The sequence below is a fragment of the Arachis ipaensis genome, chromosome B3 (genome assembly GCF_059453495.1).
Source record: "Arachis ipaensis isolate K30076 ecotype BB chromosome B3, ASM5945349v1, whole genome shotgun sequence".
NCBI classification, from domain to species: Eukaryota; Viridiplantae; Streptophyta; class Magnoliopsida; order Fabales; family Fabaceae; genus Arachis; species Arachis ipaensis.
The window spans coordinates 65982953-66042684 of record NC_142438.1 but is presented as its reverse complement, the minus strand read 5'-3'; the positions used below and the strand labels follow the sequence as shown (position 1 = coordinate 66042684).

Here is a 59732-nt window from a genome sequence, read left to right as displayed (position 1 = left end):
AAAGGAGGCTTGCAAAAACGGAAGGAACACAAGAAATTTAGTAGATGACCAGCGAGAAGCGACGCGGACGCATGGCTCACGCGACCGCGTGAAATGGAGAAATCAGAGTGATGCGCTCGCGTGCCTGACGCGAACGCGTGAACTGAAAGCTGCATGAGTGACGCGAATGCGTGGACAACGCGCACGCGTGGTAAGGCAAAACACTGGATGACGCAAATGCGTGGATGACGCGATCGCGTCACGTGCACGATCTGCAGAATTTGTAGAATTCGCTGGGGGCGATTTTGGGCCATGTTTTGTCCCGGTTTTCGGCCCAGAAAAGCATATTAGAGCCAGGAAACATGCAGAGACCAGGAACAACATTCATTCCACATAATTTTAGTTTTTAGATCTGAATTTACTCCTCCTCTAGGGTTTCTCTCTATGCATTCATATTTCTTAGGATTTTGATTTTTATTGCTTTTTGGATTGGGATATTGAGAAGAGTTATTACCTCCGCCAAGACTTCATCATTCTAGTTTGTTTTCCTTACTTGTCACTTACTCTTTCATATCCTTATTTTGTTCAGGATTACTATTGGATTATTTTTTAGAATTTATTAATACAAGAACTGTTTTTATTTTTAATTGGTCTCTTTGATTATTATTATTATTTATCATGTCTTTCTTTATTTCCCTTTCTTATTTCGTGAATTTTACATTCATAATGAGCGAGTAGTTCCATAACTTGATTGGGAGTTGGTTGAAAGGAGAACCTTGAGTTGGAATGCTCAAGAGTAAAATTTTAATTGGGTTTATCGTTGGATCGCCCTCTAGTCACTGACACTAGTCCTTCCCAAGGGAGAGGATTAGAACTTGTGAATAGAAACTGACTTCCAACTTGCTTGACTTTCCTTTATCTGGTAAAGGATAACTGAGCAGAACAACCTTCAATTATCAATTAATCTTGGGAGAACTCCAACAAGGATAGGACTTCCGACTAATCTACTCCCGGTCAAGGTTTTTATTTAAATTACATAAATTCTCTGATTTAATTTCCTCTCTATCAAACTCAAACCCTTTTGGAAAATATCTGATTAATAAAATAGCACATCTTTCTGCAACTCGTTGGGAGACGACCTGGGATTCTTACTCCCAGTATTTTAATTCTAATTTTGTGACAACCCTTCTAAATTGATAAGCGGATTTTTGGTTGGTTAAGAACTATACTTGCAATGTATCTCTTATAATAATTTCTTAACTCACCAATTTCCGCCACGTCAGAATGCTCAGGTGATTAGTTAAATTGGAAGTTGTTGGCTAATTCTCTATTTACTAATGCTAGACCTTCCCAAGGGAGAGGACTAGGATTTGCGAATAAGAATTAGCTCAATCACTTGACTTTCCTTTATTTAGTAAGGGTTAACTAAGTGAAAACAACAACCTCTTTATACTACACTTGAGAGAATTTCAACAAGGATAGAACTTCCAATTAATCATTCCCCCAGTCAAGGCTTTTTTTATTTAGAATAATATAAATCTCTTTTAACTTTCATTGCTTTAATTTACAATCATATGCTTGTGCCCATTGCCCAAACTCAAAATTTCCCAGAAAACTCCTGATTAATAAGATAGCACCCTTTTATCAACTCGTTGGGAGACGACCTGGGACTCATACTCCCAGTATTTTTATTCTAATTTTTATGACAACCCTTCTAAATTGATGAGCAGATTTTAGCTGGTTAAGAACTATACTCGCAACGTAATTCTTATATCAATATCTTAATCGGTCGACTTCCGCCTCACATAAGTGTACTTACAATTATAGAAGCAAAATCAAAGATCAAAGCTTGCTATAAAATGCTACAATGGAAATTGATAAACCCTAAGAGAGCATTCTACTCTACACTACTCCTACTCCTATGGAAGCTTCCTATACTACTACTACCTAATGAAAACCTAATATGTTGATATGTGTTGATATCCCCTTCATATAGCACTTCAATTCAGCAACGGAGCCTTCAAAATTGGGCCAAAAGCGTTCAGAAATCGCGCAGCAGGTGTTTCATTAATGAATTCACGTGCAGGGTACACACATTTTGCTGAACGTCCTCCTGTGCGTGCGCACAGATACTTGTGCGCACGCACACATATAAATTTCCTTTTGTGTGCACGCACGCAAGCTTGTCCGCACACACACTTGTCTGTGTATGATTTTCCTTGTTTTCTTCATGTTTTCTCTCTTGTACATGCTTTCTCTCACTTTTGGCTATCCATTCTTGCCTAATTGACCTAAAATCAATCAACAAACATGTCATGGCATCAAATGGAATAAAAGTGGAATCAAATTACTCAATTTAAGCATAAAAATGCATGTTTTCACATTTAGGTCCAAATTTGGGGGGGGGAGGGGAACACAAAAGTATGCTATTTTGGTGCTTAAGTGTGAGTTCATGTGCTAGAATCCATCCAAATTGAGTCAAAATATATAATCAAATATGGACTCATCAATTCTCCCACACTTAAACAATAGCATGTTCTCATGCTAAACCAACAAGGAAAATGATAAAAAGGGGTAATCAACTTATTAAATGCAACTATCTATACGCATGCAAGTATGTATATACTATTTATACCTATATATCTATCTACGTTATAGTATCTATATAAAATTGGTGAAAACAAACAAACAAATTTCCAAGCAAGTATAGACAAATAGGGCAAAGCAAAGAGATAATTCAATGCAAGCAAAATCTAAAAAATTGATTCAACTCATGAAAAAGAAGCAAGTTACAAGAATACATGATAAGAGGCATGGAAACATAGAGTTTAGTAATTGAACCCTCACTAGGTGTGTGTATACACTCTAATCACTCAGTGTCTAAGGGTCAATTCACTCAAGTCTCCTCTAATCATGTTTTCAAGGATTTGCTTTTCATCTAACAATCAACAAGTGATGCATGAATGCAGTTAGCATGAGGACCTCATATGGTTGCAATGGGGTTAGGGTCAAGGTGGGATAGATATGGCTAAGTGGACTAAAATGATTGAATCCTTGATTAGTTTAAGTATCCAACTCAACCTATATCAACCAAATCAAAATAATATGCAATCCTAACCTTCCATCATTTCTTTTTCACAAACATTCATGTATGATTTATCATTCACATCACATATGCATTTCATATTCATTTTCCTTCTCTTAGGGGTAACTTTTATCCCTTTTTCATGATGATTTATTTTGAAAGTAAAATGCATATGGTTTTAGTAGTTCATACATGATTGTTCCCATTTTTCAAAATTTTCAATGAAATACCTGTTCATACCCTAGGTCGAGCTATCCGACCTGGGCTGGTTGAAGACAAAGTGACCGGCCTCTTTAGATAGGTCGCCCCGACCTCCTTTCAAAAGAGGTCAGCCAAACTACCATGGGAGGCCCAAACAGGCCCAAATAAAGGACACAACCCAATCTAAAGGCAGCTAAAGCCTAGAAAGATAAGGGTGGTTCTCCTTAAAGATAAGATGAATTCACTCAAAGATAAGTGATGAGCGGATAATTTATACGCTTTTTGACATTGTTTTTAGTATGTTTTTAGTGGGATCTAGTTACTTTTAGGGATGTTTTCATTAGTTTTTATGTTAAATTCACATTTCTGGACTTTACTATGAGTTTGTGTGTTTTTCTGTGATTTCAGGTATTTTCTGGCTGAAATTGAGGGACTTGAGCAAAAATCAGATTCAGAGGTTGAAGAAGGACTGCCGATGCTGTTGGATTCTGACCTCCCTGCACTCAAAGTGGATTTTCTGGAGCTACAGAACTCGAAATGGCGCGCTTCCAATTGCGTTGGAAAGTAGGCATCCAGGGCTTTCCAGAAATGCATAATAGTCCATGCTTTGGCCAAGAATAGACGACGTAAACTGGTGTTCAACGCCAGCTTTCTGCCGAAATCTGGCGTCCAGCGCCAGAAAAGGAGCCAAAACCAGAGTTGAACGCCCAAACTGGCACAAAAGCTGGCGTTCAACTCCAGAAAGGACCTCTACACGTGCAACACTCAAGCTCAGCCTAAGCATACACCAAGTGGGCCCCGGAAGTGGATTTATGCATCAATTACTTACTTCTGTAAACCCTAGTAGCTAGTTTATTATAAATAGGACATTTCACTATTGTATTTGACATCTTTGGATTACCTTATGATCCTTTGATCACGTTTTGGGGGCTGGCCATCTCGGCCATGCCTGGACCTTTCACTTATGTATTTTCACGGTAGAGTTTCTACACTCCATAGACTAAGGTGTGGAGCTCTGCTGTTCCTCAAAGATTAATGTAAAGTACTACTATTTTCTATTCAATTCATCTTATTCCGCTTCTAAGATATTCATTCGTACTTCAATCTGAATGTGATGAACGTGACAATCATCATCATTCCCTATGAACGCGTGCCTGACAACCACTTCCGTTCTACTTTCGACTGAATGAGTATCTCTTAGATCTCTTAATCAGAATCTTCGTGGCGTAAGCTAGAATGATGGCGGCATTCAAGAGAATCCGGAAAGTCTAAACCTTGTCTGTGGTATTCCGAGTAGGATTCAATGAATGAATGACTGTGACGAGCTCCTAACTCGTGATTTCAGGGCGTTAGTGACAGACGCAAAAGGATAGTAAATCCTATTCCAGCATGATCGAGAATCGACAGATGAATAGCCATGCCGTGATAGGGTGTGTTGACCATTTTCACTGAGAGGATAAGATGAAGCCATTGACAAGGGTGATGCCTCCAGACGATTAGCCGTGCCGTGACAGGGCATTGGATCATTTTCCCGAGAGATGACCGAAAGTAGCCATTGACAGTGGTGATGTATCACATAAAGCCAGCCATGGAAAGGAGTAAGACTGATTGGATGAAGATAGCAGGAAAGCAGAGGTTCAGAGGAACGAAAGCATCTCCATTCGCTTATCTGAAATTCTCACCAATGAATTACATAAGTATTTCTATCCCTATTCTATTAATTATTATTCGAAAACACCATTATCAATTTATATCTGCCTAACTGAGATTTGCAAGGTGACCATAGCTTGCTTCATACCAACAATCTCCGTGGGATTCGACCCTTACTCACGTAAGGTATTACTTGGACGAGCCAGTGCACTTGCTGGTCAGTTACACGGAGTTGTGAACCATGGTATTAGCGTCATTTTTTTGGCGCCATTTCCAGGGAAAGAAAGAGCAATGAATTCTACATAATTAAAGTGTAATCACGATTCCGCGTACCAAGTTTTTGGCGCCGTTGCCGGGGATCGTTTGAGTATGGACAACTGACGGTTCATCCTGTTGCTCAGATTAGGTAATTTTCTTTTTGTTTTCTTTTCAAAAAAAATTTTTCAAAAAAAATATTTCAAAATTTTCTCACCTGTTTTCGAAAAAAAAAATTTCTTAGATTCAAAATTTTTAAGAATGAATTCTAGTGTTTCATGAAGCATGTGAAGCCTGGCTGGCTGTAAAGCCATGTCTAAATTCTTTTGGACTGAGGCTTCCTAACCATCAGCATAGAGGCAAGTTACATATTTGATAAGTAATGAGCAGTATATTCTGATATCTTGCTGAAGCTTGGCTGGCCATTGGCCATGTCTAGTGTTTTGGACTGGAGCTTTCATTGAAAGCTTGGCTAGCTAGTGAGCCATGTCTAATTCCTGGACTGAAGCTTTAGATTAACATGGCAAGATTCCTGGAATTCATCTTAAAAATTTTGGAATCCTTATTTTTCTTTTTCATATAATTTTCGAAAAAAAAAATATCCAAAAAAATTAGAAAATCATAAAAATCAAAAATATTTTTGTGTTCTTGTTTGAGTCTTGAGTCATGTTATAAGTTTGGTGTCCATTGCATGTGCATCTTGCATTTTTCGAAAATTCTCATGCATTCATAGTGTTCTTCATGATCTTCAAGTTGTTCTTGGTAAGTCTTCTTGTTTGATCTTTGCATTTGCATGCTTTGTGTCTTTTCTTGTTTTTCATATGCATTTTTGAATTCTTAGTGCCAAAGCATTAAATAATTCTAAGTTTAGTGTCTTGCATGTTTTCTTTGCATTAAAAAAATTTTCAAAAATATGTTCTTGGTGTTCATCATGATCTTCATAGTGTTCTTGGTGTTCATCTTGACATTCATAGCATTCTTGCATGCATCACATGTTTTGATCTAAAAATTTCATGCATTGCATCTTTTTAGTGTTTTTCTCTCTCATCATAAAAATTCAAAAAAATCAAAAAAATATCTTTCCCTTTTTCTCTCCTCAAATTCAAAAATTTGGATTGACTTTTTCAAAAATTTTTAAAATCAAATTGTTTCTCTTGAGTCAAATCAAATTTTCAATTTGGAAATCTCATCTTTTTCAAAATCTTTTTCAAATTTCTTAGTTATTTTCGAAAATTTCAAAAATCTTTTTCAAAAATCTTTTTCTTATTTTTATATCGAATTTTTGAAAATAACATAATCAATTAATGTTTTGATTCAAAAATTTGAAGTTTGTTACTTGCTTATTAAGAAAGATTCAAACTTTAAAGTTCTAGAATCATATCTTGTGATTTCTTATGAATCAAGTCATTAATTGTGATTTTAAAAATCAAATCATTTTCAAAAACTAATCTCTATCATATCTTTTCAAAAATATCTTCTTATCTTTTTCAAAAATTTGATTTCAAAATATCTTCTCTAACTTCCTAACTTCTTATCTTTTCAAAATTGATTTTCAAATTTGTTTCAACTAACTAACTAACTTTTTGTTTGTTTCTTAACTTTTTCAAAACTACCTAACTAACTCTCTCTCTCTCATTTTCGAAAATATCTTCCCCCTTTTTCAAAATTTCTTTTTAATTTATTAATTATTTTAATTTTTAAATCTTAATTTTCGAAAATTACTAACATTTTTCAAAAACTATTTTCAAAAATCACTAACTCTTTTTCAAAAATTATTTTCGAAAATCCCTTCTCTCTCATCTTATTCTATTTATTTATTCATCTACTAACATCTCATCTCACATCTCAACCCTCCTCACAGTTGTGTTTCTTCCATTATATTACATTCTTTGTCTCCCCCTCATCTTCTACTCACACAGGGATCCCTATACTGTGGTATAAAGGATCTCTATTATTATTATTATTTTTCTATGCCCTCTTCTTTGTCATATGAGCAGGAGCAAGGATAAGAACATTCTTGTGGAAGCAGATCCAGAACCTGAAAGGACTCTGAAAAGGAAACTAAGAGAAGCTAAAATACAACAATCCTGAGATAACCTTTCAGAAATTTTCAAACAGGAAGAGGAGATGGCAGTCGAAAATAATAATAATGTAAGGAAGATGCTTGGTGACTTTACTGCACCTAATTCCAATTTACATGGAAGAAGCATCTCCATTCCTGCCATTGGAGCAAACAACTTTGAGCTGAAACCTCAATTAGTTTTTCTGATGCAGTAGAACTGCAAGTTTCATGGACTTCCATCTGAAGATCCTTTTCAGTTCTTAACTGAATTCTTGTAGATATGTGATACTGTTAAGACTAATGGAGTAGATCCTGAAGTCTACAGGCTCATGCTTTTCCCTTTTGCTGTAAGAGACAGAGCTAGATTATGGTTGGATTCTCAACCCAAAGACAGCCTGAACTCTTGGGATAAGCTGGTCATGACTTTCTTAGCCAAGTACTTTCCTCCTCAAAAGCTGAGCAAGCTTAGAGCTGATGTTCAAACCTTCAAACAGAAAGAAGGTGAATCCCTCTATGAAGCTTGGGAAAGATATAAACAGCTGACCAAAAAGTGTCCTTCTGACATGCTTTCAGAATGGACCATCCTGGATATATTCTATGATGGTTTATCTGAGCTATCAAAGATGTCACTGGACACTTCTGCAGGTGGATCCATTCATCTAAAGAAAACTCCTGTAGAAGCTCAAGAACTCATTGACATGGTTGCTAATAACCAATTCATGTACACTTCTGAAAGGAATCCTGTGAGCAATGGGACGCCTATGAAGAAGGGAGTTCTTGAAGTTGATATTCTGAATGCCATATTGGCTCAGAATAAAATATTGACTCAGCAAGTCAATATGATCTCTCAGAGTCTGCATGGAATGCAAGCTGCATCCAACAGTACTCAAGAGGCATCTTCTGAAGAAGAAGCTTATGATCCTGAAAACCCTGCAATAGTAGAGGTAAATTATTTAGGTGAACCTTATGGAAACACCTATAATTCATCATGGAGAAATCATCCAAATTTCTCATGGAAGGATCAAAAGCCTCAACAAGGCTTTAATAATAGTGGAAGAAACAGGTTTAGCAATAATAAACCTTTTCCATCATCCACTCAGCAACAGACAGAGAACTCTGAACAAAATACTTCTAATTTGGCAAACTTAGTCTCTGATCTGTCTAAGGCTACTGTAAGTTTCATGAATGAAACAAGATCTTCCATTAGAAATTTGGAAGCACAAGTGGGCCAGCTGAGTAAAAGGATCACTGAAATCCCTCCCAGTACTCTCCCAAGCAATACAGAAGAGAACCCAAAAGGAGATTGCAAGGCCATTGACATAAGCACCATGGCCGAACCTACAAGGGGAGTGGAGGACGTGAATCCCAAGGAGGAAGACCTCCTGGGACGTCCAGTGATCAATAAGGAGCTTCCCTTTGAGGAACAAAAAGGACTCTGAGGCTCATCTAGAGACCATAGAGATTCCATTGAACCTCCTTATGCCCTTCATGAGCTCTGATGAGTATTCCTCTTCTGAAGAGAATGAGGATGTTACTGAAGAGCAACCTGCCAAGTTTCTTGGTGCAATCATGAAGTTGAATGCCAAATTATTTGGCATTGATACTTGGGAAGTTAAACCTCCCTTGCTCATCAATGAACTAAGTGATCTGGATCAACTGACATTGCCTCAGAAGAGACAGGATCCTGGAAAGTTCATAATACCCTGTACCATAGGCACCATGATCTTTAAGGCTCTATGTGACCTTGGTTCAGGAATAAACCTCATGCCCCTCTCTGTAATAGAGAAACTGGGAATCTATGGGGTGCAAGCTGCTAAAATCTCATTAGAGATGGCAGACAGTTCAAAAAAATAGGCTTATGGACAAGTAGAGGACGTGTTAGTAAAGGTTGAAGGCCTTTACATCCCTGCTGATTTCATAGTCCTGGATACTGGAAAGGAAGAGGATGAATCCATCATCCTAGGAAGACCTTTCCTGGCCACAGCAAGAGCTGTGATTGATGTTGACAGAGGTGAACTAGTCCTTCAATAGAATGAGGACTCCCTTGTGTTTAAAACTCAAGGATCTCCCTCTGCAACCATGGAGAGGAAGCATGAAAAGCTTCTCTCAAAGCAGAGTCAACCCAAGCCCCCACAGTCAAACTCTAATTTTGGTGTTGAACTCCCACATCCAAACTCTAAGTTTGGTGTTGGGGAGTCTCAACAAAGCTCTGCACACCTGTGAGGCTCCATGAAGAGCCCACTGTCAAGCTATTGACATTAAAGAAGCGCTTGTTGGGAGGCAACCCAATCTTTATTTATCTAATTTTTATTTTCATTGTTTTTCATGTCTTTATAGGTTCATGATCATGTGGAGTCACAAAATAAATAGAAAAATTGAAAACAGAATCAAAAACAGCAGAAGGAAAATCACACCCTGGAGGAGCATCTGTCTGGCGTTCAGCGCCAGAACAGAGCATGGTTCTGGCGCTGAACGCCCAAAATGGGCAGCTTCTGGGTGCTGAACGCCAGAACAGGCATGGTTCTGGCGTTCAACGCCAGAAATGGCACACAAATGGGCGTTGAACACCCAAAATGGCCACCAACCTGGCGCTGAACGCCCAGAGTTGTGTGCAAAGGCATTTTTACATGCCTAATGGGTGCAGGGATGTAAATCCTTGAACACCTCAGGATCTGTGGACCCCACAGGATCCACTCAGGATCTGTGGACCCCACAGGATCCCCACCTACCTCCACTCACTTCTTCTCACCACTCTCTTTCACACAACCCCATAAACACTCTTTCCCAAAAACCCTTCACCAATTACCTCAATCTCTCTTCCCCATCACCTCTTCACCACTCACATCCATCCACTCTTCCCCATAAACCTACCTCATAAACTCCACCTACCTTCAAAATTCAAAACCAATTTCCCACCCAAACCCACCAATATGGCCGAAACCCCTTTAAAATTGATAACCGAGTATTTAAACCTCGGGTCATCTTCTCAAGGAATTGCAGGGAGGTATGTTCTTATTATTGGTTATGAGTTTGTAAATTGGGGTTTTGGAGTTTGGGCAATGGGCACAGGTATATTTAAATGACAAGTAAAATAAATTAACAATAATAAAATCTCTTGGCAAGGTATGAAGAATTGGAAGTCCTATCCTAGTTATCCCTATCAATTGTGATGAGAATTGGATTTTTCCCCCACCTTATTAACCTCTAACTATGAAGGTAAGTTAAGCGGATGAATTAAATTTGAACCCTCAAGTCCTAGTCTTTCCTTGGGAAAGGCTAGAGTTATAGGATCTCGAATTAATTCTTGAAGAATTCTAATTTTCAATCAACACCTCGAGTTGGATAACTCAAGAGTCACCAATGATTTAACCAAAGCCAAAAGGGAAAAATATCTAAATTAAATTAAAAGCATTCATATAAATAAAACAAAGCAAATCAAATCTGAAAATACCTCAAATAACATTAATTAAGAAAATCAATCCAAACATAAAGAGTTCATAAACTAAATTAAGAAAATAAATAAAAGAACGTTGAACCTGGGATTGAGAGTCACTCCTAAAACTAAGAGAAGTCCTAAATCCTAATCCTAAGAGAGAGGAGAGAACCTCTCTCTCTAAAAATTACATCTACTCCTAAAATTGTGAATGTGAAAGCCTGTTTATGAATGGATGCATTCCATCTACTTTATAGCCTCTAATCTATATTTTCTGGGCCGAGAACTGCATCAGAAACAGCCCAGAATTCGCTGGAGAAGAATTCAAACATGCTGATTTCCGTCACTGCGACGCAGCCGCGTGGAGCACGCGGTTGCATTGTCTATCATTAGGGCAACTATAGCATATTATATATCAAATCGAAGCCCCGGACGTTAGCTTTCCAACGCAACTAGAACCGCGTCGTTTGGACCTCTGTAGCTAAAGTTATCGTCGTTTGAGTGCAAAGAGGTCAGGCTGGACAACTTAGCAATTTCTCCAACTTCTTGTATTCCTTCCACTTTTGCATGCTTCCTTTCCATCCTCTGAGCCATTCCTGTCCTGTAATCTCTGAAAGCACTTAACACACATATCAAGACATCTAATGGTAATAAGAGAGGATTAATATTAGCAAAGATAAGTCTAAAGAAACATGTTTTCAATTAAAGCACATAATTAGGAAGGCAAATGTAAAACCATGCAAATAGTATGAATAAGTGGGTAAAGAGTAGATAAAAACCACTCAATTGAGTACAAGATAAACCATAAAATAGTGGTTTATCATGTATCTCTCATATCCTTGGATTTGGCATGCACATTGGGGAGGGTTTGGGGGAGGATTTGGTTCGTTGTAGGATGGGGAAGATTGCTCCTCCCTCCATTGTTTCTCCCACTCGTTGATACAATCCCAATTTAAAGTCATTATACCCTACAAAACATTCACAAACAAGCTCCAAGCAACAAAGGTGATAGCTCATAGAAAAAGTAGAAAATAAAAATAAAAGACATAAACAAACAAGAAAAACAAACGCCTAGCTATTAACAAAAATAACCAAATAACCAAAAAAAATAAGATATTCACACTATTAACATATTTACAACAACCAAAAGATAGCACTCAATTGCATCCCCCGCAACGGCGCCAAATTTGACAATGAGAATTATTGCCGGTTTAGAATCAATCAAAATAAGAATCAATTCATTGGTAGCATAGTCCAAACCAACAATGAATTCTCAAAATCAAATGTTAAATTCAAAACATATAAACTGAGATAAAGAGTAATTCAACCTCGGGTCGTTCTCTATAGGATGCCATTGGAAGTGTTATGCTTTCGGTTATGGAGGCAAAAAGGGATTTGAAATCAAGAAATGAAATATTAAAAGAACTAAGAAATCAAAGAACTAAGGAATGAGCAAAATTGTGAATTAATGCAAGTAAAGAGAAAGCAAGATCAAAACTAGTGAAAATGCTATAAATGCAATAAAGAGCCTTGACTTGGGAATGAGAGTCCAAGGAATCCTATCATCGCCATAACCACAACTATGGTAATTATCATGAGTTAATCTCGCTTAGTTAACCCCAAACATCGAGGAGTAAGTCAAGCAAGCATAATTGACCTTAATCCCTAAGTCCTAGCCAACTTATCAAACTAGTTGATAAAAGGCTAGCTTTAATGGAAACAAGAGTCAACCAACTACCCAAGAATTACCACTAAATGTCAGACATTATGACTCTAGTATCCTAGGGACACAAACCACAAGCCAAGGTGGGGAAATCTACTCAAAATCTAAAGTTGGTATTTTCACAAACACCTTGTGTGCATAAAAGTAAAACATGGAAAATTGCAAAGTAAAATGGAAAACTATAACCAACTATCAACAAAACCAAACATAAACAAGCAATTAAACATAAAGGAAGCATGAAACATAAAATTCATTGATCAAAACTTCAAGAAACACAAAATTACAAATATGAACAAAGTAACTTGAACCAAAGAAAATGAAAATAAAAGTGATGTAATTAAAGAGGAAATTGAGAGTACTTACAATTAAAGAGGCAAAATCAAAGATCAAAGCTTGCTATAAAATGCTACAATGGAAATTGATAAACCATAAGAGAGCATTCTACTCTACACTACTCCTACTCCTATGGAAGCTTCCTATACTACTACTACCTAATGAAAACCTAATATGTTGATATGTGTTGATATCCACTTCATATAGCACTTTAATTCAGCATTGATGCCTCCAAAATTGGGCCAAAAGCCCTCAGAAATCGCGCAGCACGTGTTTCATTGATGAATTCACGTGCAGGGTCCTGTGTGTACGCACAGATGTGTGCGTACGCACACTTTGTTGAAAGTCCTCCTGTGCGTACGCATAGATACTTGTGCGCACGCACACATATAAATTTCCTTTTGTGCGTACGCACACTTGTCTGTGTGTGCTTTTTCTTGTTTTCTTCATGTTTTCTCCCTTGTACATGCTTTCTCCCTACTTTTGGCTATCCATTCTTGCCTAATTGACCTGAAATCACTCAACAAACAAGTCATGGCATCAAATGGAATAAAAGTGGAATCAAATTACTCAATTTAAGCACAAAAATGCATGTTTTCACATTTAGGTCCAAATTTGGGGGGGGGGGAGAGGGAACACAAAAGTATGCTATTTTGGTGCTTAAGTGTGAGTTTATGTACCAGAATCCATCCAAATTGAGTCAAAATATATCATCAAATATGGACTCATCAGATCTACTGATACACATAATCATCTCAGCAACTTCAAAAAAGTCTACCAGGTCGGAGAAGATGGTACAAAATCTGACCTCTTTTAGAGCACACGAAGAAAAGTCCAACCTCTTTTAGAGGTTTGACTCTACAATGAGGTCGAGAACTCCAAGCTTACAAAAGAAATTCCGACCTCTTTTAGAGGTCACAGAAAAAAATCCGACCTCTATTAAAGGTTGGACTCTACAACGAGGTTAAAAACCTCCAAGCTAACAAAAAAAAAAAAGATAAAATCCGACCTCTTTTTGGGGTTTGTGAAAAAATCTGACCTCTTTCATGATCAACTCTACAATGAGGTCTAAAAACTCAAAGCTAACTAGAAAGAAATTCCGACCTCTTTTAAAAGTCAGATTCTATAATAAGGTCGAGAACCTCTAAGGATACAAAGAAAATTCCGATCTCTTTGCTTGAAAGGCTTTCGATATGCCAAGCATTTACCTCGACCTCAAAGGTGACGAGCTTCCTAGGTCACAACACACCTCTAACATAAGGAGATAATACAATTTCTTATGGAAATTAATTCTCTACAATTAAAACACACCAATTAAAGCTTGACAAACCGCGAAAATCATGGGCCAATCATATAGAGGTTACCCAGATGAAGCGACGAGGAACCAATTGGTGGAAAGAAGTTACATACGCGAATTGAAAAAAAAATCCTTGAAAAAACATGGGACAAACAGGTTGAAAAAGTTGTGTTTAGAACAAGTCGCAAAAGTAACTTAACTAAATATGCCCCTCAAGGCATAAATACAATTTAACAACTTGATATAAAATGAGTTGTAAAAAATCAAAAGGGTAAAAACAAAAATCCTTCAACCAAACAACTCGTACAGAAACAAGTTGGAAAGGAAAGAAAGGATTGTAAACACTTTGAAAAAAATCGAAAACGTAAAAACAATCCTTCAATTAAAACAGCTCGGTTAAAACGAGTTGTATCATACATAAGGATACCAACCTTGTAAAAATTAGAAAGGGAAGGGAATACACATATAATCCCTTCACCTACACGCACGAATTTAAGCTTGACAAAGCACGAAAATCATTCCCCAACTGATGAGTGGATAATTTATACCCTTTTTGGCATTGTTTTTACAAAGTTTTTAGTATGTTTTAGTTATTTTTTATTATATTTTTATTAGTTTTTATGCAAAAATCACATTTCTGGATTTTGCTATGAGTTTGTGTGTTTTTCTATGATTTAAGGTATTTTCTGGCTGAAATTGAGGGACCTGAGCAAAAATCTGATTCAGAGGCTGAGAAAGGACTGCAGATGCTGTTGGACTCTGACCCTCCTGCAATCGAAGTTGATTTTCTAGAGCTACAAAAGTCCCATTGGCGTGCTCTCAATTGCGTTGGAAATTAGACATCTTGGGCTTTCCAGAAATGTATAATAGTCCATATTTTGCTCGAGATTTGATGGCCTAAACTGGCGTTAAACGCCAGCCAAAGATCCTTTTCTGGCATAAAATGCCAGAACTGGCACACTTCTTGGTGTTAAATGCCCATTTTGGCACCCAGGGTGGCGTTTAACTCCAATTTGAGGCATATGCATGTGGAAGCTTGAAAGCTCAGCCCAAACACTCACCAGGTGAGCCCTAAACCCTAAACCCTAAACCCATGACATTTACTTGTTTAGTATAAAAACTACTTTTAGAGATTCATTTTGTAACTCATGACATTTTACATCTCATATTGTATTTTCTACGGCATCAGTCTCTAAACCCCATAGGTGGGGGTGAGGAGCTCTGTTGTGTCTCAATGGATTAATGCAATTACTATTGTTTTCTATTCAATCACGCTTGATTCTGTTCTAAGAGACTCACTCGTACTTCAATATAGAGAATATGATGATCTGTGATACTCATCATCATTCTCAAACCTATGAATGTGTTCTTGAAAACCACTCCCGTTCTACCTGAGCTCAACGTAGTCATTGGGCGATAGCTTGAGTGCATATCTCTTGGGTCTCTAATCCACGGACCGAGTCCGTGGGATTAGAACCTTCGTGCTAGAGGCTAGAACCAATTGGCAGCATTGGGATCCGGAAAGTCTAAACCTTATCTTTGGTATTCCGAGTAGGATCCAGGAAGGTATGACTGTGTCGAGCTTCAATCTCACGAATGTTGGGCGTAGTGACAGTGTGCAAAAGGATAGAGATATCCTATTCCGACACTAGTGAAAACCGACAGATGATTAGCCATACAGAAACTGTACCTGGTATTTTTCATCCGAGAGGATGGATGGTAGCCATTGACAACGGTGATCCACCAACATACAGCTTGCCATTAAAGGAAGCTATGCGTGTTTAGAGAAGAAGACAGTAGGAAAGCAGAGATTCAGACGACAGAGCATCTCCGGAACCTCAACCTGTTCCTCATTACAGAATCACAAGTATCATTTATTTCATGTTATTTACTTTTCATAAACGAAATCATTTTTATCACTAATCTCCTGAATAAGATTTACAAGATAACCATAGCTTGCTTCAAGCCAACAATCTCCGTGGGATCGACCCTTACTCACGTAAGGTATTACTTGGACGACCTAGTGCACTTGCTGGTTAGTTGTGCGGAGTTGTGAAAAGTGTGATCACAATTCCGTGCACCAAGTTTTTGGCGCCGTTGTCGGGGATTGTTCGAGTTTGGACAACTGACGGTTTATCTTGTTGCATAGATTAGGAAAAATTTACCTTTTTGTTTTAAAGTCACTAATTTTGAGTCTTTTATTATTGTTTTTGTTAAAATTTTAAATTTCTTATTTTCTTTTTTAGATTTTTTTCAAAAATTTTTAATAAATAGATAAAAAAACCAATAAACTAATAATTGAGTCTTCTGTTTGAGTTTAGTTTCATGCTTTAAGTTTGGTGTCAATTGCATGCTTTTATTCTTCTTTCAATTTATCGAATTACATGTTCTTAGTTCCTTCTTGATCTTCAAGTTGTTCTTGTTTATTCTCCTTGTTTGATCTTTAGTTTTTCTTGTTTTGTGTGTTTCCTTGTTTTTCTTGTGCATTTTTGAATTATTAGTGTCCAAAGTATAAAAATTTTTAAGTTTGGTGTCCTTTGTGTTTTTATTTTCCTGAAGATTTCCAAAATTTGTTCTTGGTGTTCATCTTGATCTTCAAAGTGTTCTTGGTGTTCATCTTGACATTCAAAGTTTTTTTGTTTGTTTTCTTTGTTTTAATCTAAAATTTCTAAGTTTCGTGTCATTTTATTGTTTTTCTCTCTCCTCTTTAAATTCAAAAAAAAAAAATATTTTCCTTGACTTTCTCATCATTTTCGAATTCCTTAGGTTGACTTAGTCAAAAATTTTAAAATTTGGTAGTTTCTTGTTAGTCAAATTAAAATTTCAATTTTAAAAACTTATTTTTTTAAATATTTTTCAAAACAAATTCTTTTTCAATTTTCTTTTTATATTTTTTGAAAATCTTTTATAAAATTTTTCAAAATCTTTTTCTTTCTTTTATTCATAATTTTCGAATTACTTGTTGAACTCAATCAGCAATTGCTTCTTATAACAAAACAGTTAGCAGAATGTAAAGAGATGCTACAAGACACTAAAAATGCTAACAAGAATATGAAAGCGCAATTAGATTAGACAAGACAACAGCTATCTAAACAGATAACAGAAGAGTGCCAAGCTGTTTATTTAAGGAGTGGGAAGACATTGAATGTCTCAACTCAAGGCAGTAGAAAGCCAAGAAAGGAACAACTGACAGAGGATGACCAAGCCATTGCCCAAAATCCCTCCGAGGACAGTAAGAGCCCATAGAAGAATAATTCTGGCGTTCAAACGCCAGAAAATGGTGAAAAATTGGCATTAAATGCCCAGTGGATGGAAAATTCTGGCGTCCAAACGCCAGAAAAGGGTGGCAATCTGGCGTTAAATGCCCATACAACACCCAATTTTGGCGTTCAAACGCCAATGGGGGATCAGACACCTCCAAGAGCTAATAACAACCCCCTTATGCAGGTTTCTCCAATCACTTTTGTAGGAAGTAAACCTGCAGCAACTAAGGTTGAAGAATATAAAGCCAAGATGCCTTATCCTCAGAAACTCTGCCAAGCGGAATAGGATAAACAATTTGCCCGCTTTGCAGACTATTTCAGGACTCTTGAAATAAAAATTCCGTTTGCAGAGGCACTTGAGCAAATACCCTCTTATGCTAAGTTCATGAAAGAGATCATAAGTCATAAGAAGGATTGGAGAGAAACTAAAAAAGTTTTCCTCACTGAAGAATACAGTGCAGTCATTCTGAAAAGCTTACTAGAGAAGCTTAAAGATTCCGGAAGCTTTATGATACCATGCACATTAGAGGATGCTTGTACCAAGACAGCTCTATGTGATCTTGGGGCAAGTATCAACCTAATACTTGCATCCACTATCAAAAAACTTGGTTTGACTGATGAAGTTAAACCAACCCGGATATGCCTCCAACTTGCTGATGGCTCCATTAAAATTCCATCAGGCGTAATTGAGGACATGATTGTCAAGGTTGGGCCATTTGCCTTTCCCACTGACTTTGTAGTGCTGGAAATGGTGGAGCACAAGAGTGCAACTCTCATTCTTAGCAACTGGACGAACCCTCACTGACGACCAAAAAGGGGAGATAACCCTGAGAGTCAATGAGGATGAGTTTAAGTTGAATGCTGTCAAAGCTATGCAGCATCCAGACACATCAAAAGACTGCATGAGCGCTGATATCATTGACTCCCTGGTGGAAGAGGTCAATATGACTGAGAGTCTTGAATCAGAGCTAGAGGACATTTTTAAAGATGTTCAGCCTGATCTGGAGGAACTAGAGAAAACAGAAGAACCTCTGAAAACTCCTCAAGAAGAAGAGAAGCCTCCTAAACCCGAGCTCAAACCACTACCACCATCCCTGAAATATTTATTTTTGGGAGAAGATGAAACTTTTCCAGTAATCATAAGCTCTGCTTTAAAGCCACAGGAAGAGAAAACACTAATTCAGGTGCTAAAGACATACAAGACAGCTCTTGGGTGGTCCATAAATGATCTTAAGGGCATTAGTCCAGCCAGATACATGCACAAGATCCTATTGGAGGATGATGCTAAGCTAGTGGTTCAACCACAGAGGCGGCTGAATCCAGCCATGAAGGAAGTGGTGCAGAAAGAGGTCACTAAGCTACTAGAGGCAGGGATTATTTATCCTATTTCTGATAGCCCCTGGGTGAGCCCTGTGCAAGTTGTCCCTAAGAAGGGAGGCATGACAGTAGTTCATAATGAAAAGAATGAACTGGTTCCTACAAGAACAGTTACAGGGTGGCGTATGTGTATTGACTACAGAAGGCTCAATACAGCCACCCGAAAGGATCATTTTTCTTTACCATTCATAGACCAGATGCTAGAGAGAGTAGCAGGCCATGAATATTACTGCTTTTTGGATGGCTATTCAGGTTACAACTAAATTGCAGTAGATCCTCAGGACCAAGAAAAAACAGCATTCACATGTCCATCTGGAGTATTTGCCTACAGAAGGATGCAATTTGGTCTGTGCAATGCACCTGTAACCTTTCAGAGGTGCATGCTCTCTATCTTCTCTGATATGGTAGAAAATTTTCTAGAAGTCTTCATGGATGACTTCTCAGTATTTAGAGACTCATTCAGCTCCTGTCTTGACCATCTAGCACTTGTTCTGAAAAGGTGCCAAGAGACTAACCTTGTTTTAAATTGGGAGAAATGTCACTTTATGGTGACTGGAGGAATTGTCCTTGGGCACAAAATTTTGAACAAGGGAATAGAGGTGGATCAAGCTAAGGTAGAGGTAATTGAAAAATTACCACCACCTGCCAATGTTAAGGCAATCAGAAGCTTTCTGGGGCATGCAGGATTCTATAGGAGGTTCATAAAGAATTTTTCAAAAATTGCAAAACCTCTGAGCAATCTACTAGCTGCTGATACAACATTTGTCTTTGACATAGAGTATTTGCAAGCCTTTGAGACTCTGAAAGCTAAGCTGGTCACAGCACCACTTATTTCTTCAACAGACTGGATATTACCATTCGAACTAATGTATGATGCCAGTGACCATGCCATTGGTGCAATATTGGGACAGAGGCATAACAAGTTTCTGCATGTCATTTATTATGATAGCCATGTTTTAAATGACGTGCAGAAGAATTACACAACCACAGAAAAGGAGTTGCTTGCAGTGGTTTATGCCATTGACAAGTTCAGATCTTATGTAGTAGGATCAAAAGTGATTGTGTACACTGACCATGCTGCTCTAAAATATCTCCTCACAAAGCAGGATTCAAAACCTAGACTCAAAAGATTAGTGTTTCTTCTGCAAGAGTTTGATATAGAAATAAGAGACAGAAAAGGGACAGAGAACCAAGTAGCAGATCACCTATCCCGGATAGAACCAGTAGCAGGAGCGTCCCTCCCTCCTACTGAGATATCTGAAACCTTCCTGGATGAGCAACTCTTTGCCATTCAGGAAGTACTATGGTTTGCAGACATTGCAAACTATAAAGCTGTGAGATTCATACCCAAAGAGTACAGTAAGCAGCAAACAAAAAAATTGATTTCTGATGCAAAGTACTACTTGTGGGATGAACCATATCTCTTTAAGAGGTGTACAGACGGAGTAATCCGTAGATGTGTGCCTAGAGAAGAGGCACAGAAGATCCTATGGCATTGCCATGGATCACAATATGGCGGACATTACGGAGGTGAGCGAACGGCCACAAAGGTTCTCCAATGTGGCTTCTACTTGCCTACTCTCTATAGAGACTCCCGAGAGTTTGTACGTAACAGTGACAGTTGCCAGAGAGCTGGTAATCTGCCTCACAGTTATGCCATGCCTCAGCAAGGGATCTTAGAGATTGAGTTGTTTCATGTATGGGGTATTGACTTCATGGGGCCTTTCCCACCATCATATTCAAACACTTATATTCTAGTGGCAGTAGACTATGTATCTAAATGGGTAGAGGCAATTGCAACACCCACTAATGATACTAAGACAGTGATGAAGTTTCTTTAGAAGCATATCTTTAGCAGGTTCGGTGTCCCTAGGGTACTGATCAGTGATGGAGGCACTCATTTCTGCAATAAACAGCTCGACTCTTCTCTGATCCGATATGAAATTAACCATAAAGTGGCAACTCCATATCATCCATAGACAAATGGGCAGGCTAAAGTCTCAAATAGAAAACTAAAACAAATCCTAAAACGGACTGTAAGTACCTGTAGAAGGGATTGGGCAAGAAGTCTGGATGATGCTCTGTGGGCATACAGAACCGCATTCAAGACTCCTATAGGGACCTCTCTATACTAGCTTGTGTATGGAAAAGCCTGTCATCTGCCAGTAGAACTGGAATACAAGGCCTACTGGGCAACCAAGCTCCTAAACCTTGATGCTAAGGTAGCTGGAGAGAAGAGATTACTCCAGTTGAATGAGCTGGAGGAGTTCAAACTCAATGCTTTCGAAAATGCTAAAATTTACAAGGAGAAAGCAAAAAGGTAGCATGACAGAAAGCTGTCATCTAGAGTCTTTGAACCAGGACAGAAGGTCCTGCTGTTTAACTCTAGGCTCAGATTGTTCCCTGGGAAATTGAAATCCGAGTGGAAGGGACCATATGTGATTACAAGTGTGTCACCATATGGATATGCAGAGCTTCAGGATATTGACTCTGACAAAAAGTTCATTGTTAATGGACAGAGAGTCAAATATTATCTTGAAGGCAATGTTGAGCAAGAGTGCTCAAAACTAAGACTAAATTAAAAGCTCAGTAAAAGTCCAGCTAAAGACAGTAAAGAAGCGCTTGCTGGGAGGCAACCCAGCCATTTTCAAAAAGTAGATGTTTATAACAATTATATGAGTCTATTTAGTTTTGTTATTCATGTTAGTTAATACATTTCAATGAATAAGTCAGGAAAATGGAGGTTCAGAATATAAAGCAGAAGAATCACAGAGAAAAAGAGCTCACTAGCATCAAAATGCCAGTAAAGAGGCATTTTGGGCGTTAAACGCCAGGATGGCTACCATTCTGGGCGTTTAACGCTGGAAAAGGTACCATACTGGGCGTTTAACGCCAGAAACAGCAGCATCCAGGGCGTTCAGAAAAAAGCCCAGTAACAAAGTATTTCTGGCGTTTAACGCCAGCTCGGGTACCTGGCTGGGCGTTAAACGCCCAAAATGGCTACCAGATGGGCGTTAAACGCCAGAATGGCTATCATTCTGGGCATTTAACGCGAGAGTAACAAAGGGGAGGTAATTTCATTTTCAATTCAACTTTTTTCGAATTTTCATGTTTTAATTCATAATTTTCTGCAAAAAAAATGTTACAAATATTCATCTTTCAACTTCCAATTCCAAAAATTAATAATCTTATAAATTATTTTCAATTTATTTTCAAAACGTTTTTAAAAACTCATTTATCTTTCCAATTTCTTTCCAAATCTTTTTAATTCATTCATATTATCATTTATTTCTTAGGTGCATTAACAAAAATTCAGATTTAACTTCCTCATATCTCTTTCAAATCTTTTAAATTTTAAAAATCTTATATTTTATCAATCATATCTTTCTATCTTATCTTTTTCTAAAATTTCGAAACCCATTCCCTCCTTCCCTTTTAAATTTACATTCGGCCAACCCTTTTTACCCATCATTCGAATCCTTCTCCCCATCTATTCATCTTCTTCTTTTATTTTTGCTTGAGGGCAAGCAAATCTCTAAGTTTGGTGTGATTTCCGTGATCCCTGAGCTAAAACAAACGAATCTCATGGCTCCCAAAGGAAGAAAAACCACTTCAAGAGGCAAGAAAGAAAGCAATCCAAAACCACTTTGGATGCATGAGAATTTCTGCACCAAAGAACATGCAGACCATTATTTCAAAATTGTGTGCAGAAGATCAGTGATCCCGGAAGTTAAGTTCAATCTAAAAGAAGATGAATACCCAGAGATCCAAGAACAGATTCGAAATAGGGGATGAGAAGTCCTGGCTAATCCTGAGATACATGTTGGAAGAAACATGATCCAGAAATTCTATGCAAATCTGTGGATGACGGATAAGTAAAGATTAGAGGGAACTCCTTTCCACTCATTTCGGACTATGGTCAGAGGGAAGATTATTTACTTCCACTTTGACAAAGTGAGAGAAGTTCTCAAGCTTCCTCAACTACAAGATGATCCAGAATCCTTTAATATGAGAATGGCCAAAGATAAAAGGCTAGATCAAGTTAGAGAGGACATATGCCTCCCTGGAACCAAGTGGATTACTAATACAAAAGGTGTCCCAAACCAGCTAAAGAGAGGAAATCTCAAACCAGTTGCTAGAGGTTGGCTGGATTTCATTGGGCGTTCTATACTCTCAACTAGTAACTATTCTGAAGTCACTGTCAAGAGAGCAGTGATGATTCACTGTATTATGCGGGGAAAGAAGTAGAGATTCATTAGTTGATTTCTGGTGAAATTTACATATTTGCAAACAAGGAATCCACTGATGCTAAACTGCCTTACCCAAGCTTGATTAGTCTGTTATGTAAAGATGCGGGGGTGAAGATGGGTGTAGATGAATATATCCCAGTTGAACGCCCAATCACCAAAAAGGTGATGGATGCACCTCAAGTTCAAGACAACCCCATCAATAGGAGAGAGCATGAGCTCCTCCCAGAAATTCCTCAATTTGAATTCTGGGCCCGCTTAGAAGCTTCTGTCAACAAGCTGCAAGAAGCTATGGGTCAACTTAAAGAAGAGTAACAAAATCAAAACAACATGCTCTGCAAACTGCTAAAGGAACACAAGAAGCAGGGGCATGATCTACAGGAGCTGAAGCACCAGAAGCTGTCCCCAGAAGTGCCAGACGTCCCACAGATAGAAGGAGCCAACACCCTTCAAAGCTAAAGGTTGTTTAGTCCTCACTCTGTGATAACTTTTATTGAACCTATTGCAAGAGATATATGAAGCATTAATATTATAGTAGTTTATTTTTATATCTTTAATTATTATTCCATAAGTATTAGTAGTATTTAAATTTCCATTTTAATTCTCTGTTTTTTTAATTAATAAAATCTGAATTGCATGAGTAGTATTTTATTTTTATTTTCCGAATTGGTTATAGTTTATTCCTCTTATCATCATTAAACATGAGTAAGGTAGTAGATTTTTAGGAATAAGGGTGCAACCATTTTGAGTGTATTAATAAGAAAAATTCAAATTATTTATATGTGGTGGCATTACTTTATCTCTCTGAATGATTGCATGAACAGAGCATATTTTGATACTAAAGATGCAAGTATGTATTGGGTCTTGAAGGAATGATGAAAAAGAGATATGTTATTGATAATCTAAAAAATCATAAAATTGATTCTTGAAGCAAGAAAAAGTAGTGAAAAATACAAAGCTTGCGGAAAAAAAAAGAGAGAGAAGCAAGCAGAAAAAGCCAATAACCCTTTAAACTAAAAGGCAAGGGTAAAGAGGATCCAAGGCTTTGAGCATTAATGGATAGGAAGGCCCAAAGGAATAAAATTCTGGCCTAAGCGGCTAAATCAAGCTGTTCCTAACCATGTGCTTGTGTCATGAAGGTCTAAGTGAAAAGCTTGAGATTGAGTGGTTAAAGTCGTGACGCAAAGCAAAAAGAGTGTGCTTAAGAACTCTAGTCACCTCTAACTGGGGACTCTAGCAAAGCTGAGTCACGATCTGAAAAGGTTCACCCAGTTATGTGTCTATAGCATTTATGTATCCGGTGGTAATACTGGAAAACAAAATGCTTAGGGTCACGGCCAAGATTCAAAGTAGCTGTGTTCAAGAATCAACAAAACTTAAACTAGGAGAGTCAATAACACTATCTGAATTCTGAATTCCTAAAGAATCCAATCATTCTAAGCTTTAGAGGATAATTAAGATGCCAAGACTATTTATAAGCAAAAAGCTATAAGCCCCGCTCATTTAATTTGAATTGTGAGCTTTATTAAAGACTGATGAGCGGATAATTTATACCCTTTTTGGCATTGTTTTTTACATAGTTTTTAGAATGTTTTGGCTACTTTTTATTATATTTTTATTAGTTTTTATGCAAAAATCACATTTCGAGACTTTACTATGAGTTTGTGTGTTTTTCTGTGATTTCAGGTATTTTCTGGCTGAAATTGAGGGACCTGAGCAAAAATCTGATTCAGAGGCTGAGAAAGGACTGCAGATGCTGTTGGGTTCTGACCCTCTTGCACTCGAAGTGGATTTTCTGGAGTTACAGAAGCCCAATTGACGCGCTCTCAATTGCGTTGGAAAGTAGACATCTTGGGCTTTCCATAAATATATAATAATCCATACTTTTCCTGAGATTTGATGGCCCAAACTGGCGTCCAAACGCCCACCAAAGACCCTTTTTCTGGAGTACAACGCCAGAACTGGCACCAGAACTGGAGTTAAACGCCCAAACTGGCACCCAAGCTGGTGTTTAACTCCAAGAATGGCCTATGCACGTGAAAGATTTAATGCTCAGCCCAAGCACACACCAAGTGGGCCCCAGAAGTGGATTTCTGCACTATCTGCACTTAGTTACTCATTTTCTGTAAACCTAAGATACTAGTTTAGTATAAAAAGCACTTTTTACTATTGTATTCATATCTTTTGATCTAGCTTATGCCATTGTTCACGTTGGGAGGCTGGCCTCACGGCCATGCCTAGACCTTTTTCTCTTATGTATTTTCTACGGTGGAGTTTCTACACCTTATAAATTAAGGTGCGGAGCTCTGCTGTTCTTCATGAATTAATGCAAGTACTATTGTTTCTCTTTCAATTCACACTTACTTCTTCTCCAAGATATACTCTCGTACTTAATTCAGTTAAGTCAAAATGAAGGGGTGACTGATGCGTGAGCATCTTCCCTATCTTTTCCTAGTGAATTTGCATCTAATTTGTTGAGTTTAATAAAGAATTAATTATCTTTTAGCCAATATGGATGCTACTTTGAGTCTTGTGCAATTCTATCTATTTTAGATAGCATTCAGCTGGATTTGATGGAGTTTCTGCAGAAGAAGAGATGAAGGCGAATGATGCTGTCAAACCCTGACCTCTCTACACTCAAACCTGAATAACTCGAGCTACAGAGGACCAATGGACGTGATTTCAGTGGCGTTGGAAAGCTAACTTCAAGAGCTTTCCAACATTATATAATAGTCCATACTTCTTCTCCGAACTCGCTGCCAAGGCTGCACCTAACTTGAGATTTCTCAAGTTAGGCGCAAGACACAACAATACGCGAGATTGGTCCTGCCCACTTCAAGTTAGGCGCACTAAAGCCCAAGTTAGGCGCAGCTTCACTCAACTAAACTCCAATTTATGCTGCCAAGCCCAAGTTAGGCGTGGATCCTAGTGAAGCCAAGTAGTCCCCATCCATCAATTGAAGATTTGCTGATTGTTATAATTAATTCTAATTTAAATTCAAATTTTAAAAATAGAAAAAGATATTATGTTAGTTTTAAAGATAGATTTTTAAATTAATTAGGATTAGATATAAATAGGGGGATACCACCTCAACATTATTCAATCCCAGACGACCAAAATACATTTTATTAGAATCTTTATTTACTACTCTGAACCATGAGCAACTAATCCTCCATTGTTAAGGTTAGGAGCTCTATCTTTTTCTATGGATTAATTTTATTGCTTTTTCTATTTTAATTTATGCATGGATTTATAATTTAAGAATTGTTTTCGCTCTTTATCTTATGAATTTGGGTGGAACGGAAGCATGACCCTCTTTCTATTTGAGTTCTTGTAAAACTTGGAAAAGCTCTTTACTTAAACAATAGCTTGAAAATATATTCTCCTAAATTTTAATTATCTGGATTTAACGGGATACGTGACATATAATCCTTTTATTTTTGGGTAATTAGAGTTTTTGTGGCATATAAACTTGAATTTGATCATGTAGCTTCTACTTGGAATTAATTGACCAAGGAATTGGCAGTTAATGAATTTTAGAAGAGACTAGAAAGGTCTAAGGAATTAGGGTCTAGTCACATATAGTTTGCCATAAATTAAATCCTACATAATTAAAATAGTTAGTAAGAAAAGTAAATCCGGGAAAATAGATAACTCTGAATCCTTAACTATCTTCTCCATATTTTTTCCAAAGTAATTACTTGCCTTTCTTCAATATTCTTTATATTGTTTAATGTCTTTTATATTGCATCTCAATACCATTTTCTGTTTGTCTAACTAAGCCTATCAAACACTATTGTTGCTTAATCTATCAATCCTCGTGGGATCGATCCTTACTCAGGTAAGGTGTTACTTGGTACGACCCGGTGCACTTGCCGGTTAGTCTGTGGTTTGAAAATCCGCACCAAGTTTTTGGCGCCGTTGCCGGGGATTGACTGTGATTGACAACTACTCGTTGTTTGATTGCTTAGATTAGATAATTTTTCTTTTAATTAATTTTATTTTATTATTATTAATTTTTATTTTTTTATTATTTATTTTCATTCCGTACACTTGCGTTCGTTCCCTCCTCCTGTTTCGTTATTTCTTTTTTTTTGCTTTGACATTTTTTTAATTTAGTCCGTTTAATTTTTTATTTCATTTTTATTTTATTTTCTTTTTATTTTCATTTTCTTTTATTTTCGTTTTTGTTTATTTCCATTTTTTTATATTCTATTAGTTTTATTTTATTTTTGTCATTAATTAAAAAAATATTTTAGTATTAATATTTTTCCTTAATTTCTGAAATTAAGTTTGGTGTTACCCAGTTGATTTTATTTTAATTTTCCTGTTTATTTTTCCTTTTAAATTTTTGAAATTTTCATTTATTTTCAGTTATTATTTTTGAAATTTTTTTATTTATTTATTTAGTAATTTTATTTTATTTTTTTACACAGGTTACCTCACAGGGACTTCTCTACACTCTGACGTAGAGAGTCCCATCTTTTCTTGTCTTCTGTTTGTGTATGCGCAGGAACAGAGACAAAGAACATCTCTTAGACTTTGATCCTGAAGCTGAAAGAACTTTCAGGCGGCATTTACAACAAGCAAGACTTTACAAGGTTGCAAAATCAGCTATGGATAATAATAACGCTGTTAATGCCAATGTGGTAAATCCGAATGGGAATGAGCAACAAAGGAGAGTGCTTGGCTCTTTTTCTGCTCCTACTGCAGATCTGTATGGAAAGAGAATTGTGGTGCCTCCTATAGCTGCAAACAACTTTCAGTTGAAGCCACAACTGGTCACCTTGGTGCAACAAAACTGCCAGTATCATGGTCTTCCCCACGAAGACCCAAATCAATTCATATCTGATTTTCTGCTGATTTGTGATACTGTGAAGACAAATGGAGTGAACCCAGAGTTGTACAAACTGATACTCTTCCCGTTTGCTCTGAGGGATAAAGCAAAGCTATTGCTAGATTCCCAACCAAAGGAGAGTTTGAATACTTGGGAAAAGGTTGTTACAGAGTTTTTCACTAAATTTTTCCCATCAAAGAAGCTGACTAAGCTTAGGTTAGAGGTTAAGACCTTCAGGCAGAAGGAGGGTGAAACTCTATATGAAGCTTGGGAGAGATACAAGCTGCTGACTAGGCAATGCCCTCCGGACATGTTCTCCAAGTGGACCTGGTGCACGAAATTGTGATGTCCAGGCTCAAACAATCCCTGGCAACGTGAGCAACTTGGTACGCGCAATCGTGATTACACTTTGATTATGTAAAATTTACGGCTCTTTCTTTCCCTGGCAATGGCGCCAAGAACATGGGTGCCAATACCATGGTTCACAACTTCGATACAACTAACCAGCAAGTGCACTGGGTTGTCCAAGTAATACCTTACGTCAGTAAGGGTCGAATCCCACGGATATTGTTGGTATGAAGCAAGCTATGGTCACCTTGCAAATCTCAGTTAGGCAGATATAAATTGATAAGGGTGTTTTTGAATAATAAATAAAAGAAGGGATAGAAATACTTATGTAAATTCATCGGTGAGAATTTCAGATAAGCGAATGGAGATGCTTTTGTTCCTCTGAACCTCTGCTTTCCTGCTATCTTCATCCAATCAGTCTTACTCCTTTCCATGGCTGGCTTTATGCAAGGGCATCACTGTTGTCAGTGGCTACATCCCCTCCTCTCAGTGAAAAATATGCTCACATGCTCTGTCACAGCACGGCTAATCATCTGTCGGTTCTCGATCATGCTGGAATAGGATTCACCCTCCTTTTGCGTCTGTCACTAACGCCCAGCACTCGCGAGTTTGAAGCTCGTCACAGTCATTCAATCATTGAATCCTATTTGGAATACCACAGACAAGGTTTAGACTTTTCGGATTCTCTTGAATGCCACCATCATTCTAGCTTACGCCACGAAGATTCTGATTAAGAGATCTAAGAGATACTCATTCTAGCTTATTTCATGTAGAACGGAAGTGTTTGTCAGGCACGTGTTCATAGGGGAGAATGGTGATGAGCGTCACACATAATCATCACCTTCATCACGTTCTTGGGTGCGAATGGATATCTTAGAAGCGAAATAAGATGAATTGAATAGAAAACAGTAGTACTTTGCATTAATCTTTGAGGAACAGCAGAGCTCCACACCTTAATCTATGGAGTGTAGAAACTCTACCGTTAAAAATACATAAGTGAAGGTCCAGGCATGGCCGAGATGGCCAGCCCCCTTAAACGTGATCAATAGTCTCCTAAGATGAACAATGGATTAAAACTGAGACCAAAGATGTCTAATACAATAGTAAAAGGTCCTATTTATAATAAACTAGCTACTAGGGTTTACATGAGTAAGTAATTGATGCATAAATCCACTTCCGGGGCCCACTTGGTATGTGCTTGGGCTGAGCTTGAGTGTTGCACGTGTAGAGGCCATTTGTGGAGTTGAACGCCAGTATTTGTGCCAGTTTGGGCGTTCAACTCTGGTTTTGGATCCTTTTCTGGCGCTGGACGCCAGATTTGGGTGAAAAGCTGGCGTTGAACGCCCGTTTACGTCATCCATTCTTGGCCAAAGTATGGACTATTATATATTGCTGGAAAGCCCTGGATGTCTACTTTCCAACGCAATTAAAAGCGCGCCATTTCGAGTTCTGTAGCTCCAGAAAATCCACTTTGAGTGCAGGGATGTCAGAATCCAACAGCATCAGCAGTCCTTCTTCAACCTCTGAATCTGATTTCTGCTCAAGTCCCTCAATTTCAGCCAGAAAATACCTGAAATCACAGAAAAACACCCAAACTCATAGTAAAGTCCAGAAATGTGAATTTAACATAAAAACTAATGAAAACATCCCTAAAAGTAACTAGATCCTACTAAAAACATATTAAAAACAATGCCAAAAAGCGTATAAATTATCCGCTCATCACAACACCAAACTTAAATTGTTGCTTGTCCCCAAGCAACTGAAAATCAAATAGGATAAAAAGAAGAGAATATACTATAAATTCCAAACTATCAATGAAACATAGCTTCAATCAAATGAGCGGGACTTATAGCTTTTTGCCTCTTGAATAGTTTTGGCATCTCACTTTATCCATTGAGGTTCAGAATGATTAGCATCTATAGGAACTCAGAGTTCAGATAGTGTTATTGATTCTCCTAGTTCAGTATGATGATTCTTGAACACAGCTATTTCATGAGTCTTGGCCGTGGCCCTAAGCACTTTGTTTTCCAGTATTACCACCGGATACATAAATGCCACAGACACATAATTGGGTGAACCTTTTCAGATTGTGACTCAGCTTTGCTAAAGTCCCTAATTAGAGGTGTCCAGGGTTCTTAAGCACACTCTTTTTTTTGCTTTGGATATTGACTTTAACCGCTCAGTCTCAAGTTTTCACTTGACACCTACACGCCACAAGCACATGGTTAGGGACAGCTTGGTTTAGCCGCTTAAACCAGGATTTTATTCCTTTAGGCCCTCCTATCCACTGATGCTCAAAGCCTTGGGATCCTTTTTATTTGCCCTTGCCTTTTGGTTTTAAGGGTTATTGGCTTTTTGCTCTTGCCTCTTGGTTTTAAGAGCTTTGGCTTTTTCTGCTTGCGTTTTCTTTCTATTTTTTTTCGCCCCCCCCCTTTTTTTTTCTGCAAGCTTTGTTCTTTGCTATTTTTTCATGCTTCAAGAATCATTTTTATGATTTTTCAGATTATCAAATAACATGTCTCCTAGTCATCATTCTTTCAAGAGCCAACATATTTAACATTCTTAAACAACAACTTCAAAAGACATATGCACTGTTCAAGCATACATTCAGAAAACAAGAAGCATTGTCACCACATCAATATAATTAAGCTAAGTTCAAGGATAAATTCGAAACTCATGTACTTCTTGTTCTTTTGAATTAAAACAGTTTTTATTTAAGAGAGGTGATGGATTCATAGGACAATCATAACTTTAAGACAGTTACTACTACTAATGATCATGTAATGAAGACACAAACATAGATAAGCACATAACATAGAAAACGAAAAACAGAGAAAGCAAGAACACGGAATGAATCCACCTTAGTGATGGTGGCGTTTCCTTCTTGAGGAACCAATGATGTCCTTGAGCTCTTCTATGTATCTTCCTTGTCTTTGTTGCTCCTCCCTCATTGCTTTTTGATCTTCTCTTATTTCATGAAGCATGATGGAGTGCTCTTGATGTTCCACCCTTAGTTGTCCCATATTGGAACTCAATTTTCCTAGGGAGGTGTTGATTTGCTCCCAATAGTTTTGTGGAGGAAAGTGCATTTGAGGCATCTCCGGGATCTCATGGTGATGAGCTTCATACGCCTCTTGAGCTCCATGAATGGGCTCTCTTGCTTGCTCCATCTTCTTCTTAGTGATGGGCTTGTCCTCTTTAATGAGGATATCTCCCTCTATGTCAATCCCAGCCGATTTGCATAGGTGGCAGATAAGGTGAGGAAAGGCTAACCTTGCCATAGTGGAGGACTTGTCATCCACCTTGTAGAGTTCTTAAGGTATAATCTCATGAACTTCCACCTCTTCTCCATTCATGATGCTATGGATCATGATGGCCCGGTCTATAGTAACTTCAGACCGGTTGTTAGTGGGAATGATTGAGCATTGAATGAACTTCAACCATCCTCTAGCTACAGGCTTGAGGTCCAATCTTCTTAGTTGAACCGGCTTGCCTTTGGAGTCAACCTTCCATTGAGCTCCTTCTACACATATGTCCATGAGGACTTGGTCCAACCTTTGATCAAAGTTGACTCTCCTTGTGTAGGGGCGTGCGTTCTCTTCCATGTTTGGCAAGTTGAACGCCAACCTCACATTTTTCGGACTAAAATCTAAGTATTTCCCCCGAACCATTGTAACATAGTTCTTTAGATCCGGGTTCTTACTTTGATCATGGTTCTTGGTGATCCATGCATTGGCATAGAACTCTTGAACCATTAGGATGCCGACTTGTTGGATGGGATTTGTTAGAACTTCCCAACCTCTTCTTTGAATTTCATGTCGGATCTCCGGATACTCATTTCTTTTGAGTTTGAAATGGACCTCGGGGATCACCTTCTTCTTGGCCACAACATCATAGAAGTGGTCTTGATGGGCTTTAGAGATGAACCTTTCCATCTCCCATGACTCGGATGTGGAAGCTTTTATCTTCCCTTTCCCCTTTCTAGAGGATTCTCCGGTCTTAGGTGCCATCAATGGTAATGGAAAAACAAAAAGCTTATGCTTTTACCACACCAAACTTAGAATATTGCTCGCCCTCAAGCAATAAACAAAAGAATAGAAGAAGAAGAAGAAGAAATATGGAGAGGGAGAGGGTGATGTGGTTCGGCCAAGAAGGGTGTAGAGGGATGTGTTGTGTGAATTTGATAAAGAATGGAGGTCTTTATATAGGGAAGGGAGGGGGGAAGGTTTCGGCCATATGGGTGGGTTTGGGAGGGAAATTGGTTTTGAATTTTTGAAGGTAGGTGGAGTTTATGAGGTAGGTTTATGGGGAAGAGTGGATGGATGTGAGTGGTGAAGAGGTGATGGGGAAGAGAGTTTGAGGTGATTGGTGAAGGGTTTTTGGGGAAGAGTGTTTATGGGGTTGTGTGAAAGAGAGTGGTGAGAAGAAGTGAGTGGAGGTAGGTGGGGATCCTGTGGGGTCCACAGATCCTGAGTGGGTCCTGTGGGGTCCACAGATCCTGAGTGGATCTTGTGGGGTCCACAGATCCTGAGTTGTTCAAGGATTTACATCCCTGCACCCATTAGGCATGTAAAAATGCCCTTGCATACAACTCTGGGCGTTCAGCGCCAGGTTGGTGGCCATTTTGGGCGTTCAACGCCCATTTATGTGCCATTTCTGGCGTTGAACGCCAGAACCATGCCTGTTCTGGCGTTCAGTGCCCAGAAGCTGCCCATTTTGGGCGTTCAGCGCCAGCACCATACTCTGTTCTGGCGCTGAACGCCAGACAGAGGCTCCTCCAGGGTGTGATTTTTCTTCTGCTGTTTTTGATTCCGTTTTCAATTTTTATATTTATTTTGTGACTCCACATGATCATAAACCTAAGAAAACATGAAAAACAAGAATAATAGAGTTAGATAAATAAAAATTGGGTTGCCTCCCAACAAGCGCTTCTTTAATGTCAATAGCTTGACAGTGGGCTCTCATGGATCCTCACAGATGTGCAGAGCTTTGTTGAGACTCTCCAACACCAAACTTAGAGTTTGGATATGGGAGTTCAACACCAAACTTAGAGTTTGGTTGTGGCCTCCCAACACCAAACTTAGAGTTTGACTGTGGGGGCTCTGGTTGACTCTGCTTTGAGAGAAGCTTTTTCTGCTTCCTCTTCATGGTTGCAGAGGGAGATCCTTGAGTTTTAAACACAAGGGAGTTCTTATTCCATTGAAGGACTATTTCACCTCTGTCAACATCAATCACAGCTCTTGCTGTGGCCAGGAAAGGTCTTCCTAGGATGATGGATTCATCCTCTTCCTTTCCAGTATCCAGGACTATGAAATCAGCAAGGATGTAAAGGCCTTCAACCTTTACTAACACGTCCTCTACTTGTCCATAAGCCTGTTTTCTTGAACTGTCTGCCATCTCTAATGAGATTTTAGCAGCTTGCACCCCATAGATTCCCAGTTTCTCTATTACAGAGAGGGGCATGAGGTTTATTCCTGAACCAAGGTCACACAGAGCCTTAAAGATCATGGTGCCTATGGTACAAGGTATTATGAACTTTCCAGAATCCTGTCTCTTCTGAGGCAATGTCAGTTGATCCAGATCACTTAGTTCATTGATGAACAAGGGAGGTTCAACTTCCCAAGCATCAATGCCAAATAATTTGGTATTCAGCTTCATGATTGCAATAAGAAACTTGGCAGTTTGCTCTTCTGTAACATCCTCATTCTCTTCAGAAGAGGAATACTCATCAGAGCTCATGAAGGGCATAAGGAGGTTCAATGGAATCTCTATGGTCTCTAGATGAGCCTCAGAGTCCTTTGGTTCCTCAGAGGGAAGCTCCTTATTGATCACTGGACGTCCCAGGAGGTCTTCCTCCTTGGGATTCACGTCCTCTCCTCTCCTCACAGGTTCGGCCATGGTGCTTATGTCAATGGCCTTGCACTCTCCTTTTGGATTCTCTTCTGTATTGCTTGGGAGAGTACTAGGAGGGATTTCAGTGATCCTTTTACTCAGCTGGCCCACTTGTGCTTCCAGATTTCTAATGTAAGACCTTGTTTCATTCATGAAACTTAAAGTGGCCTTAGATAGATCAGAGACTAAGTTTGCTAAATTAGAAGTATTTTGTTCAGAGTTCTCTGTCTGTTGCTGACTGGATGATGGAAAAGGCTTGCTGTTGCTAAACCTGTTTCTTCCACCATTATTAAAGCCTTGTTGAGGCTTTTGATCCTTCCATGAGAAATTTGGATGATTTCTCCATGATGAGTTATAGGTGTTTCCATAAGGTTCACCTAAGTAATTTACCTCTGCTATTGCAGGGTTTTCAGGATCATATGCTTCTTCTCCAGAAGATGCCTCTTGAGTACTGTTGGATGCAGCTTGCATTCCATGCAGACTCTGAGATATCATATTGACTTGCTGAGTCAATATTTTATTCTAAGCCAATATGGCATTCAGAGTATCAACTTCAAGAACTCCCTTCTTCATAGGCGTCCCATTACACACAGGAATCCTTTCAGAAGTGTACATGAACTGGTTATTAGCAACCATGTCAATGAGTTCTTGAGCTTCTGCAGGCGTTTTCTTTAGGTGAATGGATCCACCTGCAGAAGTGTCCAGTCACATCTTTGATAGCTCAGATAAACCATCATAGAATATATCCAGGATGGTCCATTCTGAAAGCATGTCAGAAGGACAACTTTTGGTCAACTGTTTGTATCTTTCCCAAGCTTCATAGAGGGATTCACCTTCTTTCTGTCTGAAGGTTTGAACATCAGCTCTAAGCTTGCTCAGCTTTTGAGGAGGAAAGTACTTGGCTAAGAAAGCCGTGACCAGCTTATCCCAAGAGTTCAGGCTATCTTTGGGTTGAGAATCCAACCATAATCTAGCTCTGTCTCTTACAGCAAAAGGGAAAAGCATGAGCCTGTAGACTTCAGGATTTACTCCATTAGTCTTAACAGTATCACATATCTACAAGAATTCAGTTAAGAACTGAAAAGGATCTTCAGATGGAAGTCCATGAAACTTGCAGTTCTGCTGCATGAGAAAAACTAATTGAGGTTTTAGCTCAAAGTTGTTTGCTCCAATGGCAGGAATGGAGATGCTTCTTCCATGTAAATTGGAATTAGGTGCAGTAAAGTCACCAAGCATCTTCTTTACATTATTATTATTTTCGGCTGCCATCTCCTCTTCCTGTTTGATAATTTCTGACAGGTGCTTGCTGGTTTGTTGTAATTCAGCTTCTCTTAGTTTCCTTTTCAGAGTCCTTTCAGGTTCTGGATCTGCTTCCACAAGAATGTTCTTGTCCTTGCTCCTGCTCATATGACAAAGAAGAGGGCATAGAAAAATAATAATAATAGAAATCCTTTATACCACAGTATAGGGATTCCTTTGTGAGTGAAAGAAAAGAGGGAGATAAAGAATGTAATGGAATAGAAAAAACACAACTGTGAGGAGGGTAGAGATGTGAGATGAGATGTTAATAGATGAATAAATAAATAGAATGAGATGAGAGAGGGAGAATTTTCAAAAAATATTTTTGAAAAAGAGTTAGTGATTTTCGAAAATGGTTTTTGAAAAATGTTAGTATTTTTCGAAAATTTTTAAAATCAAAAATAAAAATAAAAATAATTAGTTAATTAAAAAGAAATTTTTGAAAAAGAGGGAAGATATTTTCGAAAATTAGAGAGAGAGAGAGTTAGTTAGGTAGTTTTGAAAAAGTTAAGAAACAAACAAAAAGTTAGTTAGTTAGTTGAAACAAATTTTGAAAAGATACGAAGTTAGGAAGTTAGAAAAGATATTTTGAAATCAAATTTTTGAAAAAGATAAGAAGATATTTTTGAAAAGATATGATTGAAATTGTTTTTGAAAAAGATTTGATTTTTAAAATCACAATTAATGACTTGATTCATAAGAAATCACAAGATATGATTCTAGAACTTAAAGTTTGAATCTTTCTTAACAAGCAAGTAACAAACTTCAAATTTTTTGAATCAAAACATTAATTGATTATGTTATTTTCGAAAATTTGGTATAAAAATAAGAAAAAGATTTTTGAAAAATATTTTTGAAACTTTCAAAAATAAATAAGAATTTTGAAAAAGATTTGATTTTTGAAAAAGATTTTGAAAAAGATAAGATTTTCAAATTGAAAATTTGATTTGACTCATAAGAAACAATTTGATTTTAAAAATTTTTGAAAAAGTCAATCCAAATTTTCGAATTTGATGAGAGAAAATGGGAAAGATATTTTTTTTTTGTTTTTGAATTTTTATGATGAGAGAGAAAAACAACAAAAAGACTCAATGCATGAAAATTTTGAATCAAAACCATGAATGCATGCATGAATGCTATGAATGTCAAGATGAACACCAAGAACACTTTGAAGATCATGATGAACATCAAGAACATTTTTTTGAAAATTTTTATATGCAAAGAAAACATGTAAGACACCAAACTTAGAAATCTTTCATGTTTAGACTCTAACAAATGAAAAATGCACATGAAAAACAACTAAAGATGTAAAACAAGAAAACATCAAGATCAAACAAGAAGACTTACCAAGAACAACTTGAAGATCATGAAGAACACTATGAATGCATGAATTTTCGAAAAATGCAAGATGCATATGCAATTGACACCAAACTTATGATATGACTCATGACTCAAACAAGAAACACACAAAATGTTTTTGATTTTTATGATTTTCTAATTTTTTTTTGGATTTTTTTCGAAAAATTAATTGAAAAAGAAAAAATAAGGATTCCAAAATTTTTAACATGAATTCCAGGAATCTTGCATTCTTAGTCTAAAGCTTCAGTCCAGGAATTAGACATGGCTCATGAGCCAGCCAAGCTTTCAATGAAAGCTCCGGTCCAAAACACTAGACATGGCCAATGGCCAGCCAAGCTTCAGCATGTAGTTCAGACATGACACGCCTGACATACTCATTCCCAAAGGAATTAGACATGGATTTACAGCCAGCCAGGCTTCAACATGCTTCATGAAACACTAGAATTCATTCTTAAAAATTTTGAATAAAATTTTTGAAAACATTTTTCTATTATTTTCGAAAACAGATGAGAAAATTTTAGAAATATTTTTGAAAAATTTTTTAAAATAAAATAAAAATAAAATTACCTAATCTGAGCAACAAGATGAACCGTCAGTTGTCCAAACTCGAACAATCCCCGGCAACGGCGCCAAAAACTTGGTACGCAGAATCGTGATTACACTTTAATTATGTAAAATTCATTGCTCTTTCTTTCCCCGGCAACGGTGCCAAAAACTTGGTGCCAATACCATGGTTTACAACTTCGATACAACTAACCAGCAAGTGCACTAGGTCGTCCAAGTAATACCTTACGTCAGTAAGGGTCGAATCCCACGGAGATTGTTGGTATGAAGCAAGCTATGGTCACCTTGCAAATCTCAGTTAGGCAAATATAAATTGATAAGGGTGTTTTTGAATAATAAATAAAAGAAGGGATAGAAATACTTATGTAAATTCATCGGTGAGAATTTCAGATAAGCGAATGGAGATGCTTTCGTTCCTCTGAACCTCTGCTTTCCTGCTATCTTCATCCAATCAGTCTTACTCCTTTCCATGGCTGGCTTTATGCAAGGGCATCACCGTTGTCAGTGGCTACATCCCCACCTCTCAGTGAAAAATATGCTCAAATGCTCTGTCACAGCACGGCTAATCATCTGTCGGTTCTCGATCATGCTGGAATAGGATTCACCCTCCTTTTGCGTCTGTCACTAACGCCCAGCACTCGCGAGTTTGAAGCTCGTCACAGTCATTCAATCATTGAATCCTACTCAGAATACCACAGACAAGGTTTAGACTTTCCGGATTCTCTTGAATGCCGCCATCATTCTAGCTTACGCCACGAAGATTCTGATTAAGAGATCTAAGAGATACTCATTCTAGCTTATTTCATGTAGAACGGAAGTGTTTGTCAGGCACGTGTTCATAGGGGAGAATGGTGATGAGCGTCACACATAATCATCACCTTCATCACGTTCTTGGGTGCGAATGGATATCTTAGAAGCGAAATAAGATGAATTGAATAGAAAACAGTAGTACTTTGCATTAATCTTTGAGGAACAGCAGAGCTCCACACCTTAATCTATGGAGTGTAGAAACTCTACCGTTAAAAATACATAAGTGAAGGTCCAGGCATGGCGGAGATGGCCAGCCCCCTTAAACGTGATCAATAGTCTCCTAAGATGAACAATGGATTAAAACTGAGACCAAAGATGTCTAATACAATAGTAAAAGGTCCTATTTATAATAAACTAGCTACTAGGGTTTACATGAGTAAGTAATTGATGCATAAATCCACTTCCGGGGCCCACTTGGTGTGTGCTTGGGCTGAGCTTGAGTTTTGCACGTGTAGAGGCCATTTGTGGAGTTGAACGCCAGTATTTGTGCCAGTTTGGGCGTTCAACTCTAGTTTTGGATCCTTTTCTGGCGCTGGACGCCAGATTTGGGTGGAAAGCTGGCGTTGAACGCCTGTTTACGTCGTCTATTCTTAGCCAAAGTATGGACTATTATATATTGCTGGAAAGCCCTGGATGTCTACTTTCCAACGCAATTGGAAGCGCGCCATTTCGAGTTCTGTAGCTCCAGGAAATCCACTTTGAGTGCAGGGAGGTCAGAATCCAACAGCATCAGCAGTCCTTCTTCAACCTCTGAATCTGATTTCTGCTCAAGTCCCTCAATTTCAGCCAGAAAATACCTGAAATCACAGAAAAACACCCAAACTCATAGTAAAGTCCAAAAATGTGAATTTAACATAAAAACTAATGAAAACATCCCTAAAAGTAACTAGATCCTACTAAAAACATATTAAAAACAATGCCAAAAAGCGTATAAATTATCCGCTCATCAGGACCCAACTAGATATTTTTTATGAAGGCTTAGGTGAGATGTCCAAGATGAGCCTAGACACTTCTACAGGCGGTTCACTACACAAGAAGAAGACACCAGAGGAGACTATTGAGCTGATTGAATTGGTTGCAAGCAACTAATATTTATACTCATCTAACAGGAATCTTGTGAACTCTGAGACCCCTCAGAAGAGAGGCGTGTTAGAGGTAGAAGCTGTGAATGCTCTTCTTGCTCAGAACAAGCTTATGTCTCAATAAATAAATCTACTTACTCAATAGATGGGTGGCATGCAAGTCTCAGCTATCAACACCCAAAATCCACCGCAGGAAGTCTCTTATGACATGGCAGGTAACTTTATGCAAAATGATAATTATGATTATGCTCAACCTTCTGCTGAACAGGTGAATTACATGGGGAGTGGTCCTAGGAATCCCAACAATGATCCATATTCTAAGACATACAACCAGGGATGGAGAAATCACCCAAATTTTGGATGGAAGGACCAACCTCAGAGACCTCAGAACTTTAACAATAGTTCCCAGGGCGGTTTCCAGTAGAGCAATGATTTAGAAGTAATATTGACAGGTTTTAGACAGGAAACTAGAGCATCCATCAAGAACCTGAAGATTCAAATGGGTCAATTAGCCACAAAAGTTAATGAAATTGATCAGAGGACCACTAATAGCCTTCCTGGTAACACAATTCCAAATCCAAGAGAGGAATGCAAGGCTATCACCGTAATAAGTGAACAAGTGGCAAGTACAGAAGCACAAGTTATGCAGGAAACCAGAGCCTCCATTAGAAACTTAGAGGTGCTAGTGGGCCAACTGAGCAAGCAAATACTTGAGAGGTCTACAAGTACATTTCTAGGTGACACAGTGGTGAATCCAGGAGAAGATTGCAAGGTTATTCAATTGAGAAGTGGTAAAGTAGCTGGCTCTGAGACCAAGGCCAATGAAGAGTTAGTAGAAAAAGAAGCTCCAGAGGAGAAGAAGGAAGAAGTAGAACACGCCCCTCCAAAGCATGCGGACAACCCATTCCCAGACTCTCTTGACACTTATCCTACTTTGCCAAAGGCTCCTGAGTATAAGGCTAAAATGCCATATCCTCAGAGACTTCAAAAGGAGACCAAGGACAAACAGTTTTCAAAGTTCTTGGAAGTCTTTAGAAAGTTGCAAATCAATATTCCTTTTGCTGAGGTTTTGGAACAAATGCCTCTCTATGCCAAGTTCATGAAGGAGTTGTTGTCAAAGAAGAAGCCTTTAAAGGGAGATGAGATAGTGGTCCTGACTAAAGAATGCAGTGCCATCATTCTGAATCACTTACCAAAGAAGATGCCAGATCCAGGGAGTTTTTAAATTCCATGCACCATTGGGAGCACAACCTTTGAGAAAGCATTATGTGATCTAGGAGCAAGCATCAATTTAATGCCCCTGTCTATGATGAAGAAGCTGCAAATCCAAGAGGCACAACCCACGAAGATAGCATTACAGATGGCAGACAAATCTATGAAGCCTGCAAACAGATTAGTAGAAAATATCTTAGTCAAAGTGGGTAAGTTCTTCCTCTCAGTAGATTTTATAATTCTTGATACAGGGGAGGATGAGAATGCCTCTATAATTCTAGGAAGACCATTTCTAGCCACTGGAAGAGCTCTGATTGATGTAAAAGTAGATGAATTAGTGCTTAGAGTGCATAATGAGCAACTGGTCTTTCGTGTCTTCAAAGATATACATTCAACAGGTGAAGGAGAGAGGTGCATGCAGGCTGAGCTTATTGATCCAAACCTTCAAGAACCCCCTGATGATGCACAGCGGAGTCTGCAACTCAAACCTCCTTTGGTGACAATCAGTAAAATTCCTCCTGACATCAAACCTAAGTTTGGTGTTGAAAATGCACCATCCACCAAGGAGGAGGTTCCCAAAAAGAAGAAAATACCCAGGGGATGGAGAAACAAAAAGATCCCCACTGAAGGTTTCTCCCCTGGAATGAAGGTAGTGTTGACTAAGACTCTAGCATGGATTTATACAGTAAACAGAATCCTCTCTTTGGAGCATATTGAGCTAATTTATGAAGACACAGGAAAGAAGTTCAAAGTAAGGGGTGAAGAGCTGAGCCCCTATGACCCCCCCTCCTTAGAGGAGCTGACCGTCAAGCTAGTGACGTTAAAGAAGCGCTTGTCGGGAGGCAACACGATAATTTCGTATCCTTAGTTATTCTTTGTAGTAGTAGCTTTCTTACTTATTTGATTTTTATTGAGTTTTTATTATTTTTCTGATCATGCAACTATTTTAGAACAGGAACCGGAGATTCTTCTTACTATTTGTTTTTATTTTCAGTTCTTCTTTGCTTGAAGACAAGTAAACCTTTAAGTTTGGTGTTGACGCTTCGCTTAACAGTTTTCTATTTATTTTTATTGCACTAAGGGAGGTGAATCATCTTCACAAAAGAGCATAACCTGAAGAATAAAACGACCGCTCAGATGACTAAGGTGGTTGAGTTCCTTTCATTTTTTATTCCTTTCCGCTTTTATTATGTTATGTTCCAGTTTCCTGCTATTTTGCTTTGTTTGTTGCGTGATCCTTTACTAGTTAGAATCCTAGGTCTAGTTTAGTTTTCTCTTAATTACTTTAAAATATGTCTCACGTATTACTCGCTGAGCTTGAATTCAAATAAAAAAATTACAGAAGTGATGTATTGCATGAGAAATTGAGTTAATTTTAAGAGTAGTCTTATTTACTTAGATGTGGTGGTAATACTTTTTGTTTTCTGAATGAATGCTTGAACAATGCATTTTTTTGATAGTGAAGTTTATGAATGTTAAAATGGTTGGCTCTTGAAAGAATGATGAAAAAAGAGAAATGTTATTGATAATATGAAATATTTTAAAATTGATTCTTGAAGTAAGAAAAAGCAGTGAAAAACACGAAGCTTGTGAAAAAAAAAATATAAAATAAAGAAAAAGAAAGAAAGAAAAAAGCAAGCAGAAAAAGCCAATAATCCTTTATACTAAAAGGCAAAGGGTAAAAAGTATCCAAGGCTTTGAGCATTAAAGGATAGGAGGTCCTAAAGGAATAAAATCCTGGCCTAAGCGGCTAAACCAAGTTGTCCCTAACCATGTGCTTTTGGCGTGAAGGTATCAAGTGAAAAGCTTGAGACTGAGCGGTTAAAGTCGTGATCCAAAGCAAAAAGAGTGTGCTTAAGAACTCTGGGCACCTCTAATTGGGGACTCTAGCAAAGCTGAATCACAATCTGAAAAGGTTCACCCAGTTATGTGTCTGTGGCATTTATGTATCCGGTGGTAATACTGGAAAACAAAATGCTTAGGGTCACAGCCAAGACTCATAAAGTAGCTGTGTTCAAGAATCAACATACTGAACTAGGAGAATCAATAACACTATCTGAATTCTGAATTCCTATGGATGCCAATCATTCTAAACTTCAAAGGATAAAGTTAGATGCCAAAACTATTCAGGATTACAGTTGTAAACCCCACTATAAGAAGAGACATGAGCTTAATCGAACTCTCATTCTCATGCAAATTCACATCCTAAGCTTATATTAGTTTTGGTTGCTTGAGGACAAGCAACAGTTTAAGTTTGGTGGTATAGGCTAGAACCAATTGGCAGCATTCCTGAGATCCAAAAAGTATAAACCTTGTCTGTGGTATTCCGAGTAGGATCTTGGAAGGGATGACTGTGACGAGCTTCAAACTTGTGAATGTTCGGCGCAGTGACAGTGTGCAAAAAGGATAGAGAGATCCTATTCCGACGCTAGTGAGAACCGACAGATGATTAGCCGTGCGGTAGCTGTACCTGGTATTTTTCATCCGAGATGAGAAATTCGACAGTTGATTAGCCGTGCAGAGATCATACCTGGTATTTTTCATCCGAGAGGATCATACAGCTTGCCATGGAAGGGAGCACGCATGATTGGAAGAAGACAGTAGGAAAGCAGAGGTTCAGAAGCAACAAAGCATCTCCAAACGCTTATCTGAAATTCCCACCAAGTATCTCTATCTTATTTTATTTTATGTTTAATTTATCTTTTAATTATCAAAACCTTATAACCATTTGAATCTGCCTGACTAAGATTTACAGGATGACCATAGCTTTCTTCAAGATGACAATCTCTGTGGGATCGACCCTTACTCACATAAGGTATTACTTGGACGACCCAGTGCACTTGCTGGTTAGTTGTGCGGAATTGTGAAAAGTGTGAATCACAATTTCGTGCACCAAGTTTTTGGCGCCATTGCTGGGGATTGTTCGAGTTTGGACAACTGACGGTTCATCTTTTTTGCTTAGATTAGGTAATTTTATTTCATGTTTAAGCTTTTTATTTTTAATTTTGAAAAATTCAAAAAAAAAGTTTTCTTCAGAATTTTTAAGAATGAATTTTAGAGTTTCATGAGATATGTTGAAACCTGGCTAACTGTTAAGCCATGTCTAATCTTTTGGACTGAGGTTTCCACTTTCCATTGTAGAAAGGACATGTCTGTATTTGTTATGCTAAAGCTTGGCTGGCCATTTGGCCATGTCTAATTCTTTTGGACCGAAACTTTAGAGTAACATTGCATGAGCCTTTGGATTCTCCGTTATAATTCTGTGCTAAAGCTTGGCTGGCCATTGGCCATGTCTAATCTTTTGGACTGAAGCTTTAGAGTAACATTACAGGAATCCTAGAATTCTTATTAAAAATTTTTAATTTCTTTATTTTATTTTTCCAAAATAATTTCAAAAAATATACAAAAAAAATTTACTAAAACCATAAAAACCAAAAAAATTTTGTGTTTCTTGTTTGAGTTTAGTGTCAAATTCTAAGTTTGGTGTCAATTGCATGTTTTAATTTTTCTTTAATTTTCGAAAATATGTGAATTGTGTTCTTCATTGATCTTCAAGTTGTTCTTGATGATTCTCCTAGTTTGATCTTTAAATTTTCTTGTTTTGTGTCTTTTCTTGTTTTTCTTGTGCATTTTCGAATTCATTGTGTTTAAAAGTAAAAAATTTTTAAGTTTGGTGTCTTGCATGTCTTTCTTTTCTCAAAAATTTTCAAAAATATGTTCTTGATGTTCATCATGATCTTCAAAGTGTTCTTGGTATTCATCTTGACATTCAAAGTGTTCTTGCATGCATTATTTGTTTTGATCTTAAATTTTTATGTTTAGTGTCATTTTGTTGTTTTTCTCTTTCTTCATTAATTCAAAAAAATAAAAAATAATATGTTTCCCTTATTTCACTCATAAATTTTGAAATTTTGGGTTGACTTAGTCAAAAATTTTTAAAACTTAATTGTTTCTTGTTAGTCAAGTCAAAATTTCAATTTAAAAATTTTATCTTTTCAAATCTTTTTCAAAAATCAAATTTTTTTTATTTTTCTTCTTAATATTTTCGAAAATTTTAAAATTGATTTTCAAAATCCTTTCCTTAATTTTAATTCATAATTTTCAAAATTATTGCTAACAATTAATGTTTTGATTCAAAAATTTCAAGTTTGTTACTTTCTTATTAAGAAAGGTTCAATCTTTAAATTCTAGAATCATATCTTTGAGTTTCTTGTTAGTCAAATCATCAACTTTAATTTCAAAAATAAAATCTTTTTAGTTTCCTTTTCTAATCTTTTTCAAAATAAATTTCAATCATATCTTTTTCAAAATTTAATTTCAAAAATCTTTTTCTAACTTCTTATCTTTTCAAAATTTACTTTCAAATCTTTTTCAATTAAATACTTGACTTTTTGTTTGTTTTACTATTTCTTATCTTTTTCAAAGCCACCTAACTACTTTTCTCTCATTAATTTCGAAAACAACTAACCACTTTTTCAAAATCCTTTTTAATTAACTAATTGTTTTAAATTCTAATTTTATTTTATTTCTTTTCTTAAATTTCGAATTCTAACTTATAATTAAAATAAAAACAAAAATATTTTTCTTTTCTTTTAATTAATATTCGAATTCCCTCTCTCTCTATTTATTTATTTATTTACTAACACTTCTCTTCTACTCATAATTCGAACCCTCTCCCTCTCTCTGTGTTTGAATTCTTCTTATTCTCTCTCTACCTCATTCTTATATTCTTCTACTAACATAAAGAAATCTCTATACTGTGACATAGAGGATTCCTCTTCTTCTCTTTGTTCTCTTCTTTTTCATATGAGCAGAAACAAGGATAAGAACATTCTTGTTGAAGCTGATCCTGAACCTGAAAGGACTCTGAAGAGGAAGCTAAGAGAAGCTAAAGCACAACACTCTGAAGAGGACCTTACAGAAATTTTCGCAAAAGAAGAAGACATGGCAGCCAAAAACAACAACAATGGTGGAGATGCAAGGAAGATGCTTGGTGACTTTACTGCACCATCTTCCGACTTCTATGGAAGAAGGATCTCAATTCCTGTAATTAGATCAAACAACTTTGAGCTTAAGACATAATTAGTTTCTCTAATGCAGCAGAATAGTAAGTTTCATGGACTTTCATTGGAAGATCCTCATCAATTCTTAGCTGAATTCTTGCAAAACTGTGACACTGTTATGACCAATGGGGTTAATCCAAAGGTCTATAGACTTATGCTTTTCCCATTTGCTGTAAGAGATAGAGCTAGGATATGATTAGACTCACAACCTTAAGAAAGCCTGAACTCTTGAGAAAAGTTGGTCAATGCTTTCTTTGCCAAATTCTTTCCACCTTAAAAGATGAGTAAGCTTAGAGTGGAAGTCCAAACCTTCAGACAGAAGGAAGGGAAATCCCTTTATAAATCTTGGAAAAGATACAAGCAATTGATCAGAAGGTGTCCTTCTGACATGCTTTCAGATGGAGCATCTTATATATATTCTATGATGGTCTGTCTGAATTGTCAAAGATGTCATTGGATCACTCTGCTGGGGGATCTCTTCATCTGAAGAAAATACCTGCAGAAGTCCAGGAACTCATTGAGATGGTTGCAAATAACCAGTTCATGTACACTTCTGAAAGAAATCCTGTGAATAATGGGATGACTCAGAAGAAAGGAGTTCTTGAGATTGATACTCTGAATGGCATATTGGCTCAGAACAAAATATTGACTCAGTAAGTCAATATGATTTCTCAAAATCTGACTGGAATGCAAGCTGCATCTGGCAGTACTAAAGAAGCTTCATCTGAAGGAGAAGCTTATGACCCTGAGAATCCTGGAATGGAAGAGGTGAATTACATGGGAGAATCCTATGGAAACACTTACAATCCTTCATGGAGGAATCATCCTAATTTTTCATGGAAGGATTAACAGAAGCCTTAACAAGGCTTCAATAATAATAATGGTGGGAGAAATAGGTTTGGCAATAGCAAGCCTTTTCCATCATCTTCTCAGCAACAGACAGAGAATTCTAAGTAGAGCCTCTCTGACTTAGCAATCATAGTCTCTGATCTATCTATGACCACTCTCAATTTCATGACTGAAACAAGGTCCTCCATTAGAAATTTGGAGGCACAAGTGGGTCAGCTAAGTAAAAGAGTTACTAAAATCCCTCCTAGTACTCTCCCAATCAATATAGAAGAGAATCCAAAGAGAGAGTGCAAGGCTATCAATATACCCAAAGTGGCCGAACCTATAGAGGAGGAAGAGGCAGTGATTTCCAGTTAGGAAGACCTCAATGGACGTCCACTGACCAATAAGGAGTTCCCTAATGAGGAACCAAAGGAATCTGAGGCTCATACAGAGACCATAGAGATTCCACTGAACTTACTGTTGCCATTCATGAGCTCTGATGATTATTCTTCCTCTGAAGAGGATGAAGATATTGTTGAAGAGCAAGTTGCTTAGTATCTAGGAGCAATCATGAAGCTGAATGCCAAGTTATTTGGTAATGAGACTTGGGAGGATGAACCTCCATTGCTCATCAATGAACTAAATGCCTTGGTTCAACTGAAATTACCTCAGAAGAAACTAGATCCCGAAAAGTTCTTAATACCGTGTACCATAGGCACTATGACCTTTGAGAAGGCTCTGTGTGACTTAGGGTCAGGTATAAACCTCATGCCACTTTCTGTAATAGAGAAACTAGGGATCTTTGAGGTACAAGCTGCAAGAATCTCACTAGAGTTGGCAGACAAATCAAGAAAACATGCTTATGGACTTGTAGAGGATGTCTTAGTGAAGGTTGAAGACCTATACATCCCTGCTGACTTCATAATCCTAGACATTGGGAAGGATGAGGATGAATCCATTATCCTTGGAAGACCCTTCCTAGCCACAGTAAGGGCTATGATTGATGTGGACAGAGGAGAATTAGTCCTTCAATTGAATGAGGACTACCTTGTGTTTAAGGCTCAAGGATCTTCTTCTGTAACCATGGAGAGGAAGCATGAAAAGCTTCTCTCAATACAGAGTCAAACAGAGCCCCCATACTCAACTCCTAAGTTTGGTGTTGGGAGGCCACCATTAAGCTCTGAGTCTCTATGAAGCTCTCTAAGAGCTCATTGTCAAGCTATTGACATTAAAAAAGCACTTATTGGGATGCAACCCAATGTTATTTAATTATATTTATTTTTATAAACATTTCTTTTCCATTGCCATGTTATGTTTTCTTTAGGTAGATGATCATGTGAAGTCACAAAAAACAGCTACAGAATTAAAGCGAAATCAAAAACAGCATAAAAAATAGCACACCCTGGAGGACAGGCTTACTGGTGTTTAAACGCCAGTAAGGATAGTAAAATGGGTGTTTAACGCCCAGTCTGGCAGCATTCTGGGCGTTAAACGCTAGAATTGGCAGCCAGACTGGCGTTAAACGCCAGAAAAGGGTGTCTGGTATCTGGCTGGTGTTACTGGCATTTAACGCCAGAATTGGTAGACAGACTAGCGTTTAACGCCAAAAAAGGGTGTCTGATGGGCGTTAAACGCCAGAAATTGGCATCAGCCTGGTGTTTAACGCCAGAAAAGGTAGCAGAGTTGGCGTTAAACGCCAGAAATGGCACACAGAGGGCGTTTAAACGTGAGAAAGGTGCAGGGAGTATAATTTCTTGACACCTCAGGATCTGTGGACCGCACAAGATCCCCACCTACCCCAACTCACTCTCTCTCCTCTTCACACCTCTCCATAATAGTCTACCCCAAATTCCCTTGACCAATCACATCAATACCTCTTCCCCAAATACTATTCACCTATCAAATCCTACCCTCTTCCACATAATCTCTTCACCACTCACATCCATCCATCATAAAACCCCACCTACCTCACCATTCAAATTAAAAACATTTCCCTCCCAAACCCAACTCCCTCTTACACGAATTCCCTCTCCCTCTTACTCTATAAATACCCCTTCTCACCACCTTCAATTTCACACATCATACACACTTTAAACCCCCTTGGCCAAATCCACTCCTCCCCTTCATCTCCTCCAGTTCTTCTTCTTCTCCTCCTTTCTTTCTTCTTTTGCTCGAGGACGAGCTGATGAGCGGATAATTTATACGCTTTTTGGCATTGTTTTTACATAGTTTTAGTATGATTTAGTTAGTTTTTAGTATATTTTTATTAGTTTTTAATTAAAAATCACATTTCTGGACTTTACTATGAGTTTGTGTGTTTTTCTGAGATTTCAGGTAATTTCTGGCTGAAATTGAGGGACTTGAGCAAAAATCAGATTCAGAGGTTGAAGAAGGACTGCAGATGCTGTTGGATTCTGACCTCCCTGCACTCAAAGTGGATTTTCTGGAGCTACAAGAGTCCAAATGGCACGTTCTCAATTGCGTTGGAAATTAGACATCCAGGGCTTTCCAGAAATATATAATAGTCCATACTTTGCCCAAGTTTAGATGATGCAAACTGGCGTTCAACGCCAGCTCTCTGCCCTATTCTGGAGTTAAACGCCAGAAACAGGTTGCAAAGCAGAGTTAAACGCCATAAACAGGTTACAAACTGGCGTTTAACTCCAAGGAAGACCTCTACACGTGAAATCTTCAATACTCAACCCAAGCACACACCAAGTGGGCCCGGAAGTAAATTTTTGCATCATTTACTGATTTCTATAACCCTAGTAACTAGTTTAGTATAAATAGAACTTTTTACTATCATGTTAGAGGAGTTCTTTTGATTAGTTTTAGGCTATCTTAGACCTTTATGGGGGCTGGCCATTCGGCCATGCCTGGACCTTCATCACTTATGTATTTTCAACGGTAGAGTTTCTACACACCATAGATTAAGGTGCGGAGCTCTGCTGTTCCTCATGAATTAATGCAAAGTACTATTGTTTTTTTATTCAATTCAAGCCTATTTATTCTCTAAGATATTCATTCGCACACAAGAACATGATGAATGTGATGATTATGTGACGCTCATCATCATTCTCACTTATGAACGCGTGCCTGACAAACACTTCTGTTCTACATGAAAACAAGCTTGAATATGTATCTCTTAGCCTTCTGATCGTGAGATCAGAGTCTTCGTGGTATAGGCTAGAACTATTAGCGGCCATTCTTGAGGTCCGAAAAGTCTAAACCTTGTCTGTGGTATTCCGAGTAGGATCTGGGAAGGGATGGCTGTGACGAGCTTCAAACTCGCGAGTGCTGGGCGTAGTGACAGACGCAAAAGGGTTACTGAATCGTATTCTAGTATGATCGAGAACCGACAGATGAATAGCCGTGCGGTGACAGCGCATCTTGGACCATTTTCACTGAGAGGGTGGAAAGTAGCCATTGACAACGGTGATGCCCTACACAAAGCATGTCATAGAAAGGAGTATGAAGGATTGGATGAAAGAAATAGGAAAGCAGAGATTCAGAAGGAACGAAAGCATCTCTATACGCTTATCTGAAATTTTCACCAATGAATTACATAAGTACCTCTATCTTTATTTTATGTTTTATTTATCTTTTAATTATTAAAACTCTATAACCATTTGAATCCGCCTGACTGAGATTTACAAGGTGACCATAGCTTGCTTCAAGCCAACAATCTCTGTGGGATCGACCCTTACTCACGTAAGGTTTATTACTTGGACGACCCAGTGCACTTATTGGTTAGTTGTGCGAAGTTGTGACAAAGTGTGTGAATTACGTTCTGAGCACTAAGTTTTTGGCGCCGTTGCTAAGGATCACAATTTCGTGCACCAAGTTTTTGGCGCCTTTGCCGGGGATTGTTCGTGTTTGGACAACTGACGGTTCATCTTGTTGCTCAAATTAGGTAATTTTATTTTAATTTTAAGCTTTTTGTTTTTATTATTTTTATTTTCAAAAATTCTTCAAAAAATAAATAAATAAATAAATATTTTTCAAAAAAAAATTTAATTTATGTTCTTCAGAATTTTTAAGAAGGAATTCTAGAGTTTCATGAAATATGTTGAAGCCTAGCTGACTGTAAAGCCATGTCTAATTCTTTTGGACCGAGGCTTCCACTCATCAACACAGAAGCAAGTTGAATAAAGTATCAGCTGTTGTATGTCTGATTTATATCTGGTGAAGCTTGACTGGCCATTGGCCATGTCTAGTGTTTTGGACCAGAACTTTCACTGAAAGCTTGGCTGGCTAGTAAGCCATGTCTAATTCCTGGACCGGAGCTTTAGACTAACATTGCAAGATTCTTGGAATTCCTATTAAAAATTTTGAAATCCTTATTTTCCTTTCCAATTAATTTTCAAAAAATCCAAAAAAAAAATTACAAAATCATAAAATCAAAAAAATAATTTGATATTTCTTGTTTGAGTCTAGTGTCAAATTGTAAGTTTGGTGTCAATTGCATGCTTTTAATTTTTCTTTAAAATTTCAAAAACTCATGCATCTATTCTTCATGATCTTCAAGTTGTTCTTGGTAAGTCTTCTTGTTTGATCTTTAAAATTTCTTGTTTTGTGTCTTTTCTTGTTTTCCATATGCATTTTCAATTTATTAGTGTCTAAAGTTTGAAAATTTCTAAGTTTGGTGTCTTGCATGTTTTTCTTTTCTTAAAAATTTTCAAAAATAAGTCTTGATGTTCATCTTGATCTTCAAAGTGTTCTTGGTGTTCATCTTGACATTCAAAGTGTTCTTGCATGCATTGTGTGTTTTGATTCATAATTTTCATGTTTTAAGTCTTTTTGTTGTTTTTCTCTTTTATCATTAAAAATTCAAAAATCAAAAAAATATCTTTCCCTTTTTCTTCTCATAAAATTCGAATATTTGAGTTGACTTTTTTAAAAAATTTTAAAATCAAGTTGTTTCTTATGAGTCAAATCAAATTTTCAATTTAAAAAAAAATTCTATCTTTTTCAAATCTTTTTCAAAAATCAAATCTTTTTCATTTTTCTTTTATGATTTTCAAAAATTTCAAATTGATTTTCAAAAATCTTTTTCTTATTTCCATTTCATAATTTCAAAATCTTTACTAACAATTAATGTGATTGATTCAAAAATTTTTCAAGTTGTTACTTGCCTATTAAGAAAGGTTCAATCTTTAAATTTTAAAATCATATCTTTTTGTTTCTTGTTAGTCAAGTAATCAACTTTAATTTTCAAAATCAAATCTTTTTAAATTTCTTTTTCAAATCTTTTTCAAAAAAAGTTTCAATCACATCTTTTTCAAAATCAATTTCAAAATCTTTTCTAACTTCTTTTCTAACTTCCTATCTTTTCAAAATTTGATTTTCAAATCTTTTTCAATTAATCACTTAACTTTTTGTTTGATTTTAAAAAGTTTACTATTTCAATCATATCTTTTTCAAAACTACCTAACTAATTTTCTCTCTAATTTTCGAAAATCACCTTCCTCTTTTTCAAAATTCCTTTTTGATTAACTAATTGTTTTAAATTTTAATTTAATTTAATTTAATTTTTCCTTTTTTTTTAATTTTCGAATTCTAACCTTAATTTTAAATTAAAAACAAAAATATTTTTATTTTAATTTATTTAATTTTTGAAATTCTCTCCTCCTCATCTCTTTCTAAGTATTTTATTTATCTACTAACACTTCTCTTCCACCCAAGAATTCGAACCCACTCTTCACCTCTGTGTTTGGATTCTTATCTTTTCCTTCCTCTATTCTTCTCTTCTTATACTTACATAAGGAATCTCTATACTCCGACATAGAGGATTCCATATTTTCTTTTCTGTTTTTTTCTTCTTCATATGAGCAGGAACAAGGATAAGAACATTCTTGTTGAGGCTGATCCTGAACCTGAAAGGACTCTGAAGAGGAAGCTAAGGGAAGCTAAAGCACAACTCTCTAGAGAAAATCTGACAGAAATTTTTGAAAAAGAAGGAGACATGGCCGAAAATAATAACAATGCAAGGAAGATGCTTGGTGACTTTACCACACCAAATTCCAATTTACATGGAAGAAGCATCTCAATCCCTGCCATTGGAGCAAACAATTTTCAGCTAAAGCCTCAATTAGTTTCTCTGATGCAATAGAACTGCAAATTTCATGGACTTCCATCAGAAGATCCTTTTCAGTTCTTAACTGAATTCTTGCAGATCTGTGATACTGTTAAGACCAATGGGGTTGACTCCGAGGTCTACAGGCTTATGCTTTTCCCGTTTGCTGTAAGAGACAGAGCTAGAATATGGTTGGACTCTCAACCTAAAGATAGCCTGAACTCTTGGGATAAGCTGGTCACGGCTTTCTTAGCCAAGTTCTTTCCTCCTCAAAAGCTTAGCAAGCTTAGAGTGGATGTTCAAACCTTCAAATAGAAAGAAGGTGAATCCCTCTATGAAGCTTGGGAGAGATATAAGCAACTGACCAAAAAGTGTCCTTCTGACATGCTTTCAGAACGGACCATCCTGGATATATTCTATGATGGTCTGTCTGAATTATCAAAGATGTCATTGGATCATTCTGCAGGTGGATCCATTCACCTAAAAAAAATGCCTGCAGAAGCTCAAGAACTCATTGACATGGTTGCAAATAACTAGTTCATGTACACTTCTGAAAGGAATCCTGTGAGTAATTGGATGCCTCAGAGGAAGGGAGTTCTTGAAATTGATACTCTGAATGCCATATTGGCTCAGAATAAAATATTGACTCAGCATGTCAATATGATTTCTCAGAGTCTGAATGGATTGCAAGCTGCATCCAACAGTACTTAATAGGCATCTTCTGAAGAAGAAGCTTATGATCCTGAGAACCCTGCAATAGCAGAGGTGAATTACATGGGGAAACCCTTTAGGAATACCTATAATCCCTCATAGAGAAATCATCCAAATTTCTCATGGAAGGCTCAACAAAAGCCTCAACAAGGCTTTAATAAAAGTGGAAGAAACAGGTTTAGCAATAGCAAGCCTTTCCCATTATCCACTCAGCAACAGACAGAGAATTCTGAGCAGAATCCATCTAGCTTAGCAAATATAGTCTCTGATCTATCTAAGGCCACTTTAAGTTTCATGAATGAAACAAGGTCCTCCATTAGAAATTTGGAGGCACAAGTGGGCCAGCTGAGTAAAAGAGTTACTGAAACTCCTCCTAGTACTCTCCCAAGCAATACAGAAGAGAATCCAAAAAGAAAGTGCAAGGCCATTACCTTACTTTGTGTGGCCGAACACAAAGAGGAGGAGGAGGACGTGAATCCTAGTGAGGAAGACCTCCTAGGACGTTCAGTGACCAATAAGAAGTTTCCCTTTGAGGAACCAAAGGAATCTGTGGCTCATCTAGAGACCATAGAGATTCTATTGAACCTCCTTTTACCATTCATGAGCTCTGATAACTATTCATCTTCTGAAGAAGATGAAGACATTGCTGAAGAGCAAGTTGCTCAATATTTAGGAGCAATCATGAAGCTGAATGCCAAATTATTTGGTAATGAGACTTGGGAGGATGAACCTCCATTGCTCATCAAGGAACTAAATGCCTTGGTTCAGCAAACTCTAACTCAAAAGAAACAGGATCCTGGTAAATTCCTAATTCCCTGTAACATAGGCACCATGACCTTTGAGAAGGCTCTGTGTGACCTGGGGTCAGGAATAAATTTAATGCCACTCTCTGTAATGGAGAAACTTGGGATCTTTGAGGTGCAAGCTGCCGGATCTCTTTAGAGATGGTAGACAACTCAAGAAAACAGGCTTATGGACAAGTAGAGGACGTGTTAGTAAAGGTTGGAGGCCTTTACATCCCTGCTGATTTCATAATCCTAGACACTGGGAAGGATGAGGATGAATCTATCATCCTTGGAAGACCCTTCCTAGCCACAGCAAGAGCTGTGATTGATGTGGACAGAGGAGAGTTGTTCCTCCAACTGAATGAGGACAGCCTTGTGTTTAAAACTCAAGGATCTCCTTCTGTAACCATGGAGAGTAAGCATGAAAAGCTTCTCTCACTGCAGAGTCAACCAAAGCCCCCACAGTCAAACTCTAAGTTTGGTGTTGGGAGGCCACAACCAAACTCTAAGTTTGGTGTTGAACCCTGATAAACACATATTTTATGATATATAATGTGCTCAATTCAAGAGCTTTATTCAATCCTTCACCCACTTATTCATATAAATTGCATGGTTTTACTTTCCCTTCTTTATTATGTGATATATGTGAAATACATGTTTCCTATGCTTTAAAAATAATTATTTTAATTACCCTTTATTACCATTTGATGCCGTGATTTGTGTGTTAAGTAGTTTCAGATCTCCTAAGGCAGGAATGACTTAAAGGATGGAAAGGAAATATACAAAAATGGAAGAAAAGCACAAAATGGAGTTTTTATGGAAACTGGCAGCGACGCGAACGCATGGACGACGCGGCCGCATGACCAGTGCGAAAAGGCAGCGACGCGAATGCGTGACTGACGCGAACGCACGCCTTAAGCAGACACAGATGATGCGGACGCGTGATCGAAGGGAACGCGTGATAAGGAAAACTCCAGATGATGCGACCGCATGACCCACACGGACGCGTGACAGAGGCCACGCACCAGAAATTACAGAAAATGCTCCCAGCGATTTCTGAAGCCCTTTTTGGCCCAAATCCAAGTCTAGAAGGCACAGATTAGAGGTTATGAAGTGGGGGAATGCATCCATTCAGGGGGAGATCTCCAATAATTCACTTTTGATAGTTTAGATGTCGTTTTTAGAGGGAGAGGTTCTCTCCTCTCTCTTAGGTTTTAGGATTAGGATTTCTATTTATTATTTCAAGTTAATACCCCAGCTCTTTATCAGGTTCAATGTTCCCTTTCTTTTTAATTACTTTGATAATTTAATTTATGAATTCTTCCATGTTACACATGATTCTCTTGATTAATGTTATTTGAGGTATTTCATTTTATGATTGCTTTCTTTTATTCATGTTACTATTGCTTCCAATCTGAAGACATTTTTATTCAAGTAAGTTTATTTTTCCCCTTTTGGCTTGGGTTGATTAATTGGTAACTCTTGAGTTATCAAACTCAAACGTGATTGATAATTGTTGTCTTTGCTAATTGAATTGAACCTCAATAACTCCAGTCTGTTCTTAGGAATTAACTAGGGCCCGAGGATCTAGCTAATTAGTCACTTGACTTTCCTTTGCTTTAGTAAAGGTTAACTAAGTGGGATTAAAACTCAATTCTCATTACCATTGATAAGGATAACTAGGATATGACTTCCAAATCCTCATACCTTGCCAAAAGTTTATTTTACAGTTATTTATTTATTTAATTTGTCATTTAAATTACTTGTTCCTTATCTTCAAACCCCAATTTACAAAACTCAAAACCAATAATAAGAACATACCTCCCTGCAGTTCCTTGAGAAGACGACCCGAGGTTAAATACTTCGGTTATCAATTTTTAAGGGGTTTGTTACTTGTGACAACCAAAATGTTTGTAAGAAAGGTTGATTGCTCGGTTTAGAAACTATATTTGCAACGAGGATTTATTCTGAATTCTAAACCGTCAATCTTCTGCTCTTTCAAAATGGCACTGTTGCCGGGAAACTGCAATCGTGTGCCTTATTATTGGTTATTGTAAATACTTTTCTTTTACTTTTTTATTTATTTTTGTTTTTCTTTTTTATATTTTTAGCTACTATGAACTCTCACCCCTCTCGCTTTGAGTTTGGTTCTAATATTGTTGAAGGGAACGGAAGTTATAGCAGGAATATGCATCAAGGTCTAAATAATCAAAGATGGATGGAGCCAAGAGGATTTGATCAACCCTTTAGGCAGCAACACCCTCCAAGATATCATGGACGAGGACCACCTTACAATGCATACCAAGCTAATAGATATGGTGGACAACCTTGTAACTACCGACAAGCCCCACCCTGTGCTTATAAACCATCCTCTCAACGTAGATTTGAACCACCACACTCACAAGTTCCTTTTCACCATTCAGCACCATATGACCCTTATCCACCACAATTCTAATCCAATTACTCCCAAAAATCACCACATTCTTACTTTGAGCCCTCTCCCCAACCAATGAGACCTCACACCCACCCCAACCTCCAGTAAATGACAAACTTTGTGTTCTTCTTCAAGGGCAAGCAAAGATAGAAAAGGGCATACTAGAACTCACTACTACCGTAACTGAGGTAGTAAATTTAATAGCTTTCCGACATCTGAGAACCCGAAGTACTCCCATGGCCACATGTGGAGAATCAAAAGAAGAGCGTAGCATGAAGGAAACACTAGAACCTTCGGTGGACAATGAGAAACATGGCTTTGTATTGGAACAAGTGGAGGAAGCCAAAATAGTTGCAGAGGAAGAAGTGGTTGAACATTTAAGAGATGCTGAACCTCCATGGGAATCAAGAACCGTAAAGGATTCCACTGAGAAGTCCGAATTCAATGCAAAAGAGGATAGTGCACGGCCTCCACAGCATATGCCCTGTGAAAAATTGGACGGAACAGACCAAGAAGTTGATTCCATGGGCAATAATGATCACGAGTCAAGCTCTCCTAGTAACAAACTCACATTCGCAACTGAATTCCTTGAGCCTGAAGAACCTTATCCAAATGAATACGAAGATGACGTCGAGGTAGATTTCTCTCAACCTCCAACGTATGACTTAAGTGATGAGGAAGACATAGAAGACTTTAATCAGGACGCAGTTGCAGCTAAAGAATTTTACAAAGAAGTGGAGGAATTCACAGAAGATCACAAGGGAGTAGAACTTACAGAACCACTGGAAACACCTGTCCCAAGGCCATTACCACCTAATACAAGCTTCAAGTGGGTACAATCCTTAACCTTTAACTTTATTTTTCCACTTGAGTATGGTTTGCTTGAAACAGATGGCCAGCTTAGAGCTCTCTGCGGCTTTAAGAGTAAGAGGGAAATGGCTCGTACTCAGAGCTAGTGCACAAGGTTCAATAAGGTTCCACACTTCAACTCGAAGTGCACAGATTGGTATCATGTTCAACCGAATGGATCTCGGAAAACGTTTGGTCATCTTGGTGAGAATCTAATTTCTAAACCGCCCGGATGGAAAAATATAGATCAAGACAAAGGCGAATTTAACAGCAAGGTTTGGGATCCTGGAATCTATTCTGACATTTGTCACGCCGGGAACCTGAGAATCTGTTTGAAGCTGCTCAGAAGCTTTACACGCCTAGTTTGAGACCCCGGAGGCTGTTGGCATTCCAAACATTGGTGGAGATTTCTAGATGAATTTAAGCACAAGCCACCATAACAGGAAGCTCATCCAATGTCCAACTTAAGGACTTTAACTAAAAGTGCTAGGTGGGACACAACCTACCATGGTATGATCGTTCCTGTTTCCATTCTATTTCATTTTGTTTATTTTTATATTGTTTTATTTTCATTGAACCTGGATAGTATTCGTAAGCATTTGCATTGGCATTACATACTGCATAACTGCATAACTGCATAAAAAAAAGAGATAAAGGCGTGTGACGCGATCGCATCGCTAAAGCGTTCGCGTCATTTGCGAAAAACACCCCCCACACGTCCGTGTCATTCACACGGCCGCGTGATCTGGAAATCGGCGTAAAGATCCAACACCCAAAAAGTTGGGCTGGAATCGTGCGGCTGTTGTTCGTTTAGCACAAAACGACCCACGCGGTCGCGTCCCTGACGCGAACGCGTCACTTACACAACACCCATCCCACGCGAAAGCGTGAGCGACGCGTTCGCGTCGCGCGGATATCATGGCACCTCAGTGGAGACAGAGAGTTGCACTGAAACGACGCTGGAATTGTGTGTTTAGCACAATTTCCAGCGACGCGGTCGCATGCCTCACGCGACCGCGTCATTCATCCCTTTACCCATTCCATGCGATCGTATCACTCACGCGATCGCGTCAACCACCAGTCCGCCCCAGCCACGCGTCCGCGTGGATTCAAATTCATTAACCCTCAGTGACGCGAAACCCTACCCTATCGCGCCCCCAACCCCTTTCTTCTTCCTCTCTTCTCTGCAACCCTCCCTCCTCCACCACCCAACCACCAACACTTCCAGCCACCACTACCGACCACCGCACCGCCCCACCACCACACCCCATCGCCGAAAACCGCCCCTCCTTCTTCCTTTTCCCCTTCTTCTTCTTCTTCCACCCCCTTCTCTCCCTTCCACCACCACCGCCAACCACCACGCCCCCATCACAGCCGCGCCTCCCACCACCACCACCACCCCCTCCCATCCTTCCCCCTTAACCCTTACCCCTACCCGATACCCCTACCACCGGACAGCCGCCCACCGCCGTGCCATCCGCCTCCAACCTCCACGTCAGCCACCATCACCACCACCCCCAGCCATCTCTCTACCCTACTTTCGTTCATACGCCTACCAGGTTCTGCCAAGAGCCACCCTTCTTTCTTTCAAAATTTTTTGCATATTTTTCAATTTATGTTTCAATTTAGGATAGTTAGAGATGTATGTCGTAGTGGATTCTAGGTGGTTAGGTAGACTAGGATGTGGTTAGTAGATTTAGGCCTGCTAATTGCGCTGTTCGTGCTTCTTGTTTTATCAATTTCACAATTCTGATATTGCTGTTCATATGCTGTTCTCTCATGTTTTATGCTACTTTTTACACTGCTTTTTCATGTTCATATTCCGTATATGTAATTGCAGCTGTATTTTAATTCATATGAACTGTTTTGCTTGCTGTTTATTACCCGGGAACATCCAATTTTAGCCGGAATGCTGCCCAAATTTCTGTAAACTGTTTTGATTTTCATTCATGTTTTAGTTTTAGCAATTTGAATTCTACTTTACTCAGCTTTTACCGAACCAATTCATGAATGCACGGGCAAGCTCTCTTATTCTTTTCAATTTTTTGGTTAATAAATTGCATTTTTGATGATTCGCTTCCAATTTTTGCTATTTCCATATCTCTATGAATCATCATCAACCTGATTTCCTTGTTTGAATATGAGTTGACTGTAGCTTATAATTGTGAATTCTTGTTACTTAGAAACCTATCATCATGCCACTTACTCTGACTTTCTTTTTACTAACTCACTGCTTTCAACTCTCTAACCTCTTTTTCAATCCTAACCAACCTAACTTTCAAACCATCTCTTCTTGGTTTTTCACTATTTTTTTAACCTTTCTAACTCAAGGCATGATTATTTTCCCTAATCAACATGAATTCTACTTATATTATATTTTGGATTGAAATTTATCATCCCAGCTTTTTAACTCCGAAACAATCCAAAATGCATAATGATTCAACTCATTTCATTATTTTACTGCTCCTTTGCCACTATGTGCTTATCTTGTAAATTGCCTACTTGTTTTCCTGCTTTTATTATATCCTAGATTTCTGTTTTTCAGGATGTCTGACACTCAAAGAAAAGGAAAAGAAAAGGCAACAATTGGCAAACGAAAAAGAGGTGAATCCTCTATGTCTCTCCTGGAGCTTATGCATGATGACTCCTGGCGGGAGAAACACTTTACCCCGCAG

At 38.0% G+C, this 59732-nt stretch overlaps 3 non-coding genes across 3 annotated transcripts; 1 reads left to right on the top strand and 2 right to left on the bottom strand.

Moving 5' to 3' along the window:
- Positions 1-7693: 7693 nt before the first annotated feature.
- LOC148570960 (small nucleolar RNA R71) lies at positions 7694-7801 on the bottom strand. The gene has a single exon (XR_015908705.1). It is a non-coding gene; the product is annotated as a small nucleolar RNA R71 (small nucleolar RNA).
- A 26946-nt stretch (positions 7802-34747) lies between these two features.
- On the top strand, positions 34748-34855 carry LOC148570959 (small nucleolar RNA R71). Its single transcript, XR_015908331.1, has one exon. It is a non-coding gene; the product is annotated as a small nucleolar RNA R71 (small nucleolar RNA).
- A 17705-nt stretch (positions 34856-52560) lies between these two features.
- Positions 52561-52668, bottom strand: LOC148570958 (small nucleolar RNA R71). Its single transcript, XR_015908680.1, has one exon. It is a non-coding gene; the product is annotated as a small nucleolar RNA R71 (small nucleolar RNA).
- Between the last annotated feature and the right edge of the window lie 7064 nt (positions 52669-59732).